Genomic DNA, 72,089 nt, shown 5'->3' with positions numbered 1-72,089 from the left:
ATGGGTCTATAAAAAAATATAAGGCAAGATTAGTAGTAAAAGGGTACACCCAAGTAGAAGGGATTGATTATGAGGAGACTTACTCTCCAGTTGCCAAGTTTACCTCTATTAGAATCCTAATGTCCTTAGTTGCGTTTTTGGACTTAGAGTTGTGCCAATTAGATGTCAAAACTGCTTTTCTTAATGGAAAGCTGAATGAAGAAATATACATGACTCAACCCAAAGGCTATTTAATAGATGGACAAGAAAATAAAGTGTATAAATTAAAGAAATCATTATATAGTTTAAAACAGGATGTGGTACCATATTTTCCATGAAGCAATATCTAAACTTGGATTTATACATAATTCGTTTGATCATTCTGAATAGTGGGAGTAGTTTTGTTGTCTTTCATTATATGTAGATGATATTCTTATTACTGGAAATAATGTGTCTATGATTAATGAAGCCAAAGATTAGTTAAAAATAAACTTTGAAATGAAGGACATGGGTGATGCAAGTTATGTACTTGGAATTAAAATAGAAAGAGATAGGAACACTAAAACCTTAACTCTTTCACAAGAGCATTACTTGGAAACAAATCCTAAGGATATTCAATATAAAAGATTGTAATGGAGTTGAAACTCCAATTTGTAAAGCAACCAAATTAAGTAGAGATATGGCTCCCACTAATTGGTAGCTTGATGTATGCCAGGCTTTTCACAAGACCAGATATCTCACATGCAGTATGTCTTGTTAGTAGATACCAAAGTAACCCAAGTAAAATACATTGGAAGACTGTTAAAAGAATATTTAGATATTTGCACTTAACAAAACACATCAAATAACCTATCATGCAAACGGTTTAGAGTTATTGGGTTATTGTGATGCAGATTTTGCAAGTGACCCGGATGATAGAAAATCCATAACCAGGTACTTATTCCTCTTAGAAGGAGGTGTTGTACCATGGACAAGCAAGAAACAAAGCTGTGTAGCTAAATTCACCATGGAAGCTGAGTTTATCTCTTGTAACTCCACGACATCTGAAATTGTTTGGATTAGGAGATTCTTGGAAGAACTCTGAATTCCTGATGTGCCAATAGGAGCTATGAAGATCTTCAATGACAACTAAGATGCCATTAAGACAATTAAAAATGGTGAGATTGGCCCTAAAGGGAAACACATAGATCCCCATTACCGGTATTTATATGATGTCTACCAACAGAATGAGATCCTGGTAGAATATGTGCCTACAAAAGATATGATTGCTGACCCCTTGACTAAACCCATTGCAATTATAGATTATGTAAGGCACGCTAAAGCAATGGGGTTGGTTGGCACTTATTCATCCCGGGCCTGACTGGCCAAGTGGGAGATGATGGTAGAGTTGCCATAGGCCCTCGTTTAATCCTCAACATGTTGGAATATCCAATGGCCATGTGACAAGCCACATGTTGATGGAAGATGATTATTTTATGGTTATCTCTATGCAACACTCTCACACACAATCATTCATTTTAAATAATTACCTATTTATTTATTTTCTATAAAAACAAATTGATTTGATTGTTTATTTGAATGCATGGATATACCAATATTGTTGGATTATTTGGATCCATATTCCATCTCTTATTGGGTCAATGGTTATCCATTTGACCCAGTGTAGACTGGATGACCAAGTGGCTAGATCCTTGGTCAACATGAGACACTTGTCTCAAATCTGATGGAGCATTAATTTTACTGTTGATGAACACTTATCTCAATTGGTTATTCTGGTTATTGTTTGTTCCTAATAACAAGGAACTTAACGTTAGAGAAGCAACTATATAAGGGATCACTCCCAAGTGCTTCTCACACACGAAATAAGTTCTTTACTAAGAAGGGAAAATATCCTCTCAACTTCGGCTTTAATTAGATTAAGCAATTCTCTCTTACACTTTCTTCGAGAGGTTGGTATCTCAGATCCTATACTGCGCAGCTACAAGGATTGGACGTCGGATCCTATATTGCGCTCCCAATTATTTTCTCTTCGAGAGGTTGGTGTCTCAGGTTTGTCCAAACCCTTATGGTATTTACTTGATGATTCACAATCTGTACTCTCCTAGTTGAAAGGCAGTTTGGACGTCTTACTAGTGAAGTCGTGTGGTCAAGCTATCAGAAAAAACAATACCAAAGGTCCCGGGGTACTTTATTCGGTGTAGGCACTCTGATGCTCAAGTTAGCGAATAATGTTATAGCGAGCCAGTTTACTTGTAAGCATGAGAGTATGAGAACTAAATTGTGCACATCTTATGAGGCTGGAGGTGATGCCCTTATATAAACGAGTTGTCGTAAGCTCACAAAACATATCCGAGATCTCCGACCCGCGTAAATAGGAGTCCGTTTCGCACCCAGAGATGGACTTCGTGTGAACTGATAAGGCTTATCGAGTCCGTCCTATCTGGGTGGGATAAGGATAAGGCTCACTGACGTGCGGTGTGATCCCAGAGATATTAGAAATGGCTGGATAGCTTCTAGGAGAGGGTTACATGGCACCTCAGTAGGTTAGGATACCACAAGCTGCTCAGACCTCGGTCTTAGCCAAGGTGTCCAAGGTGCCCGAATTGACCTGGCCTACCAAGGTGTTCGAAAATACTAAATTGTCATCTAATCAAGTCGCTCCACATGTTCACGTACTAACGGATTGGGCCAAATTACCCCTCATCAGTATTAGTTTTTCAGTATTACTAGTCCTTATTTTTCTTAATTTCTAGTATTAATTTTATTTTAACAACAAATTTTCCATCCACATACGTTCTGATTTAGTTTCAATTTCCATTTCCAAGTAGAAAATAATGAACAGTATCCTTAAAAGGGTAATTTTGAAATTTTAAAATGTTATTAATCACATGTAATATCACGTGCATCGGTTAATTGACGAAAACCGCGATTACCAAATTGATAATTTTTTTAAATTTTAGATAATATAGTGACACGTTTTAAAGTTCGAATACAAACTTGACACTACCCAAAATTCAAGATAATAAACTGAAATTTATAGGAGAGCTGAAGACTAAGATGTGACTCACCACATCTCGTCTTTTGAGTGTTCAGACTTCAACTTCAAAGTTCAGATTTCCCCGTCAACGCGTCCAAATTCAAACAAATTCATTCATTTTGGGTATCTCTCACTGTCTCACATTCCAGCTTGTCCACAACTACCGTGGCCGACGGCCCACCAACCCATAAACACTGAGAGTCCTCTCCTCGCCACTCCCACGAAAAGGATAGCAAAAGTCTTCACTACAAGCCTCTAACATTCCAGCAGAGTTGTGATGTTGTGCATGGAGGGGAGTCATCAAAACCAGGAAAGACTTGCATACATTAAATGCACACTGCTTACAATTCAAAAATAAAACACTAGCAATTCTGTCTCAAATAAGGCTTTAAAATCTGATCGGAAACACTTTCACCACCGATTTTCAGATCAGCACTTTTAATTATTTGGTTTGAATGGATGCCTCGTTCAAACTTAAAAAGTAAAAGAATAATTAAAATAAAAATAGCCAGAAATTGTTGTGTGGGTCAAGCGGGTTGTTAACTAATTCAACAGTTTTTAGTCAAGGATGGAGTTAAGGTTGAAATTGAATCCGGAAATCCGGAAATCTCCTGACGGATTGGCGCATTTTTAGTCAAGGCTCGGGGTCAAAGGGAGAGTTCGGGCTCCTTTTTGGGAGCTCAGATCGCTAGTTCCTCCTCTCGGAGCTCGCGTCTTGAGCATACTACCGTGTCGAGCTGTTGCTCCTGCCAGGTCACCCTCGGTTGCTTCCACGTGTTGGGTGGCCAAGAGGTCGGGCCAAATCTTCCTCCATCAATTACCCCCCACTCCTCGTGCTAAGGGTCTTGCCCTGGCGCGGGGAGTTCGCGAGGTGACGGGTGGATTTGACCTGTACTTCAAACCGGTTGGCTGATGGTGGAAAGTGTGCATACGTCAAGAGATTTTCAGATTCCTCGAGCGCCAAAAAGTCAGAAAACGCGCCAATACTGGGAGACGTGACAGCGGGCATTATTTCAAATTCAAAAAATGTGCCACTATTGCCTTCAATACTGGGAGACGTGACAGCGGGCATTATTTCAAATTTGAAAAACACGCCACTGCTGCCTTCAGTGTTGGGAGACGTGCACCGACACTGCTTCAATTTCTAAAAACATGTGGCTAGTCATGTCTCAGTCTCAAGAGGCGTGCGGTTAGCTTGATCGTGGGCCGTTGGATTTTCCTCGATCAAAGTCGTCGGTTTTCGGTCACTGTGGATATAAATAGTGGGGAACCCCCAGTCGCTTTCCATCGTCGTTCTCTTGTGTTCGCTTCTTGAGCTCGCGTCCAAGTTTTAGCTCGCGTCAACCTTCCATAGTCCATTCATCGAGATTATGAACCACTTCGGCATTACCGTTGATCAGCTCCACCCGAATTCTATCTGCAATTTGGTTGGGACTATCTCCCTCTTTTGCGACACATTCTGCCTTTAGACCTAGAGATCTTCTCTTCCATTCTCATGCTTAAGAAACAAGCGGGTCCCCTTCCTGGGCATAGGCGGACGTACTACCTGTCTCCTTGCCCGGGGTTCAAGCTTTTACACGATCTTCCCAACAAGGTCCCGGCATGAAAACGGGACTACTTCGGGGTACAAAGTGCAATGGGGTGGCTGTTCCAAACCGGGTAGGGGTTGGCTGCCCCTGACCTCGGTGTTACGCTAGATAGGGAGATGGCAAAGGGCCTCCGAGAATGGGCCCGAATCGGGCTAAACTGCCACCATTATTTGACGGAGGCCAAGCTCATCCAGAATGGCCTGAGTTCAGGTAGGTTCCTTGCTCAGAGGCTTTCATTTTGTTTTGCTTTCCGTTCTTTCGTTTTCCTGATGCCGAGCTCTTTTTGCAGGTGTGATGGACGTAGAAAAGACTCGTAGTGGGAACCTATTTAATGCCATGAAGAGGAGGAAGCGAGTTGCCAAATGGACTTGTGCCGATTTGTCCCGAGATGCGGAGCCCAAGGTATCGAGCTATCTGCCAGTGGATCCGCCTAGGGAGCCCGAGATGGCCCCTCCAGTACAAGAAGCGGCAGGGGCCCCTTACGCCGAGGCTGCTTATACGGGGTCTCCTTACGTTGAAGCTGCTTATATGTGGGCTGGGCCTTCAGTCTCGGGAGGCCAAGGCGAGTTTAGGAGTGTGCTGTTGCCGAACCACGCTCTTTGAAAAAGTAAGGAGGCGGTTTACCCTGAGGAGGTCACGGCATGGGCCGAGATTCCTTTGAACCACGTAGCCGGGCGTGCTGCCACTTATGCCATGGTGGTAAGTTAGCGACTTTTTGTCGAGCTTCTTGTCATTACCCTTCTCGCTATTACTCTTTTAATATTTTTCTTTTTGGCAGGTGAACTCCTCCATTCATGCTTTAGTGGCCCAAGCGGAAAGGAGCTCGAGGCGGGCACGAGCTGCCGAGGAGGCTTCCCGCACTATCGAAGTGGCTTCTCGTGTTGCACAGGCCAGGCTGGCGAGGTCTCAGAGAAGCACCGAGGCCATGGGAGTGGTGGTGAAGCACATGGCGGACCTGAAGCTAGACTTGCAGCATCAGGTTGAATACCTTTAGGAGGATATTAGGGAGAGGACTGAGATCTTTTCTCAGGGCATCGAGGATGCCAGGAAGAAGGCCATTGATGACTATATTGCCTCGCCGTGCTTTGATGACCTGATGGTGGGGTACAGAAGGGGTTTTAAACATAACCAGTGGATGATCAGGAACACGTACCCCGAGCTCGACATCAACGCCATAACTACTTCGTGCATTACTCAGGAGATGGCCAATGCGGCTAATGGTGAACCGGATTCTGAGGATGAGGCAGGACCCTCGGGTATCGTTGAAGTGCCTTCCGAGGGTGAGGACTGAGATTGTTGGACTGCTAGAATGTTTTTTTTTTGGAATATAAATAGAGTATTTTGTAATGAAATGTTCTTTTGGTTAAGTGTTGTCATCTTCTTCTTCTTTGCCGAACTGATTATATTGTTCTTTCGAGAACCACTTGTGCGGCCGCTTTCGGCATCAACACTTGGCCCCCGATTATGGGATACCGAGGTCCTTATCAGCTCGCTGTTAGCGCTTGGTGCTAGCATTTTTCCTTTGCTTGCCCATGCCGAAGAGGTGACTAAGTCTTATGGTGCTGAGGTCCTTGTTAGCTCGGCATTCTATCCCTTAGGTTATGGTAGCAACTTTTAGTTCACTTCACTGGGTGATTTATAGGTAGTATCGTCTTAAGTTGACAATGTTCCATGCCCAGGGTACTTGTTTGCCCTCTAGGGTTTCGAGCTCGTATGCTCCCCCAAGTGTTTTCTTTACTCAGTAGGGTCCTTCCTAGTTCGGTCTGAGTTTGCCAACGTCGGGCTCAGGTGCCATGATCTTACGGAGGACTAGGTCGCCGACGCGGAAGTTCTGCTTGTTTACTCTGGCATTGTAGTACCAAGCTACTCTTTGTTGGTAACCTGCGGTCTGGATGTACGCGGGGTCTCTTACCTCATCGAGTAGATCGAGGTTGGTACGTAGCTCATCTCCGTTTGTCTTATCGTCGTATGCTTTTAGTCGCATTGTAGATACTTCGATCTCCACCGGGATTACTGCTTCAGTGTCGTAGGTGAGGTTAAAGGAGGTCTCTCCCGTGGTGGTTTTTTCCGTAGTTCGGTGAAACCATAAAACACTTGGTAGCTCATCTGCCCACAATCCTTTAGCTCAGTCTAATCGCGCTTTCAACCCGCGGAGGATAGCTCTGTTCATTTCTGTTTGATCGTTTGCCTGCCGGTGCACGACCGATGTGAAGTTCTACTGAATCCCTATATCTTGGCACCATTCCTGAAATTTGATGTCCTCGAACTGCTTGCCATTGTCGGAGATCAGTACCCGAGATAACCCGAAGCGGCATACTATGTTCTTCCAAAAGAAGTTCTGGACGTTTCGAGCTGTGATTGCCGTGAGAGGTTCAGCAGCTACCCACTTTGTGAAGTAATCTACCGCCACCACTAGGAACTTTCCTCCCACCTGCTACTAGTGGTAATGGCCCCAGGAGGTCAATGCCCCATTACACAAAGTGCCATGGACTAGTGAGATACTTGAGGTCGGCGGCAAGCTGATGATGGATGTTGGCATGCTTCTGACACTTGTCGCATTTTCTGATGAGCTCAATGGCCTCTGCCTTCATCGTTGGCCAGTAGTACCCTTGTCGAACTGCCTTCTAGGCGAGGGCCCTGCCCCCAAGTGTCCACCGCACAAACCTTCATGAGTGTTGCAGAGTACGAGCTCGGCTTCGGTAGGTCACAAGCAACGTAAGTAGGGGAGCGTGTAGGATCGTCGGTACAACCGTTCATCTATATGATGTATTTTGCTGCCTGGCACTGCACCCTTCTAGCTGCATTGCGATCTACAGGGAGGGTCCCATCTAGCAAGAAGTTCGCGAGTGGGTCGATCCAGCTTAGCTCTGCTTCAAGGATGGAAGCGACCTCCTCTGCCCCCCCCCCCCCCCCAAGAATGCTAGGCCAAGATAAGTCCTCTATGTACACGGTTCTCATGGCGTTGTGATTGGTGCTGGCTAACCAGGACAGGGTGTCAACCTCAGTATTCTCTGACCTCGGGATTTGCTTGATGAAGTGTGATTGGAAGTTGAGCAGAGCCTCCTTTACCTTTGCCAAATAGACGATCATAGTTAGCTCGCATGCTTTGTATTCGCCCGTAACCTGGTTGACCACAAACTGGGAATCGATGCAGATAACTATATGTTTCACTCTTACCTCTTGCGCTAGGGCCAGCCCGACTATCAATGCCTCATACTCTGCCTCATTGTTGGATGCTGCGAACTCAAAGCGTAGCGCGTATTCCAATTTGGTGCCACCCGGGCCGCACAGGACTATTCCAGCCTCACTGCCCTGTTGGTTCGAGGAGCCATCTACGTTAAGGATCCAGGGCACCTCATCCTAGTTCGCGTTTGGCCTAACTAGGAGAGATGCCACCATGGCTTCTACCTCACGGGGTACGGACTCTATTGGCCTGGGAGCTCCGGGCTCACCCAAACTAGGGATCTTGGGCTCAACCAGCCTGGGGACTTCGGAGCTAAACATGCACTCGGCGATGAAATCTGCCAAGGCTTGGGCCTTAATAGCAGTTCGTGGCTTATAATGGAGGTCGTACTCGCTGAGCTCGATGGCCCACTTCGTCAGCTGACCAGAAACCTCAGTCTTGAGTAAGACTTGCCTCAGAGGTTTGTCAGTCAAGACGACGACAGTGTGAGCCTGGAAATATGGGTGGAGTTTCCGAGCTGCAATTATTAGTGTGTATGCCAACTTTTCTATCTGCGGGTATCTTGGACCCGATTTACTTCTTTTATTAGTACTAAACTGACCACTTCGTCGCTTGCCAAGAGGTACAGTTCTAATACATCGCCCTCCTCGGACCTAGTTAAGATCGGCACACTGGCGAGGTATTTCTTGAGCTCGCCAAACGCGAGCTGGCAGTCGGGGGTCCATTCAAACCCTTTGCCTTTAATTGCCTTAAAGAAAGGCAGGCAGCGGTCTGCTGACTTGGACATAAAGCAGCCCAGGGCGGCTATGCGGCCATTTAGCCTCTGAACCACTTTTACTTTTCGGGGTGGTCTCATATCTAGGATGGCCTTTATTTTGTCCGAGTTGGCCTCAATATCGCACTGGTTGATGATGTACCCTAGGAACTTACCTGAGGTGACACCGAAGGCACACTTGTTTGGGTTCAGTTTCATGCTAAATTGACGCAAAATTTGGAAGACAGAGTGCAAGTCTTGTATTAATTCATGCGAAAACTGTGTCTTGACAAACATGTCGTCTACATAACATTCTATCTTCGTGCCAATTAAGGGCTGAAACAGTTTATTCACGAGTCTTTGGAGGGTTCCCCAACATTTTTCAGTCCGAAGGGAATGGCCTTGTAGTAGTACAGGCCGAACTCGGTTATGAAGGTGGTTTTTTCCTCATTGGATTAGTCCATCCTGATTTGGTTGTAGCCCGAGTAGGAGTCCAAGAAGCTTAGCAACTCATGTTCCAAGGTTGCATCCACTAGGCGGTCAATTCTTGGGAGGGGGAAGCAATCTTTTGGGCAAGCTCGGTTCAGGTCGGTGTAGTCGACGCAGATGTGCTACTTGCCGTTTGCTTGTTTTACCAGAACTGGGTTGGCTACCCAGCTCGGGTAATGAACTTCCCTTATGAAGCCTGCTACGAGGAGCTTCTCGACCTCCTCATCGACCGCCTTCCAACACTCTAGGGCTAAGTTGCGTTTCTTCTGTCTAATGGGTCTGACTACAGGGTCAGTATTAAGTTTGTGAGTTATAAGGCTGGGGTCAATACCAGACATATTGGCCGCGAACCATGCAAAAATATCTAATTTTGAAGTAAGAAACTTACCAGTTTGGATCATAGAGGTTCCTGGACGGAAGCACTGATCTGTAGCGTCCGAGCTAGGTCCGCAGGTGAAGTTGGAATCGCGACCGTTTCTTCTGTAGGCACAGCTCGTTCTTTGCCTTGCTCCATAGGTCGCTCCAGTTCGAGGCCGTCGGCTACCTTGGTTTTTCCCTTCAGGGCGGCAACATAGCACTTGCGGGACTCGAGCTGGTCGCCCTGTGCTACTCCCACACCGAAGTCTGTAGGAAACTGTCCTATTATGGCATTGTATGGGGAGGGGGTCACGACCACCAGGAAATCGTGGTTGAGTCTGACCGCAGAGGGCCATGTGCCAACTTCCACAGGTACTGTTATTTTCCCGAGGGGCTTGGCTTCCTCTCCGCTGAAGCCCACCAGAGGAGTGTTTGCGGGGTTCAACTCGCTTCTCCGCAACTGAAGCTAGTCAAACACCGACTTGAAGAGAATGTCCGCTGAGCTGCCTGAATCAACAAGCATGCGTCTGACTTCAAAGTCGTTGATCCTTAGTTTTATGACAAGCGAATCGTCATGGGGGTAGTGGACCCCTCGCGCATCGTCTTCCATGAAGAAAATCGGTTCCTCCATCTTTGGCCTCCTCGGAGGGTTCTGCTCTTCTCGGGCAGCTTTGTGAACTGACGTCCGGGTTGCTGCCGAAGTACAACCCGCTACTATCGAACCTCCCACTATCACGTGGATGGTTCCCCGAACTGGCCTCTCTTCCGAAGGCTGTCTTTGCGACTGTTCAACCGGCCTACTGCTGGACTCGGGAGCATCTTTACCATGCTCCCCTTGCCGACTTTGTCTTATTATTATTATTATTATTATTATTATTATTATTATTATGCTGTACAAAATTTCTTAAGTACCCGCGACAGATGAGTCCCTCTATCTTGTCACGGAGATTATTACAATGTTCGGTACTATGACCGTGGTCTCTATGGAAACTGTAGTACAAGTTTTTGTTCCTCTCGTTTTGGGTTCCCTTTTAGGCGAGGTGGCCACTTTACGTATTGATCATCATCAAGATCTCATCCCGCTTCGTGTTCAAGGGTGTGTAGTCTGTCCGACCTGCCATGGGAGCTCGGAACGGCTAGCTTGGTTTCAGCGCCTGAGCTGGATCCTTTCGGCTGTCTCCTTGATTGGGGAGTTCTTCTCTCTTTCTTTTTTCAAACCCGCCCCTAGTCCTTTGGTTGATCTCCTCCTCCATTCACATGAACTTGTCTGCGAGCTTAAGGAACTCAGCAATGGTCGCAGGCTGGTTGGCCACTATGTGCCACTTGAATTCCTTGTGTGTCACCACGATCTTGGTCATCGCGAGCTGAACTACGGGGTCCAGGCGTGGGATCTGTAGGCATGTGTCGTTAAACCGCTTGATGTAGCTGTAGATGGGTTCTCCTTCCTTCTAGACCATGCCGAGGAGGCGCTCTTCGGTTTGGGGGCACTGCTTGCTAGTGACAAAGTGCATGGTGAAGACCTGCACGAACTGGGCATAGTTCCTTACAGAGCCGGGGGCCAGGTTCCTATACTAGGTGCGAGCCACTCCTCTGAAGGTGGTAGTGAAGGCTACGCACATACAGGACTCATTGGCCCTAGCCAGGTGCATCTGGGACTGGACTACATCGAGTTGGTCACTGGGGTCAAAGGACCCATCATACTTGTCGAGTGGGGGGAGTTTGAAGTCTCTAGGCATAGGAACTGCAAGGAGTTCTGATGACAGGGGGAGAGGGACTCAGAAGATCGGGGCAGCCTTTACCTCTTCCGAGCTCGCTTCTTCTTCACCTCGGAGCTCGGGTAGAACATGGGTTGCAGTTCGGCGGCTTCGCCGGTGGCATCTCTACTGCTTGGAAGGCCCGGCGTTGGCACTGCTTGCCTCGATGCTCCCGAGCTCAATGGGCCTGGACTGCTGAAGGTAGTCCACGGCTAAGGTGCTGAACCGGTTTTCGGTGTGCAAGGGCCCGTCCTGAGAGCGCCAAGGTGATGCTGACTTGATGGATCGGGTTCCTGGTCCGCCAGCGCATAGCGAGGCGGGGGCAGCTGCTCTCTCTCTCCTGTCGAGGGATGAAGTCTGGCTTCTAGAGGGGCTCCGAGCCTGGGGGCTCGAGCTTGGGAAGCCTCCTGGTGGGGGCGCCCGCCTTGAGGGGAGGGCTTGGCTTGCTTAACGGCAGGGTGCCGAGGTGGGAGCTGATTTTGAGGCAGTTGGGGGAACTACTGCTGGTAGTGGTATTGAGATACATGGTGCAGCATCTGCTGCTGGTAGATTTGGTGTTGTTGAAGCTGCATTTGGGCTTGGATGGCCTGCATGCCATGCACCAAGTCATCAAGCTGGTTCCGGCTAGTTGTCGAGGGAACAATGGTTGGTTCAGCAAAGGTGGTTCCAACAGAGGTAGGAAGGGGGACGTTCATGGCGGGAAGATTCACGGGTGCCACTGTTCGTGACGCATTCAGGCTGGGGATCCCATCCACCAGAAGGGGGATGGTGAACTGTCTGATGCACATCACGGGAACTTGAAGTTGTTCCCCAATGGCGTTCATCTCCGTGCTACGTCTGACATTGCTGGAAGAAGCCATGGGTGTTGGGGTTTCTTGGAAAAAAGGTGTTATGAAAGTTTTAGAGGGAGGCTTTTAGAAACCATTCCCACAGACGGCGCCAATTGATGGAATTTAATCCGGTTGGTCCTACCTATCAACGATCTTGCCTCTGATTGGAGCAAAAGGTGCCTGAAACGAGGAAGAAAGCAAGTAGTCTCTGGGGAGGAACCCAGTGAGAGTGCTCCGAAGCTCAAGTTAGTATTTTCTCAAAGGCAAGATAAAAAACAGATGGCACAAAGTTATCATGTACCTTTATTCTTTGGGGGAAGAGGGCATTTTATAACCATTTCGCGCACTCACTCCCAAGCTCCTGTCAGGTCGGGTATCATTACCTCTGCACTTCTGCCAGTTCGGGTGTCATCACCTCTGTTGGGGTAGATGATGAGAGTAGAATTTATCACATTTTTTATTCCCAAATATTCTATCTTTCATAATTAATTAGCACTTAATTGGACTCATATTCCTTGTATTTCGGTTCAGGGCATGAAAGAAGGCATCAGGAGCAAAGAAAGGCAAATCGGAAGATTTTTCATAGTTTTGACACCGTTCAGTAATCTAGGCATAAATCGCGTATCCGAACTCCGATTGGGCTGATTAAAGACCCATAGGAAAAATAAGAGAAAAATCCACAACTTTCATGTTTTGGGCTTTCACTAATTTGGCCTGCATCGAAGTCAAATCCGAGCCCGAAGTTGCAGAAAATTCATAGGAAGGCCCAATCTGCAGCTAAAGCCCAACTTGCAGAAAAGCCTGGCAGTAGCCCAATTCGCAGAGGAGGTCTAATACGAATCCAAGAACAAGAAACTGAGAAAAGTCCTTCCAGATCTAAATTCTTGATGTAATCTTAGAAGGATAAAGGGATTGAGTTCACTAGATAAAGAGAGAAGAGTAGGATTAGACTAGGACTTTCTATTTTTGCAAGATAAACTTCAAGAGGAAGTAGGAGACCACCCCTCCCCTTTAAGCTATATAAAGGGGGGGTGGACTAGCTTGAGATATCACTGAATCACTCAATTTCTGATTTGGATCAAGAAGCAATGAGCAATCAGTCAAGAAGGGTTCAAGAAAGGTTCAAGAATTCAAGAAACTTCAAGAAGAAGGTGGCGGCAAGAAGAGGAGATCTCAGCACCATGGGCGAATTCAAGAGTTCTTTCTTCCCCTTTGTTTGCTTTAATTCTTCCATCATGAACTGATTTGTTTCTTGCTAGGGCTGAGGAAAGCCTAATCATGTTAATGAATATATTTTTTTGATTTAATCAAGATTGTGATTTTCATGTACTCTATGAATTATTGTGCTTAATGCAATTAAGAGCTTAGCCACCTCTTAATTGATTTGAGTTATGTGAATGAATCGAGAGAGGAATCCACATAATCGACTGAATAATTCATAGTGTGAATTGAATGGTATATAGAGATATATATATACGTGATTCATCTGAATTTAATGGTTTTCTTGGACTTAATGCACTCCCATCTTGAGAGCTCTACTCGAGAGATCGAAGGGTTACCTGATGGGCATAGGTTTAGTATATCTCGAGAGAGAATATTGAATAAAATTAGAAAGACCTTAGCTTATGAGAATGACAAATAATCTTGGTTAATCGAACCCATCAATATTCATTACATTGGTTAGGTGGACCAAAAGTCCTAGCGATTTTGTTAAATCCCCGTGGGAACGATATTTTATACTTATTTTGTTATATATTTAGGGAAGACTGTGGTTCTAATACTTATTTTGTTAAATCCACGTGGGAACGATATTTTATTCTACTTGATAACTAGTGCACTTGCTAGGGTTATATATTTATAGCTATTAGCAGACAACCGCCACTGCTCTCTTTGTCGGAGCCATCTCTATAACTGGAGGTGGCGGTGGCAGGTGGCCGTTGAAGTGCAGCTGTCAAGCGTCAGATCCTAAGTCAGTTAGGTGCGCTGCCTCAGGATACGGACTCCTTTGGTGTCAGGTACGGTTGTTCAGTTCGGTGGCCTGGAGACGAAGTACTGGAGTGGTGTGTGAGGTGAAGTCTTGAGTTCGGATAGAAGTATGGCCCAAACTGCCCTGGGGTGGGTTAGTTCGGGTTTTTGCCCTTTGCACTCCTCATAAGGCTCGGGGTCAAAGGGAGAGTTTAGGCTCCTTTTGGAAAACTCGGACCGCTGGTTCCTCCTCTCTGAGCTCGCGTCTTGAGCGTACTGCCATGCTGAGCTGTTGCTCCTGACAGATCACCCTCGATTGCTTCCACGTATTGAGTGGCCAAGAGGTCGGGCCAAATCTTCCTCCATCAGAATCAGTTACCTAAATAGTTTCTAGGCCAAACAGTCCGACTGTCCGAGTCAATCACAGTTCAAAAACATTGGTCCCTATAAATTACTCTAACCTCGCATTAGTAACATCTCAATTGTCACTCATGAAGAGATATGTTCGTGATGTATGACTGCAATAACCGATTGAAGCATTATTGACACCGTATATTGGTTACTGATCCAAACTCCCAAAAAATCTAAGTTATTAGGTTATGGACCACTTTTATATAAGTGTCTCTTGCACCTGTCATTCCTTTTCAACCTGAGACTTTTTTATATATTATTCATACATGAATCCCAACAATTGTCTATTTAAGATTGTCGGTAGTAGAGGACGGAGTGGTGGTCTTTGGCTTGGTTGGGACACATCTCTTCGTCTGACTATCACCAATGAATTACAACTTTTATTAGTACTTTTCAGGTTTTCATTAATCATTATCTTGTGGTTCTAATTCTAAACATACCCATCTCTGTTCAGTGGAGTCTACTTTGTACGAATGGCCATCCACAGGCCCATCTATGACACCATGAGATTCTAAATAGAGTGATCTTACTACTGCAAAGAGATACAAGTCTATTAAACCAGCTTTTGGTGGAATCTCATGGAAGGATTTGCTTTAGAGGTGTATTCATAATCATGGTTTTGAAAACCGGATCCGATCACAGTCTGACCATTTGACCGAGGATCGATCACGGTTCTAGATACAGTTTTGAATCCAAAAAACATTTAATCAGAATTTGGATTGAATGACGGGACCATTTGACATGGAAGAGGTGAACTGTCAAAGCGTTCCTGTCAAATAGACAGTAATTATGTACAGGTTATACAACGGAGGGTTGCCCATCCCCCAACTCAAATGCAGGTGGGATTTGATACCAAGTCCCTGCTACGATCAAACAGTAAACCTTACCAATCAACTGGTTAGCATCTTGCACTATTCTCTCTCCACCTTTGCCAAATGTGCGCTTCTACTGGAAAAGCTCATTGTAAGGTGCTCAAGGAGACAGAAGCCTCGGGAAGCTATCGAGTTTGTTAAGCAATTGAATCTTCACTCTGTCATTTTTTTAAGGGAACGAAATTGTGATCATTCAAGCTTCGTTTGGAGACCTCTGGTTCTCCTCCTTGACGGACAACTCATCGCGGATTACAGAGCTTCTTTGGTGGAAATTCCCAATAGCTCAGCAAGATATTTGTCGCGGTGTGCTAATGAGGCAGCTCCCTGTCTTGCCAAATTCGGCTAGGGTTTGTTTGTAATGTAAATCTGAGCCAGATACAAATTTTGCATTCTGTTCAGTTTTGCATAAGTTTGTTTATAAATATAATTTGATTTTTTTTTTTTAATTTGGTGATATGCACCGCAAATAATCCCCCTCCCCAAATTCGATGGTTGCAAGAATCAAATCCACCGGAGAAAACCGTTTAACATACCAACTTAGCCATCCCTCACTTAGAAATTATAATTTGAATTATTACTTAATGTAAAATTTGTATTTTTTTGTTTCATTAGCATCAATTCGAGTGCAAATTTTGCATTTAAGGCTTGATACTGTTGAATTATTACTTAATTGGAAAGTTTTGTATGTTCTTAGCTTCAATCAAAATGATGTACTTTATGAGTTTATTATAAATGAATAAAAGTGCATATTTGATTCATGTTCTCTTGGTATATTTTTGTGTAATACCCTTAAACTGGACATTTAATGAGATTCGTGTTAGTTTAGAATGTTCACACCCAATGGGTCGGTCTCGGGAGACCTATCTTGATAAGGTTGACACTGATGTGCCACCAAGTCGATTGGGGTGGCCTATCTCAGTTGCTAGGGTGAGACCCTAGGCACATACAGTGTAGGATTAATTGAATCTTTGAACTGGACCAGATTTCCAGTATTGCCCTGGACCTTGAAGATTAATGGGAAAAACTAGAAAGTTACACCCGACCCCTAGACTTGATTATGATACTGCACTAGGTGTCGGATTGGGGTGTCTTTGATGTACCAATCAGTGAGATCCTTAGCGGGGGTCAAAACCTGGGTATGTTGGGACACTCTGAGAATTCATCTGAGTGGGTGATCATAGTGATAGGATCAGCCTCTTTGTCGGACAAAGGTAATGATCGGGGATGCACTCTCACTGATGGAAACCAAGACTGCCGATAGCCGATTTCAATCGTTGAGATTTGTTTTGCAAAATATATTTTATATGAGATATAAAAGTATATACATTATGGTTTCTAAAATGTTTGCAAAAGGTTTTAATTCCCGGGATCCATATAAGCAGAGAGTGTAACACTGTTCCTTGCAGCCGAGGGAGATGTCATCTCTTGTCGGGAAGTGTTTGATCATTATGGGCTGAGAGGTTGAGTGTAAGACCATTGAGAATAATACCTGATGGGCTAATCTTGCATTTGCCCACAGTCCCTAGGTGTTACAAGGTGGCTTGGCCCAGGGACCACTTAGGGTAAGTGTTGGGCCTATAGAGCCCATTGGATGGGTTTCAAGGGGTGTACTATCCATAACAGTGTATTCGGCCAGGCCTTGTAACAAAGGTTGGGCCGAACCCATGTGGCTGATGTGTAGATCAATGCTTGGATCCCACACCATACAAGGAAGCCCAACTGGGCAGCAGATAGGAAGACTAAGTGAGCACTTAACCTTAATGGGCCTAAAGCCCATTTCGAACTGGGCTATTTAATTAGTTAAATATGGGGTGAATTCTGAGATGGATTAGCAAATAGGATAGGGTCCTAACTCTATCCACTCAGAGAGTCCAGATCTGAATGTGATTCAGATCTAGAAACCTCCTAATGAGATTAGGAGAAAGCTAATCTAATTTGCAGATAAGATAAGGGTTCATCCTTATCACCTAAAGAGATGTCTGATTCAAATCAGATTTGGATTAGCAAGTCCTAATCGGATTAGGAGCTGATCCTTTAGGGTTACAAGAGAAGGAAGGGGCGGCAGCCTTTAGAAGATATTATTCACATCCTCTTCAAAGCTGAAATCACAGAAAAAGAAGTAGAATTCTTTCTTGCCGCCTACCTTGCCAGTTCGATCTCCAGTTGTGAGAGAAGTCAAGATTCGATCTTGATATCAGTTCTTTGTGAAAGGATTGATAGGAAGTTGTGATCACATGCCATCCTACTGTTTCTTGCGAAGGACAGAGTTCTTGGAGAAGAACATTGTTGATTCTGCTTCATCCTGCACTGCGCCATCTTTAGTGGGAGCAGTCTTTGGATCCTTCCTTGGGCGTGAACACCTCCATTGGGAGATATTGCTTACCGTATTAGGTATAATTCTCTCCTACTGCTTTTGTTCGGATCTAGTTCACTTTATGTTCAAGATTGATCCTTGAAAATATGATTTTCTATATAGGGAATGCGATTCCCAATTGAAGGGAGAGAAATTTTTTTGAATTTCGCCCACCTTATTCTACAAGTTTTGGGTGTCCATACGATGGATCTCTCATCCTTTTACTACTATGTCATCCATAATATCAAACTAACCCTATGGATGGTGAGCTTTATTTTCCAGCTAAAACACCACCAGCAGTGGTACTATTACTTCTCCACTCGGTAGAATATTCAGTCGTTGGTCGGGGCCCCTTTCTCTGTGAAGCACTGGAAGGAGTCATTCTTCTTTGTGCGCATTTCCGGGGGTCTCCCTTTTCCTGCCGAGCTGCGGGAGCCAAGGATGACTCTATCGCAGTCCTAATGGTCGGTGCTCACTTGGGAGGAGAGGTCAACCCTGAGCATGATCAATGAAATCGACGTTATCGCGTACACATGCTCAGAGATGCTGATGCTCGTTGGGCTGATGGAGAGGGTGGCCGGTATGTTTCCTTTACTATTTGTTCACCGAGTTAAATTTACCTTGCCCGCTTTCTTCTTACCTTGGGTATCCTATGTTGTAGGTATAATTATGGCCAGCGAGGAAGAGATTGTTCGCCAGAAGCTCGTCCCGAGATAGAAGAGCGGCCACGATCTGTAGATAGGGCTGCTCGTCGGCAAAGGAGAGTCTGGCGGTGGAATGCCGAGGAGGACGACATTGTCATGGTTGACCTTGAAGGGGTTCCTCGTCCTATAGGCGCGTTGGTAACTAAGGCAGGCAGCAGCTTGGGTCTACACGTGCCGAGGTGGTTAGTTCGTATGGATGACAATCTGAAGATGCTTGGGGTTCCCGAGCAGTTACTATGAGGAATCGTGACAATGTCAATAGATCGGGAATTGGTCGGGGTTGGCAGCGGAGCCTTGGAGTGTGCATTGCTACGGTTTGCTGCCCAGATAAGTCCCTTCCTCTTATTCCTTGTGTTTCGCTCTCTTTTTCGGTATACTTATCATGTTCGTCTACAGAATGCTTGTGCGGCAGTCACGCTGGTTGATCGTTTTCGAGACCTCCGATCATCATACGAGCAGGAATCACTCTAAGTACCTATGACAGAAGGCCCAACTAACCAAGCTTCAGGCTGCTGGGGAGCGACCGACCATGTTGGAGAGGGAGGTGGTTGAGCTAAAGGTGTAGCTGGCTGAGCAAGCCAGCCTTGTCCGAGAGCTGAAGCAAGAGAGTTCCAAGCTTAAGGTGGAGCGAGACAGGTTGAGATGAGAGGCCGCTGAGGAAGCTGTCAATGAGTACAAGGCGTCGGAGGAGATGTAGCTGCAAATGGACGAGTACATCGAGGCTTCCTTCGCAGTTGGGTTCAATCTCTTCCAACGAAGGATCCTTCGCCGCCATCCGGAGTTGGCCGATGAGTTGCAGGTTTGGGGTGCTTTCGATCCGGATTCTCCGAAAGGATCCATCGAGGGAGCTGATGCTGAGGTCGAAGCCGTTGATGGTGTTACTGACTCTGCCGCTGAAGATTGAGCAGTTGCCTTTTTTTTTTTTTTGGGGGGGGGGGCTCGGTATGCCGAGCCTTAAACGATGTAATGAACGATTTTGAGTTGAATATTAGTGTTTCTTTGTTTGACCATATGTTGCTATACTTGTGCCTTTCCTTTTTAAGTCGAAGCATGTTTGGTCGGGCTGTTGTGTGTGCCGGGTTGGGCTATGCCTCTACATCTTGTGTAATTTTCTTATGTTGGTTGGGGGGTGGCCGGTCGGGCTACTGTGGCTACTATGTGGGTCGGGGCTAGTTGTGCCTTGGGTGGCATCTTTGTACATCTACGATTTTAGTTCGTTAGCCGAGGCATGCCTCGGTGTCCCCAGTCTTGTGTCGTCCCTAGTCTTGTGCTGACCGAGGCATGGTTGTCCGAGATCTTTCAGTTCCTGAGCTCTCAGCCATGGGATGCTCAGCTTCTAGTCTCGGGAGCCTTTGGGGCCCTTATAGGGCTAGTCGTTTCCCAATTAGCTCAGCCGTTAAGCCAGCGGTTGTGTGGAGTTATTCGATCGCCCTCAGGCCTCGGTGGGTGGGAGCGTTCTTCCTCCATGTTTAGGCTTGGCCATTGTCAGTTGAGTCGGGTAGCTTGGTCGGTGATACACTACCAAGCAGGGCATGATGGGCTCAGCCGTTTGGGGATCAGCGGAGTCAACTTGGTTGGCAATGCGGCTTAGCATGTGCATGTGTGGTGTGTAAGGTGTGTGCACGCCTTGGGGTCGGAGATGTAGCTTAAAAGAAAAGGAAACTTTTGTTGCTTGTAGGTCTACTGGTAGTACATCCTGAGATTTCCTAAGTTCCAACTCCTCGGTATCGATCGGCCTTCGAGGTCTTCAAGTCTATAAGTACGCAGCCCGAGGACTCTGGTGATTCTATACGACCCTTCCCAGTTTGGTCCAAGCTTTCCTTCACCTGGTGTGGGGACTATGACTCTGCGCATGATGAAGTCACTTGTGCTCAGTCCTCTCACCTTGGAATCGTAATGTCATGCCATTCTCAATACGTCTTCTCACCTTGGAATTGTAATGTCATGCCATCCTCTGCTGTTGTGCAACCATCTTCACATGTTCTCAGTCCCGAGCTTCTTCTACTAGGTCCAACTCTACGCCTAGATCTTTGTCATTGTGCCCTTTGTTGAATAGCTTAGTCCGAAGGGTTGGGGAACCTATCTCCAGGGGGATCATGGCTTCGGCCCTGTAGGTCAGACTAAAAGGGATCTCTCAGTGGCAGTCCGCGGGGTCGTCCTGTAGGCACAGAGAATGCTCGGCTGCTCCTCAACCCACCTTCCCTTGTCTTGATCTAGACGTGTTTTTAGGCTGTGTAGTAGGATGTGGTTGGTTACCTCGATCTGTCCATTGCTCTGGGGTCAATGTACTACAGTAGTCATGTGATCAATCCTCAGGTCGTAACAGAGGGCTCCGAACTTCTTGTCGGTGAGCTGTGTTCCATTGTATGTGATGAGCATGCACGGGATACCGAAATGGCAGACAATTCACTACCAGAGGAAATTTCGGGTATTGTGGGCAGTGATGCGTGCCAGAGCTTCGGCTTCTACCCACTTCGTGAAGTAGTCCACTGCTACGAGAATGAATTTCTTCTACGCAACCGCGGCGGGGAAGGGAATGAGGATGCCCATTCCCCATTGGGCGAACGACCATGGGCTGGTGATCGGCTTTAGAGGGGCTGCAGGCTGGTGATAGAGATTAGAGTGATGCTAGCAACTATCGCACTTCCGAACTAACTGGGCGGCATCCTACTTCATCGTTGGCCAAAAGTAACCCTGTCGGAGTGCCTTATGGGCTACTGTGCGTGCGCTGGGTGATCTCCACAAATGCCCTCATGTATCTCCCTAAGAACATAGTCTGCTTCGGCTGGAGGGAGACACTTCAGGTATGGAAGCGTGTGGGAACGGTGGTAGAGTTGACCCTATATTAGGCAATACCCGACCTCTCTGTGTTGGAGCCTTTTCACTTCTGCTCGATCCTCCGAGTAAGTGCCTTCTTGAAGATACTTGATTATGGGGTCCATCTAAGATGGGCCATGCTGCACTAGAAGGATGAGGATGGTTGTTGGTGCGATGCTCGGCTGGGCCAGTGTATCTAACCAGACGGCTGAGTCAAGATCGATTTGCGGCGAGCTAGCTAGCTTCGAGAGTGCGTCGGCTCGAGCGTTATCGGCTCGAGGGATCTGCTAGATATCAAAATGCTCGAGCTATTGAATGAGCTCCTACACCTTTTGTAGGTAGCTCGCTATAGAGGGAGTTCGAGAACCAAACTGGCGATGGATTTAGTTGACCACGAGCTATGAGACTGAAGGCCTCGATTCGTCGGGCCCCGAGGTCCAAAGCAAAGCGGAGCCCAACAATCAGGGCCTCATATTCGGCCTCATTGTTGGATACTTTGAACTCAAACCTGAGGGCGTGTTCCAACACTGCATCGTCCAGGTCGAGGAGGATAAGGCCGGCACCGCTACCCTGATGGTTTGACGAGCCATCTACATGGAGAGTCCATACTGGGGGTAGTGGGGCTGGCTCCTCAGTGGTAAATGTACATTCTACGATGAAATCTGCCAAGGTCTGGGCTTTGATTGCTTGTTGGGGTGCGTACTCAATGTCAAATTCACTTAGCTCCATACTCCACTTGACTAGGCGGCCCGATAATTCTGGTCTTTGTAGCACCTGCATAAGGGGCTGGTTGGCGAGTACTCAAACGCTATGGGACTGGAAGTAGGGTCTGAGTTTTCTGGATGTGGTGACGAGGACCAAAGCCAACTTTTCAAGATTGGAGTACTGAGTCTCTACGCCACTGAGGACCTTACTGGTGTAGTAGATCAGCCTCTGTACCCAGTCCTCTTCTTTGACCAGTACTGAACTGACGACCTCATATCCAGCTGAGAGGTAGAGCAATAGCTCAGCTTGGTCAGGAGGGGCGGCGAGCTCAGGTATTGCTTCAGTTCCTAGAAAGACTGCTCACACTCTTCTGTCTAGTGGAAGTTCTTTGGCTGCTTGAGGGCTTTGAAAAGAAGGAGGCACCAGTCCGCGGATTTGGACATAAATCTGCCAAGGGCTGCTATTCTCCCGATTACTCGTTGCACCTCTTTATGAGTCTGGGGGGATGGCATGTCAAGGATGGCCTTTATCTTCTCCGGATTTGCTTCAATTCCTCTCTGTGTTACCATGAACCTCAGAAACATGCAGGAGCCAACCCCGAAGGCTCACTTGGTTAGGTTTAACCTCATCTTGTACTTTTTGAGTGTGCCAAAGACTTCGCGGAGGTCAGATAGGTGATGTTCAACCTTTTTTCTCTTTACAAGTATGTCATCGACATATGCCTCCACATTCCTACCAGGTTGTTCTTCGAATACCTCATTCACCAGCTGCTGGTAAGTGGCACTGGCATTTTTAAGGCCAAAGGGCATTACCTTGTAGCAATATAGGTTGTGGTCAATGATAAAGGTTGTTCGCTCCTAGTCATCCAGGTCCATCCAGATTTAGTTGTAGCCTGATAAGGCATCCATGAAGCTTAGGAGCTCATGTCCTGTTGTTGCATTGACGAGCTGGTCAATCCTCGACAGGGCAAATCTGTCTTTGGGAGAGGCCTTATTCAAGTCGGTGAAGTCGATGCAGATTCTCCACTTTCCGTTGGCCTTCTTCACCATCACTACGCTGGCCAGCCAATCGGGATATTTGACTTCCCGAATGAAGCCAATGTCGAGCAGCTTTTGCACTTCATCAGCGATTACTTGCCACCGCTCTGTGGCGAAGTTTCTCTTCTTCTGCTTCACATGTCGGAATGGGGGTCGACGTTAAGCCGATGTGTGATAACTTCGGGGTCGATCCCAGACATGTCCTTTACCGACCAAGCAAATACGTCAGCATTATTCCTCAGTAGTCACACAATTTCCTCTTGGAGGTGGTCGCCTAGTAGGGAGCCGACTTGGACCGTCTTTTCGGGATCATCTTCAAATAGGGGGACCTGGATGAGGTCTTCCACGGGTTGGTCGCGCTACGCCTTTATCTCGTCACGCAAGTCATATGCTTCCACCATCAACGTCTCGGTCGTTAGACATGGTCCTCGACGGGATAGCTGATAACAATGTTGCGTTGTTTTTTGGTCTCCACGTGCAACCCCTATGCCATACTTGGTTGGAAATTTCATGGCGATGTGGTATGTTGAAACTATGGCCTGCAGGGTGTTGAGGGTCAGTCTGTCGAGGATCACGTTGTAAGAAGAGAGGCAACGTACCACAATGAAGTCTACCATGGCCATCGTAGTGACATCTCCATCTCCGATCAAGAGGGGAAGAGTTATCCTCCCCGTGGGCTAGAGGGACTCTCTCAAAAATCCCATCAAGGGAGTGCTAACTAGTGTAAGCCGCTCTCTGTCAATGCCAAACTTTTCGAATGCATCTTCAAACAATACGTCGGCAGAGCTTCCTGTGTCGACTAGGATACGTCGCAACTCGAAGTTGGCCACTTCGGCTGTAATGACCAAGGCGTCGTCGTGCAGTGTCTGGACCCATCGAAGGTTGTCATCAATGAAGGTGATAGATGTGTCGTGCCTCCTCCCGTGACCTCGGTCGTCGATCTCGTACAGTTGAGCATATCTTTTCTGACCCGAGCTGCTTTTCCCTTCGGCGGCAGCACCTATAACGTGGATGACGCCGGTTGGGGGGCCTCAGGGCGGCGGTTTCTGAGCTTTATCCGCTCTTCATTCCTCTTGGGTTTGCTTCTCCCTTCTATCTATGAAGCCATTGAGATAACCACGCCTAATCAGATCTTCAATATGGTTGCGCAGGTCGAAACAGTTCTCCGTGTCGTGGCTGTGGTCCTTGTGGAACACGCTATATTTGTCTCGGTTCCTCTTGTTACTTTGCGTCTTCATCTTCTCGGGCCACCTGATGTAGTTGCGGTTGCGGATTTGCATCAGGATTTCAGACCGCGAAATATTAAGCGGCGTGAAATTCTAATAGGTCGGCGGGGGGGGTCCGAGGATGGTCGGTCTGGTGATCCCGTCTCTTGTGATCTTTGTCCGACCTCTCGGACTTTCGCTCATCGATCTCTCTCCTCTTTCTATCAGGCTTCTCATCCTCGTCTCTGAGTTGCGCCTGAGCCTCTTTAGTGTTGATATACTTATGTGCTTGGCTCATTAGCGTGGCCAACGTCTGAGGAGGATTTTTATAGATTGAGAAGTTGAATGGGGAAGAGCGGAGTCTGTGTTGTATGGCCATCACCGCAATTGATTGGTTCAAGTCCCAGACTTGGAGTGCTTCTTTGTTGAACCTTGTCAGGTAATCTCTAAGGGACTCCGCCTTCTTTTTTCGAACCTGCATGAGCCTGGTCGAAGTTTTCCAATGCTTCTGACTAGCGGTGAACTGTGCTAGGAACTAGGTCTCCAACTGGGCCCATGATGTTATGGATCTCAGCGGCAGAGAGGAGTACCACGCCAAGGTTGGGCCTTGCAACGTGGTCACAAGGGCTTTGCACATTAGTCCGTCTAACGCCCCGTGTAGCATCATCTGGGCTTTGAGTGCCGTGACATGGTCGAAAGGATCGGAGTTCCCATCGTACTTGTCGAATTGGGGGGCTCGCCATCCAATAGGGGGTATCTCGTCTACGATGTCTTAGACGAAGGGCGGCTCCTTGGTGATATGCGCGGTGGCCTGCACAGGTTGATCTACGGCGAGAGTTATGCTCTTGTGGGTTTGAGTGTGTTCTAACTCTTCCGAACGTTGCCGGAGCTCTTTGAACTTGGCATCTCTATTGTCCGGGGCTGCAATGTGTATGGCCTCCCTCTTGGGTCGTGTGGGGTGATGACCGAACTTGACTCGGCGATAAAGACCACGAAGGGCAGTGTCCTTTTGCCAAGCCTTTCTTTGGCGGGGATGGGCGCTGACTAGCATGTCTGGCTATGGTGGTCCTGTCCACAGGAGCGGACAATAGATGCGGGCCTTCGAGTCGTGTCCTACCTGATACGCTCAGAATGCTCTCCCATTATATCTGACCGGTGTGCTTTGCGGTCCTCAGTTCGAGGATCGTCCTTCGTGCGTGTCAGGGCGTGAGAGGGGACGACCTAGTTGTGTGGCACAGCAGACCCTAAAGTCTGCATGAACTCGAAGATCTTATTGACCTTCTCTTGCATGGCTCGGAATTGCGTTGGATCAACTACAGCCGAAGGTTGTGGGGCTTCTTGATGCCAGGAGTCACGGTGTCAGTTCTCCTGAGATGAGGAACAACCTACTGATCGTTCAAACTGGTTCTTATGCATCTTAATCAGCTTTGAAGTTGCGCTACGAGGAATTTTTTGGGAGAGCTTTTTGTAAGTTCCCACAGACGGCGCCAATCTGATGCTACTGAATCCGAGGTGGTGCATGAACTTAGGAGGGCAACCAGATACTCCTTGCTGGTAGGGCGGGGCCGAGCTTCAAGGACGAGGCCTCGCTTCAAGACTTGTGATGAGGAAGGATTCAGAGGCTCGAGGAGTTATCCCCGGGTAAGTACTCTGATGCTCAAGTCAGTAGGAGGTGGTGGATGGTCAGGCCGAGATATAAGGGTGTTGGTCCGAGCTAAGTAGCAGTATGGATGTCAGAAATTGGGAGTCCCTTACCTCTAGCATGGAGTACCATTTTATAATCGGAGGGTCCATATCCTGGTTTTGGAGTAGGGTTCCAAGGAAATCAGGATAGAGTTCCCCACCGAGGTTACAGGGGGTAGAGTGCTACTCCTCGACGGAATTGTCTTACCATCCTTATCCGCTAGGCGAGCTTATCCGTGTGGCATGTAGCTGACGTAGTCGGCGGGATTACGGTAATACCGAAGCTCAGCCGGAGTGGCCGAGCTGTGACAAGTGGTCGTGGGCCTCTGGGCCAGCTCAGCCATGTCCCCAACAAGGTTGAATTTAAAAAGAGTACAAATACAAATATTGTACAATGCAAATACATACAAAATACAAGGTTTTGCACTTTACATATTTTTATTTGTGTTCCTTCCAACCTGAAACTAAAAAACTGATGCAAATTTTGCACCATACTTCCATATAAAGTGGAGGACGACAGCAATTTGCTTTCTACCTTATTCCTCCCAAAGAAATTACCTTCCCGTAGCCTCCATATTCTTTCGTATATAGTGAGTAGTAGTATATTACGGAGGGGGAATTCCCCATAGGTACCCTGTACTTTAGGCTGAGTGACAATCTAGTATCCGAACTTTCATTTTGCGACAATTTAGTACACGGCGTTGATCAGCTGTTAAGTGGCATACAAAAAGACAAAAATACCCTTTAAGTATCATCTAATTTTCTTTATCAACCATCCAGTAAAACCAGACCGAAGGTGCCGCTATTCATCGTCTCTCCTCTTCTCTTCGACGGAGAAACGTTTTCAAGCACTTCTGCTTGCTTCTTCTCACTCACCATTACCTTTTTGTTGTTGTTCTTTGGGATACTGCACTGCACTGGAATTTTCTCAATATTTTCAACCCAAATGGCTCCATCTCCTCAGCTATGTTACACAAGAAGCCATTTGAACCCAAAGAGAGTTATAGCTCTCTCTGGTAAACAATAGAACAGGGGTCAGTACCATCGGCGGATTTCAGTTTTGGATGAAGCTATGAGCGATGGAAATGGCATGCTTTAGGGAAGCCCGGTATGGTGAATTCATCGGAGCGATGGAAATGGCATGCTTTAGGGAAGCCCGGTATGGTGAATTCATCGGAGCGATGGAAATGGCGGATTTCAGTTTTAGATGAAGTATGCGGTCGTGTCGTAGTCTCCACAAGTGGTAAAAATGACATGGAATGATCCGACGCGCTTGGCAACGTTGACTGACCATCCAAGGAAGACGTCGGCGATGATGCACAGTGGAGGCTGGTCGTTTTGCTGGGTGATGGTGGAGACAAGGTTGTGGAAGGAAGGCTCAAGGGTTTGTGAGGCACGGAAGAGGGTTATCATGTGATGGTTTGGCAAGGCTTCTGTGTTTTCGATGTTGGGTGGTAGACCATGGTCGGTGTTGCAAAAGGGCAGCTCGGCAACACGAATGGTGGTGGAGGAAGAGGAGATGATCGATCGAAGGTAAACAGCGTTGATGGGAGTGGTGGCGATGGTGATGGCGTAGCCTGTTCATTGTTCAATTGGCCTACCCAATGCTAAGAATGGTCTCATATGGCCACGAAACAAGAGAAGATTTACCCATAATGCTATTAAACCCTTGAAACATTGGGCTGAACAGAGAGCCCTTAATAAATGGGTTGCTGAGCGTGTGGAATTGGCAAGGGGAACGGACAGTAGGGTCATGAGTGGGGAGGTGGAGAGAGTAATCAAGTTGGTTATGGGTGAGGGAGAGAAAGGGAAGGAGATGAAGATGAAGATGAAGGCGAGTGGGGCTGCAAGAAAGATAAGAGTTTTAGTGAAAAAAGAAGGAGATCAGTTGGGGTCTTCGGTCAAGGCACTTGACGGTTTTTCAGAGATAGCTTTGTCACAGAGACGAAGCTCTAGTTTAAATGAAGCAAATGGATGTCCTTCTTAAGAGAAATGAAAATGGTGGAGGGTGTTATTGGGAAAGCAGATTAGGTGGTTGATTAGAGAGATATAGCAGTTGCTGAGAAGACAAAACAATGTTGAGGTTACTTTTTATTTTAGCCTTTTGTTTTCCAATATTCTGTTATGCTCTCGATCGGCATTTAGAACAGAGAGAATAAAACAGAGCTATGGGCTCAAGCTTTCGAAAGGACACTTGGGTGTATTATTTTCTTTCTTCTATTCAATGTATTAATCTCCACTGATGTATTGCATATGGGTGTTTCCGTAATCCACATACCCGCCTTACACTGGTAACCCTAACCCTCCTTTAGGAGGTAGCAGTGGTGGTGGTCTTACACCACCTTTGGAGGTGGAAGTGGACTTTCAGGGACAAATCTTCCACCTTCAACCAGTCCAACATGCCTGATCAACGCGGTGAAACTAGGGTTCTGCTTGAATGTTCTTGGTGGGTTGGTGCACGTTGAATTAGAGAACCTAGTGGAAAATGCTTGTTGTCCGGTGGTTGGAAGTTTGATAGAGCTTGAAGCAATTGTTTGCCTCTCTTTCATTTTTTTGAGAAAGAAGATAATGAACAATGTCCAAGGGTAATTTTGACATTTTTAAGTCTTAAATCCCACATGAAGTCACGTGATATACATAACTGCAGTCCATTAGTAGTAGGTACTAGATTGTCACAAAATGAAAGTTCGGGTACTAGATTGTCACATTTTAAAATTCGGGTACTAAACTGGCACTTAACCAAAAGTACAGGGTACCTATCGGGAATTTCCCCCTTTTTTTGTAAATAAACACAGCCTTAGTTATTTCATTGCTAAATTGGACCAACACCTCCCCTATATAATGATGTCTACCATCTGTTAAGATTTGTTTGCCCTTAATATCTCTACACGAGTGAAATTTTTTAAAACCCAAAGTTGCCCCAACATTCCTTGCATTGGGAGTTTACACCGCGGTTGAAGAAGAAAATGGATCTTATGAGAGTAATAAAAGAGAGACAATTGATAATAATGGTCGAATATCTATTCTCCTTTCTTTGATGGTTTATATAGAGTACAAGAAGTTCTACCTGAAATAGGATAGGTTAGATGCAATCCTAATTAGGATTATCCTTATCTTACTAGGATAGGTTTATCCTTTACAAAGATAAATTACAAGTGTATAAGATAGGGATTATCTACAAGAAGGAAAAGTATAGTAGGAAAGGTATTTACAAGATAAGAGGGAAGAAGAGTTTACAGGATGAAGTAGGAGTCTTGGGTGCATGTGCCATGCATGTTAGTATGTTATCGCTTACACCCCCCTCAAGCACAGCCAGGGGAGAAATGGTGAGCTTGTGACGAAAAACCTTGAATTGCGGAAGACCGAGAGGCTTGGTAAGGATGTTTGCGATTTGATCAGCCGAGGGTATGTACCGAACATCAAGAAGCTTCGCTGCAACTTTTTCTCGTATGAAGTGAATATCCAAATCATTGTGTTTAAAACAAGAATGAAGTGCAGGATTATTAGCAACAAATTTAGCGCCCGTGTTGTCACACCATATCAAAGGAGTGATAGAGACAGAGATACCTAGTTCTTGGAGGAGCATATGAAGCCACAAAATCTTAGTAGCCGCAGAGGCTAAGCTACGATATTCTGACTCATTACTGGAGTGAGCCACCATGGGTTGCTTTTTGGAGCTCCAAGAAATTAAATTAGAGCCAAGAAACACACAATAACCACTCTGAGAGTGACAATCTATGAGACAACTACCCCAATTAGCATCAAAGTAAGCAACAAGAGAGAATATACGGCATGGTCAAAGAATTAAACCATACGTGATTATCCCTTTGAGGTATCAAAGAATCCTCTTTGCAGCAGCCCAGTGAATAGTAGTAGGGGTTTGCATGAACTGACAAACCTTATTCACAACAAAGGCAATTTCTACACGTGTAATACTTCTGTACTGGAGAGCACCAACAATACTGCAAAAAAATGTTAGATCAGTGAGAAGTTCCCCTTCTGATTTGGTGATCCAAGTTGAGGCAAACATGGGAGTAGAGAGGGGTTTGGCATCGTGAAGTTGTGCTCGATGCAGAAAATCATCAATATACTTATGTTGAGAGAGTTGAAAACTAGTGGACGACCTGTGAAGTTCAACACCAAGAAAATAATGTGCAAAGCCAAAATAATATCATATCCAGAATGAGAAATAAATAGAGAAGCATCTGCTTGAGATTCAAGAAACCCTAGAGAAAGAAGAAAATCACGCAGTCGTGTAAACCATGCACGAGGTGCCTATTTTAAACCATAGAGAGATCGATGAAGGCGACAAACATGTGTTGGGAATCTGGGATAAACAAACCCAACCAGTTGCTTCATATATAAGTCCTCTAAAATGTGGCCATTTAAGATGGCGTTGCTAACATCCAATTGGCGAACATCTCAGTTAAAGGAAACTACAAGAGATAATATTATGCGAATCGTAGCCGGTTTGACCACAGGGCTGAATGTCTCATCATAATCGAAACCAGCTTCCTAAGAGTAGTCCTTGGCAATGAGGCGGGCTTTGAAACGTTCAACTAAACCATCAAGCTTATGTTTGATTTTAAAAACCCATTTGTTGCCAATAATATTTTTATCAAGGGGTGTCGGGACAAGAGTCCAAGTGTTATTTTGAATTAAAGCCCTATATTCATTAGTCATAGCAAGGACCCAGCGATGATCCTTGTGAGCTTGGGAATAACAAGTAGGTTCGGATTCCGGAAGAGGAATAACAAGAAGGGCATACCTCGGATTTGGCTTGAATATACCATGTCTAGCCTGAGTGGTCATGAGGTGCAAGGAAGAGGTAGGCGGAAGGGCAGAATCAATAGATACCATAGTTAAAAGGAGCATAACATCCTGAGGTGTAGATGAAGAAGATGAAACCTCACCTGGCAATGTAGTGCTAGAAGCAGCAACAAGGGGAGGAGCGCCAACTAGAGGTAGTGAAGTCGATGATGGAGAAGATGTAGCAGTAGTCACAATAAAGAAGGGAAAGGAATCCTCATTAAAAATGACATCCCAAAAGATAAAAATCCAACTCGTAAATTGATGCAGGCAAACATATCCTTTGTGAGAATTATAATACCCAAGAAATACACATGAAAGAAAGCGAGGTTGTAACTTGTGCTACGGTCGAACATGTGGAAAGTACTCACATCCAAAGGCATGCAGTTCGAGGTAGTCCAGAGGATGACCAAATAATTTTTCAAATGGAGAACACGATCCAAGAACCGAAATAGGAAGCTGATTAATAAGATAGACTATAGTGGAGGACTCAAACCAATATTTTTTAGGAATCTCGGCATAAGTCATAAGAGCAAGACCAGTTTCAACAATATGGTGATGTTTGCATTCAGTTCACTCATTTTGTGCCTATGTGTGCGGACATGATATACGACGAGAGATACCCACATGATGAAAATAGTTCTCATAGGTCTTAAATTTAGAGCCACCATCACTTTGAAAATATTTAATTTTAGTGTCAAACAACAATTTAACATTGGCTTTGAATTTTAAGAATGCATTAAATGCCTCAGATTTGCAAGGAAGAGGAAAAATCCAACTATAATGACTAAAATCATCACCAAATAGAATATAGTAATGATAGATAGAAGTAGATGTCACTAGAGAGGGTCCCCATAAATCACAATGAATTAATTCTAAGGGAGAATTACTAATGGCATGATTTCTAGAAAAGGGAAGTACATGACTTTTGGCCATAGTGCAAGCTGAACAAAAAGTTAAATCACTACTAGGTACTATTGGTAAGTGTAGAGAAGAAATAAGTTGTTGAATCACTCTAAGAGCAGAATGACCCAATCGATGGTGCCAAATTGTAGAGCTGGCACGAGTACCTACAAATGCAAAAGGGGACGAAGCTGATATCTTGAGTGGGAGACAAAGTTGATAAAAACCATTCCTATTTGGCCCTTGAAGAAGTATCATCCCGGTGCATCGATCCTTCACAAAAAAATTCATGAGGGTGAAATTCAAAGTAGACATCATTATCAGTGGAAAATCGAGCCGCATATAATAGATTGAAGGAGATCTGAGGAACATGTAGAATATTATTCATAATCAGTGATCGGGAAGATAAAGCAGAAATAGTAGAAGAGCCAGAATGAACAATCGGCAAACCTAAACCATTGTCAATAGATACACGATCAGATCCATCATAATTAGAGTGTATTTGCAATTTATTCAGATCTGGGGTGAGGTTATGTGTTGCACAAGAATCAGGGAACCAAACACCTGTGTTCTACTTGTCACATCCTGATGTAGCCGTAAACGCCAGGGGTTGTGGTCGTTTAGGGTTCTTTAAACTCTCAATGTGTGCAATAAGTTTCCGACAATACCTGGCAGAGTGATTTCATCCTCCACAAATTTGACAAGGATTATTGTTGTATTTGGATGGCTTAGTAGAACCATTACCCGTTTGTGAGGAATCGAGCTTATTATATTTATTGGAATCCTTTCCCTTAGAGGCAAGATTCGCAGAAGGGGAGCTAGCCTGTGTAGACACAATTATGAAATGAAGTAAACGATTTTCATGAGTGAGAAGCATACCTTGCAAGCTAGCAAATGATAATTCATCTGTTCGGATAATGAGTGTTATAGAGAATGCATCATAGTCTGGAACAAGACCATTGAGGGCATGATGAATTAACTACGAATTTGTTAGGGGCTCACCAATTGCAGCTAGTTTGTCACCAAGTACCTTGAATATTTGCAGATAATCTGACATGGCGAGATCATTCTTGCGTAGAGCTCCGAGTTCGTTTCTGAGACCAACTACACTAGCTATTCCTCAAAGAGAATAAAGACTCTCAAGTGTTTCCCAAACATCCTTGTTGGTTTTGCTTCCCACGACCTGCGCTAATGTTGTTTCTATCAGAGAAGACAACAGCCAACTGAAAATATAATGATCATGTCTAACCCATTGTGTATAAGGTTCAATCAACGAGCGAGATGGACAAGGGTTTGTCCCATCGACATATCCGAGGAGCTCATGGCTCAAAAGGGCATTCTCAACCTAAAAACGCCAGACAATATAGTTGGAACCATCCAACCGAACCGAAATCAATTGAGGAATGTGATTCCCCGATACTCCGAAGGTTATTTGATTAATCGAACTGGTAGACATGCTGGAAGACATGACGAAAAACTTGAAGAAGAAACTACTCGAAAATAAGAAAAGAAATGAACTGTCTATGGCTCTGATACCATATGAGAGTAATAAGAGAGAGACAATTGATAATAATGGTCAAATATTTATTCTCTTTTCTTTGATGATTTATATAGAGTACAAGAAGTTCTATCTGAAATAGGATAGGTCAGATGCAATCCTAATCAGGATAACCCTTATCTTACTAGGATAGGTTTATCCTTTACAAAGATAATTTATAAGTGTATAGGATAGGGATTATCTACAAGAAGGAGAAGTACAATAGGAAAGGTATTTACAGGATAAGAAGGAAGAAAAGTTTACAGGATGAAGTAGGAGTCTTGGGTGCACGTTACTATGTTATCGCTTATAGATCTCTCGTTCTCGATTTGCATCTCTAATGGAAAAATAAAAAGAAACAGTATGGAAACACTCAGATCAGCAGCGAGACAAAACAAAGTGCAGTTGAAGAACTCAAAATGTTTTGTGTTTTTAATATCACCTGCAATTTCGATCACCGAATGGAAGGTTTTTAGAAACATTAAACGATCTCTAATGCTTCGCCTGTGGAAAAAGGAAAACAAAACAAAAGAAAAAGTAAGTGCCTAAGACGATGAACAAATGAGAGAAGAAAACCTCCAAAGAAAACAAATGGAAATATACAAATATTGAATCCCAAATTTCATATCTCGTTTTAAGATTATATCCCTAGAAGTAGGTGTTATTGTAGGAAAATCTCCCACACCGTCTTTGGATGCTGTACTCTACAAAAAACAATAAATAATGTTGAAAGAAATCATTCTTGATCCTCCAGCAACTGTTATGGCACTGACGATAATTCCCTTGGTTCTAATGCGGAACAATCTAGGGAAGGGAACGAAAAGAACCACTGCAAATGGTGGAAGACTCTAACAAAGGCAAGTTGTGGTTCCTTCATTCTACTCAGAATTTTCTAAAAATATTGGTTCTTCTTTTATTCGTCTGAATCCATCATCTCTGCAACTGGAAGAATCCGCCCTAATAGGCATATTAGAAACAAAACCAGTAGTCAGTAGATTCTTCTGCAAAATGACTTGTATCTCTCTCTCTCTCTCTCTCTCTCTCTCGCTCGCTCGCTCTGGCCAAGGTTTTTACTGTTTGAAAGTTGAAGACAATTGGATGGGTCTATGATTTGATTAGAAATCCATCTAATAGATCGAATATTTAATTAGCCCATATGGGTATATAAGACTTTGTAACTCCTCCATTAGACAACAGTTATTTTATCAAAGAAGGGATGTCTCAGTCCAATTGAAAAAGTCAGGGGAGGTTTTAGTATTTAAAAGAAACTAAGGGAAGTTTAAGTCTTTTACCATAAAAAGTTTTAATGGATTTGATGTTTTAAATTAAGATTATATATTTTTGTAAATTATTATTTAATAATTTAATTTACAATAAATGAGTAATTAACAACATATTGATTATTTATAGAAAAAATATTATTTATAAAATTGACTTAATTTACATTAGTAATTTTCAAAAAGTTGAACCCACTAACTTAATTTTTAGCTAGCTTACAAAATTAAAAGATAATAAAAATAAAAAATTTATTAAGTAATTAAAATATAATAGCATTTTATTTGTGTCTTGGATACTTTGGTTTTGGGGTATCATATATTTTGGTGGATCTAATACATCTTTAGTTTAATTATATAATAGATTGGCTGGTGTTTTTTAGTAAAGTTATTTTATACATATTTATTGATTGTAATCACATTTCAAAGTATCAATACTTTTGGATATGCAAATTTTCAAATATCTAGAGATTTTGAAATCAATTCTCAATTTTTTTTTTTTTTTGTTTTTCAGTTAATAAGTTCACAAATAGGTATTTTAAGATAGAATGCTTAAATCTATTAAAAAGCTCTAACAACCATTATTTAGCATTCCAGTGACTAAAAACCAAAATGTGTTGTATGATATGATATGATATGATAGAAAGATGGATGTTAATACTTTGATCCATGATTGTAATACATTTCTTATGTATTTATAACTTATTCATAATTTTTTTGACCTAAGATTTGCTTTTATTCATGTATTTATAGATACATGAGATTTCATTAATATATTCCATTGTATTCATGTATTTCCACAGATCAAGGCATATCGCAATACGTATCCATTTCTAGTCTTTGATGATACCATACACAATATCGATACTTTGAACCCATACACAATATTGATAGTTTGAACCTTGACAAAAAATTAAATGTATCTACAAGAGTTACTGAAACCTGATTTTATGAGGCAGACTGCATGTAAAGACCTCACCTTTGGACAAGATGAGTGCCTCTCTAGTCGCATAGAAAATAAGAGAAACACAAATTTCCTCAATAAATTAATTCGACATTTTCTATAAAACCAAATTAAATGTATTTGTGGATTAGTTGCTCCCTCATTTGTCGGGTTCGACTATGATGCCAGAAAGATATGATATTGGAAAATCTAACAATCAATCAACTAGAATCATAAAAAAATAGGAACCAATCAGTTGGATTTTCACCAAAATTCATGAGAGCCTGTGATTGGTCATACCCTTTCTGGTATCATGTTTTTCCGACATAGATTTTTCCAAATTTATAAGACTAGAAATTCTCTTGCAACTTAATAGCGTTGCCGTTGCTATGGATGAAACCATGAGCTTTAAGGCTATATTTGGTTTTATAGAAAAGGGAAAATCTATGATATAAATGATTCGACTATCATATGAAAAAGATATGATATCAGAAAAATATTTGACCAATCAACTGGAATCATAAACCTGTAAGTGGATGAGGGGTATTTATCAAAATTCATGGTTGGGCTTTGATTGGTCAAAATTATTTCCATACCATATCATAGATCTTCCCTTGTCACTAACCGAATTTTTTATTTTAAACTGGACTCAAGGGCAGAGAGCGACAGATTGATTACTGATGAACGTGAACCCACCTATTCCCGAGAACTTTCCTCTGAAGAATTGACGTCGAGTTTTGCTCAAACTGCACCCATTTAACCTTACCTGCCCCCATAACTTGCCACTTTGCCAGCTGTCCCACTTTTAAAAGAATCAGGACTAAATCAAGAGTTGTACCATAAACCAGTTAAATTACATGATTCATATAACATTCTGCTTTTGGTTTTATTTGAGGACCAATATAATGGGATCTGATTCTGCATAGGACATGTGGCAAACGTTGAGGACCCTATAACCTCTTTGTCAAAGAGGTCCTAGCTTTGGCCTTTTTTCCAAATGAACCACTGATTCATATTGATAACCGTCTCATACCATTTAATCTCCTTCTTTCATTATTAACAAACCTAATTTCTTGGTAATTCAATGGACATCACACAGGATGATGCACCGAACACGATATACTAAATGCCAAATAATGAATCAGCATGAAGCATGGGATGAGAAATGTAAAATACTGCTATTTACCAAGGAATCCAACAATCATGCGATAGATATCTAACACCCATTCACTTAGAAGTTAGAACCATTCTTCCACCATCTGCCGCTATGCTCAACATCTAAATCACTGATCATATATTTTGCCCTCACATCCAGCAAACAATACGATTATATAATAAAATCAATCCCAATTTAGATTTGCTATGCACACCCAAGGTGGAATAGTGGACATTGGTGAAATTTCCGAGCCTTAGTTTAGAAGTGTATTATAAACATGTCACACAATCAAATCCCATTCATCAAACAGCATCCTTGCAGCACAGTTTGACAAAGAAAAGAAGACAGAAGCAGCAGATTGAACAATTAAGACCATAAGGTGTCACAGGACCAACACAGCATTACAGACTATATATTGGTGTATCTATCCATCTTCAACTAGAAGTAGGTACCTTCAGGGGGCTGAACCAACTTCCGATTGTGCGGGGCTGCCATCTCCTTCTTCAGTTGTGTCAAAATGTCTTCCATGGTATATTCCCGCTGCCAATTTGCTAGCATCCCAAATTTCTTTGCCTCTACCTGGAATATCAAAGTTACACATCAGAGTTCTACTGTATTCCTTTAGAAACATAGGTTCGGTAAACACAGGTTCAGATTTTCTCATAGTCCAACATTTGCTGGAATTATGTGTGGACTCCGTCCCTTTCAGTAAGTACAAATATTTAAAATGTAGTAGACATTGGATTTGGATTTCCAACTTTGAACTTGCATGTCAGTGCATAAAACAAAATACCTAAGCTTTTCCTGTAGGCATACATATCCATGAGCTTCAATAGAGTAATAAATAAACTCCTCTCTAATCTCCCACCTCAACAATCCAGGTAATTCCACATAGAAGATTTCCTAATAGTTATACAATTAAACATCTTTCTGAAATGTTGGTTGCCCTTTTATAAATTATCCAACAAAATGCAACTCTACCAAGTAAACCATTTAATAATCTGGATAAGCACATAGCAGAAGTGAAGAAACTTCACTTCAAAGGGTCAAAAATCATATAGAATAATTGTAGCATAAGATAAATGTTAATGGCAGTACCAGTATATCAGCCCAATTTCAATTAGGGAAAGAAGTGAAGCAACTCATGGTGCACTTATACAGACTATGCAGTTTTCACCCATTTCACCCACTGGAAAGGGGGGGATATACATGGATCAGACTCAGAATTTGGAACATCAATGTGTTATAAATACCATTCCACAATGAAAGACTGTACCACACCATCATCAGTTAGATTAAAGATAATGGCTAAAAACAATCAGATAAACAAATACTTGTTAAAATTTTACCACTCCCGTCTCATGGTTTACGCAAGTCATATTGATCCTTGAATGGAAACGAACACTTGGAGGCTTATCTGGGTAATCTTTGTCACAGAATAGTTTCAATTGATAAATACGACCTTCATGCACAGACTGCAGTGAAAACAATGAGCTTGTAAGCTATCTATATCAGAGAACAAGCATTGAAACAAATCTATCAAGGGGATTATTTAACCAATAGTCAATAAAAAGTCAGAAACAAGCCCAAACTTGGGAATCACTTTAGCCTATGTATCACTCAATAAGTACAAGTGAACATTTATTACTTTTACTTTTGAGCTTCCCAAGTATATTTCGAGAGCAATCCACATTGACTACGGACAACCACAACCTTAGCCACCAATCAGAAAAAAGGGGAAAAAAAGATCACAACCTTAACCACAATTTTTACCCAAGTCAGGAATATCATAGGGTTTCTTGAATGAGCATGCCAACTGCAACAAAATAAGTAATTCAACTTTTGACATACAGTAAAGAAATACTACACTATGAACCATTATACAAAGTGGGAACGCTAACCTGCTTATTTGCAAAATGATATTATGTAAGGGAAAAGGCTATTGTCTTCTGCACTGCAGATGCTGTTGCCTGCATTAACAGGGATTTGCTGCTAGGTAAAGGGCAGAAATAACAGATCACATCCTTCCGGATTACCCACCTGTATGTATACTGTCTTTGACCATAAGCTCAATGGTCTTCCATGTATTTGACGTTTTCCTGTATTTTGTCCCCTAATTGTCTCAAACAAGCCCATTGCCACATGGGAGATGGCTATCTAAGTATCTAGCTAAACCCAACCAAGGTTAGAGTGACAGTAAGACACCCCAGGATTCATTTAGGCTATAACACAATTCTCACATGTGAAAACATGTAGAAACAGGATTTAAAATGTCCATTTTGGGCAGCAGATTTGCCCAAAGCTCACAATACAACAATCTACCAAGAACTAATAATCAACTGTTATGCTTTTGGTGTAGATGTGAAGAAGGGGAAAGAAACTATGGAAGAGACCAAATTTCTACAGATTCTTGCATTAGTGTCAATTTAGGAATTTTTTGGTGATTTAACTTTTTCCCAATTTTAGTTCTAGTTTGCTTGGGTCACAGGAACAGAGTAAATCATCCTAAAGAGCAATAGTAGTTTAAAATCTGTTCATTTTGTTAGCATTTCGCCTCTCTAATGGTATGCACACCAAAGAGCTGTCATGCGTATCCAGCTAATTATAACTTGGGAGCCCCCTTCCACTTGAAGTTGTCTAGAACTAAGTTGAAACCAATTTGAGCCTTGAAGAATAGAGGCCAGTTGCCCTAATGCATTCAGTTCCTCTTTGCCAATAGGTCTATACCTTCAAATGATATCCCCATTTGATCTTCTATAGATACCACCAACACCAAAGAGCTTGTCTGTCTATAGCACAGCCATCAAATTTAGCTTGCTACTTCCCAGTGCTGGAGGTTCCAATTGTATTCCTTTAACCTATAGATCCTAAATATCTTTTATAGTTTCATCTCATTATAGAAAAACTACAAGGAATGGACCAAAACTTTCCATAAAGTAATTTTATAACCAGAACAAATATAAGAACAAGGACAACATATAACTGAAATTGCAAATAGAAAGAAAACAAGCAAGGGCAGCAGAAAAGAAAGGTTGATAGAGGCTAAAGCCCACTACATCAAAATGAAGCAAGTAATGTAAACTACATCAAAGAAATAAGTATGTATTAAAAGAAAACAAAGGATGATGGAAATTGGCATGATAAAACATAGTAACATCATTATAGTGGTAAAATTTGAAGTAATGGTAAATAGATATCAAAGAAAGGGAAGCTTACGTTGTGAGGACCAATTATAGTACCCGTCCAAGAACGCATGTAAATATCATCTCCGTCATCCATTCCATAGCTAACAGTACCATCTCCAATTCCCTTCTCTCCACGTTCAAGTTCCTCCAGCAATCTGAAATTTCGTGGGACTGCACAACCACATAAAGGCCATAAGGTGCCCCATTCTTTAGCAGGTGAATTGTACAATGTCTCCAAGGTTTGCAACTTTGCATACCAAGTGCATGCATTAATATCTCTTTGTAAAACCATAAATATCACATGAACATTTTTTACATACTGGGTTTGACAAACCATCATGGTATAAGCCTTGCCTCAACTATAATGGGGTCGGTTACATGAATCCTGTTCCACCATTTTTTTATTAATACATGTTCCACCATTCTGTTCTGTTCAATGCCATATACATTGATTTGGCAAATCCTTTTCTTGAAAAACAAGGTGCATTCCTAGTGAAAAGGACAAAAGAGAGCTCTACTTTTTTTTATGAGTAAAAAAACGAAAGCTCTCTTCAAAATGATACAAATTAATAAATGAGGAATTGCGGACAATTTTGTCTTTTGCAAGATGTACTCTTGGAGTAAGAATTAGGTGTTCCCCCCTTATCAAAAAAATTGATATGCCAACTGCTGAATCAGCACCATTTTATGGGTTTCAGGAACAGTGATTGCAGGTTGTAGCTCAAATATGCATGAACCTTTGGGGAGTATGAAGCTCACAGTATAGCAGATTTCTTCCAATAGTTCTTATAACTAGGAATATCTGAGGTATGGATCCACAGTATGAACAGTCTTAGGCCCATTAGTATCCAGTATCTAACTTCTAAAGAACACACTAACGAGAACCTACCTAATAGATTAAATGACCCACAAATCAGCATGAACAGATGATTTCACGTACTTGTTTTTTACTGTTATTAAAGCTAATAATGTTCGAAGAACAAAAGAAAGATCAGGTGGTGCAAAACTCATCCAATAATGTTGATCTTTTTGTGTATTGCCCAGCTTCTACAAGGGCCATCCCATGGTGGCTCCTGATCCTCTGACAATGGCCATATTGCTAAAGGGGGACGAGATCCACCTTATGATCCAATTGCCTCAGATCCAAGGCGTTATCATTAGGAAGTTTTTTACCGAAATGCCTTCATTTTACCAAACAAGAAGTAGCAACACCAATGGTTACAAGTAATAAAATAGCCTTTCTTTAGAGAATCATAACTTGTGAACAAATATGTAGTACCCTAGAGATGATTGCGCAAAATTACAAACACACCATCCAGTGTAAATAAAAGCCTCAAATACATCGAGATGGTTGTCAAGAAATCTGATATCATCAACTTTCATTGCCAATGAATCTGGCGACCAAATACTTTCCAGAAAATAACACATACAGCAAAACAAGATTGCACTTTATAAATTATATTCAACATTCATGAATTTTCAACATCTGTGAGTCCCTGACTATTTGTGCATTTGTTGATGAATACATATTATTACAGAGTAAAGTATGAAGCATGAGAATTCCATAAGTATGGTACTCCATAATATCCCTCTTTCAATGACAGGATGGGTGAGTAGATCTTATGTAGTGTATAAGCTACATTTAACCCAGAGTTTCAATTCATCCTTGATCAAAAACCTAAAGTGGAAATGATCATTTCTAAATTGGGTCAAAAGCAGCAAAGAAAGGTAAGAATTGCCTGTGTCATATATACTGGGTTAGAGGTAAGAATAGCTATTTTTTTATATCAAGGATGAGAAGTTTCATCAAAGAAGAAAAGAGAGAATGTATAAAATCCAAGCCTCCAGCTGTGCAGAACATAGCTGTACCCATAGTTTTCAAGGTGGCAAGGTGAGAATAGATGACAGGGTTAACCTTTCTGCTTAAAATTAACACTTACAAACTAGTTAGGTAAGGGGCCAAGGGGCTTCTAAAAAATTAATACCTATAATTTATTGGATGTGATTCCAAATGCAGTCAAACCAAGATGAGCATGTCATAAAGATTGGCAAAAGACTAAAAATGTGGAAAACTTGGAAAGATATAAAAAGACAAAGAAGGAAGCTAAAAAGAAAGTAAGTAGAGCTAAATTAAGGCATATAACAAATTCTTTTATAAGCTAGGTACTAAAGAGAGAAGTTGAATTTATAAACTTATGAAGAGAAAGAAAAGGCAAAGATTTAGATGACATTGTATGCATCAAAAACAGATAAGTGATCTTAGTAATGCATGAGGAAATCAAGGAAAGTATGAAGGAGATAAACCTATATGGTAAACAAAACTATTTAATAAAATAATGATAACAAAAAAAATGATAAATAGATGTAGAAAGAGCACAATGGTGTCTATATTAAAAACAAAGGCAATATATAAATTTGCAATAATCATTGTAAGATTAAACTCATGATCAACACTATGAAACTTTGGGAGAGAGTAATTAAACAAAGATTGCAAGGACAGACTATAGCAAAAATCATTTGGAGCTGTATCCCCTCTGCAGTATGCAGGGAGGTTTGGAAGGAAAGAAATAAAAGAACTTTTGAGGGAAAAATGAGAAGTAATGAAGAATTAGAAGCGTTAATTAGATCAAGAACAATCAGTTGGGTTCTAATTCTTCCAGAATTTGAAGGCCTTAGTAAAGAAGACTTTGCGGCTGATTTTTGGCATACCTGAATGCTTGATCTTTGTATCTAGATATGAGCATTGCTTGTTTCATTGTTGAATTTCAGTTTTGTTTTGTTGTTTGCTGACATCTTGTCACCTAGAAGTTGTACCTTATGGCTTTTAGTGTATTGGTCAAGCACGCAACATTTGGTATCAAACCCTACCACCATGTCTCAAGTTCAAGCCACAGAGAGGACTACCTAGGAGGACTAACTAAAGTGGAGTGAAAGCTACCACAGAAAAGGCTACCTAGAGGCAGATGTTCTGGGGAGGACTACCTAAATCAGAGTGCATTTGTTCCGAGGATACAAACGCTAGACTCAGTTCTTATAGCTAATGAACTCATTGACTCCAGAAGAAGAGATAGAACTCTGGTTTTGATCTGTAAACTTGATATTGAGAAAGCTTATGACCATGTTAATGGGAGATGCCTGGTTTTTGTGCTGGAAAAAATGAACTTCGGGCCATAGTTGTCAAGGCAGCGCCTAGGCAACAAGGCGCCTTTGGAGGCTCGCCTCGCCCAATCACCTAGCAGCTTTGTATAGTCTTATAAGATACTTTTATATTGTTACTTTTTTGAGATTATAATTATAAAATAGACATTATTAACAAAAAATATTCATTTTTTGTGTTTATAAACTAATTTCTTTTTATTATTTTCTTATTTGTTAGGGTTTAATCAACATAAACATTGCTAACTGTTGTATTGAACCCTCAAAGACTTAAGAATTTGAACCAATAAGGAAAAAACTTAAAGTTTCGCCTAATCAACACATTTCTTCCTCCACTTCTCCTTCTTCTTCTTCTTCCACCTTTTCTTTTCTTCTTTTCCTATAACAAAAATAGGGGTTCAGTCCCCATATTTTTTGAATTTTCTTTTCTTTCTTCTTTTTCTTCTCATAAATATGTTGATTTTCTAGACATAAACATGAAGTTTATAATTTTCTTATGAAAATTATGGATAGTTATTAAGGAAAGATGGTTATGGAACCTAGGGAACTACCAAGGATATGTATTTTTCACTTAAAAAAATCCATCGCCTAGGCAGCACCTAGGCGCCCGCCTAGGCGACTAGGCGACATGGCGCCCCCTATCGCCTAGCCTTGCCTTGGCGCCTTGAAAACTATGTTCAGGCAGAAATGGAGAAACTGGATCAAAGTTTGCATCACATCTAAATTCTCAATCTTGACTAATGGGCAATCTACAGGGTTTTTGGACAGCTCCAAAGACTTTGAGACAGGGTGATCCCCTCTCTCCCTTGCTCATTTGTGTCATGGAAATTCTCACACTTTTTAGCAAGAAGGTTGCAGTTTCGGGTAGGTGGGAAGAGTTGCAATCTCCCCTAAAAGGGAAAAGTCAATATCCTTCAATTTGCAGATGATACTTTATGCTTAGTTGATGCCTCTCCGAATCAATTGGAAATTGTAGCTGTACTTGGAATTCTTAGCTGGTTTGAAATGGTTTCTGGGCTCAAAGTTAACTTGAGTAAAAGTCAGATTATCCCAGTGGGCCAAGTCTCAAATTTAGATGAATGTGCTGAGGTGATGGCTTGCTAGGTCGAGTTCCTCCCAGTGAAGTATTTCGGGTTGCCTCTTGGGGCAAAATGGTCTTCCTTTTCGGCTTGGGTCCCAAGCATTGAAAGATTGGAGAAAAAACTAGCTTCTTGGAAGACAAAATAAGAGTGACTTTGATAAAGAGTACCCTCTCTAACCTACCCACTTACTTTCTTTCTCTCTTCCCTATCCCAAATAAAATAGCAAAAAGGCTGGAGCATAGGGGTTGAGAAGAAGATTAGAAAATTCACCTCATCAAGTGGGATCAAGTGTGTCTCCCTAAGGAAGAAGGGGGGCTAGGAGTAAGAAATTTGAAGAAGTTTAACTCAACTCTTCTCAATGAGTGGATATGGAGATTTGCTTCTGAAAGGCATGCTTAGTGGAGAAACCTCTTAGCTGCTAAGTATGGGGTGGAGTGGAGTAATTGGAGATCAAGGGACCCTCCTCTAAACTAGGGCAGCTCTCTTTAGGTAGGCATTATGAAGAATCTTCCCGCCCTCTTGGAAGGGATCAGTCTTAAGGTTGGTAAAGGAGATAGAATAAAGTTTTGGAAGGACCCTTGGTGCTTAGAGGGTCCTTTGGTGGAAGCTTTCCCTCTCCACCAATGTGTTGTTAACCATGACTCATCAATGGCAGAGAGTGATAACTTTTCTAGAGGAACCATTATTTGGACCCCCCCCCCTTTCAGAAGAAGCTTGTTTGATTTGGAACTGGAAGACTATGGAGCTGCTTCAAAATCAGAGGATAGATGTAAATTTGGAAGATGAATGGAGCTGGAAATGGAATTCAAAGGGTTGTTTCTCTGTTAAGTCCTTGGTCCTCGAGCTGAACAAGTCAGGTCCTTCGGATTTTCCAGCCAATCAGACTTGGAATCCAACTAGCCCCTCCAAGTCTAACTTTCTTGTTTGGACAATGGCTCTTGATAAATGCTTGATTAGAGCTAACCTGGAGAGACGTGGCATTCAGATTCTAGACCCCTCTTGTGGTCTTTGTGGTTCTCTCCCATAAACTACAAATCACTTGTGCATTCACTGCCCAACTTCCTCCTTGGTGTGGGGGCATTTCCTGAAAGCTTTGGGTATTAATTGGGTTACGCCAAGATCAGTCAAGGATCTACTGTGCTGTTGGAGAGTTGAAGGCCTCAACAAGAAAGGAAAATTAGTGTGAAAGACCATCATGCTGATTTCTTGGGTGTCGGTTAGTGAGGACTTTAAGCATCAGAAGTTGTCTCAATTGCTTTGTTCTCAGTCCTGGTGGAGTCTGTAATCTGATTTGCACTCAGGCCGTCTTTTAGCCTGGCTTTTGTTGTACTATTCCCCTTTTCTGTTTGAATAAATTTACCTTACCTTTTCCCCAAAAAGGGCTACCTGGAGCAAGGTGAAATCAACCAGAAGGAAAAGGCTATTGCTGCCACCAAAGTGAGTCATCATGGAGAGTGCAACCGGCAGCAAGAGTGAGAGCTATCTAGAGTAAAGCCGTCAAGATGTCGGCCATGAAAGTGTGGTGGTATGTTACAATCCTAAATGTTTAAAGTGCTTGGCTTGGCATCTTCCATCAGTCTTAAGGCTTTTGGCATATTGGTCAAAAATGCAACATGTACCCTGCAATCTCTATACGTCAAAATTCAAAAGTAAAGTTGGAAATAATATTCAGAATTGATCCCTAAAATGATCAGATGATAACAAAACTTCAAACTCCTTGAGAATCAAGGCCCAACTCACTAGAGTTCTTTTGAAGCTACCAATGATGTGATAGATCAGACCTTAACCCATTGAAGATGCAAGTGTTGCTCTCCTTCCAAATGGACTATAACACTGCAAAAGGAAGAACATTCCATAACTGTGACAAAAACCTCTTCCGGGCCATGTTGTAATCAGCATAGGTAGGTCTCTCACCAATGCCAAGAGCTCATAAAAAGCTGCAAAAGAAAGCTTAAGGCTCAGTTTAGAAAGAGTACGAATACAAATATGTAGATTGTAGAGTGCAAAACTATGTATTTTGTATTAATTTGTATGTATTTGTACTGTACATATTTGTATTTGTACTCCTTCCAAACTGGGCCTAAAGGAAAAGCAGCAGTACAAGAACATATGGGTACCAATCCTTCCTCCTCTTCACATAACCTCTTCTCAATATCCTTGCCCAATGACCCTGAATTTCAAGTGATTAATAGTATCTTATCAAGGGTTGTTATCCACATAAAAAGCAAAACTTAGAAAGGGATTTTCCCTCCCAAATACACCTCCAAGGAAATGCATTAGTGTTGAAGTGCAATAAGAACTCATAAAATGACTTCATAAATAAAATACCCTTTTGGCCATCCCTCCAATACCTGGAACCTACCACCTTCACTCTTTCTAGTCTGGCTTAGTACTTCAAGAAATCTCACCAATTAATGAACCTCCCAATCATTTAACATGACATTGCAAGTGAAACAGCCATATGGCATGATTACTTATTGCCTTACAGAAGTCCCCTTTTTTTTGATAAATGCTTTATAAAAGTCCCTTTATTCATTGCACTTTTGTTGAGGACAAGGAGAATAAGGGAAACCTTCGCATAGGGGCCTGTAACCAACCAAAAATTATTCCAGAAATCAATTTCGGATCCCTCACCAATCATGGTTAGAGCTTCCAATATTAACTACAAATGACAATTCTCCAAAGGCCTTCTTTCTTTTTTCTTTGGCAATCTCTGTTGTATTCGCAAAGAAGAGCCTTGTTCATCAATAGAAGGGAATAGTAAATACCAAGACTGTTTTTCTCCTTGAATGTGCATGCTTGAGACCAAGCAACCAAGTAGTGTTTCTTCTCCTTGTGAGGACCATCCCATAAGGGGTCCCTTTGAATTTTCACAAGGGCACTGGTGCTGAAGCTAGGATAGTGAACAAGGAAAAGTAGAATGGAAATTTGGTAAAGTGCTTTTTACAAGTGTAATCTTACAGGATACAATAAATATCTTTTTGATTTATAGTCAGTCCCAAATGTAAGGCAAACTTAGATGGGACCCCAAAGTGGCTGCCAGTTCTACAATATTCTGTGCTTCTCTGATGCTACAAAGTATAAAACCAGCAGAAACAGCAACAAGAAGTGATAAATCTTGAGGTGAAATGGAACACTTGAAGCTAGAACAAAGAACAACCCACTTTCAGGGCTGCAAATCACCACTTCAATGGATAGTATATGTCTTTAGGGTTTGAAAACAGAAAAAAAGATCCTTCTACAAACATGATATGAAGCTTATATAGCTGCCTCCAAGCAAAGTTTTGCTCTAACACACAATTTAACCAAAACACCCCACCTTAAGTAACTCACGTGACAACCACATGACTCAACTTAAAAATAGAAGACTAAGACACTAACAAACAACTATAAATTATAAGATGCATAATTCAAGAAAATAAGAAAACAAAGATGAAAAACTAGCTTGCCCCTCTAGGAACCAGCTGCTAGCAAGGTTACATGTGGGACCCACATGCTCCTGTATCAACCTCCTGGGGTTGGAAACTCAACTCCAGTGAGAAAAACTTCATGCACTTAGCATATGTGGCTAGATCCAACTTCTGCAACTTTTCTACGATCCAAGTGGCCTCATTGGTTAGTTTTCCCAACCATTTCACTAAAATCGTCCATAGGTTTTTCCCCTTCTAGATCGAACCTCCTTCACATCCAAAACATCTTCTATCACTTCCGATATCTTCTTCTTTGGGAGTTGTTGAAGCATGGTTTCTGGTGGTTGCACTTCTCCATCAAATCCCTCAAATGGATATAAGTCAGCAACATTAAAGATAGGACTGATTTGAAGTGCTTCCAACAACTCAATGATGTATACATTGGAGTTGACCTTACAAAGCCTGAACTTCTCAGCTTATGGTATGTTCCCTTAGGGAAGGGAACCTTTCCTTCCTCAAATGGACAAGTACTTCATCACCTTTGGAAAATTCCTTGAGGCTTCTATAGTCATTTGTTGATGTAGTAGCATAAGCTTCATTACTAACTTTTATTGCAGCCCGAACCTCTTCATGGATATGCTTGATATAATCAGCAAAATCCCCACCTTTTGCACTCACCCTTGCTTCATTCAACAAGGGAACAAGCCTTAAAATATCTTGTGGTGGCTTGTGTCCAAAAGCTGCTTCAAAAGGTGTCCTTTTGATAAGTCTATTTAAAGAATTGTTGTAGGGAAACACAACTTGGAGTATAATAGTATCCCAAGTCTTAAAATGGTTGCCCACAAGACACTTGAACATGTTTCCAAGACTTCTATTTACCACTTCCACCTGCCCATCTGTTGTGGGTGATATGTGCTAAATATATCACCTTTGTACCCAACTTCCTCCCTAAAGTCCTCCGAAAGTGTCCCATAAACTTCACATCCCTATCGAATACAATAGATGAAGTCAATGCAAATACACCACCTCTTTGAAGAACAATTCAGCTATGTGAGTAGCATCAGCTGTCTTTGAGCAAGGTATGGAATGCATCATCTTGGAGAACCTATCCACCACCACAAAAATTGAATCATGGCCCCTTGTTGTCTTAGGAAGCCCAAGCACAAAATCCATGTGTAAGTGAACCAATGGTGAATTTGGGACTAGCAAAGGTGTATACAGCCCTGTGTTTTGAGTATTTTCCCTTGCAAATTGACAAGCTCTACATCTTTTCACCACTCTTTCCACATCCTTATGCATCTTAGGCCAAAAATAATGATCAGCATCAGCCACCATATATAAAGTTTTATCCCTTCCAAATGTCCTCCTAAACCTCTTCCATGGAGCTATCTAACAATCTCTTCATGTAGAGATCCCTCGAGAATGCATAACTGATTACCTTTGAAAAGGCACCCATCAATCCACCATTGACAGCATATTGCAAATTCCTTCCACTAACTAGCCCTTCCAATTCCTTCATTTTCTGGCTGAAAATGGATCATTACCATACTGATTTTTCAACTATTCAAAGCCCAAGACTTGTGTATATAACACAATCAGTTGTAGAACCCACCAACTAAGTGCATCAACAACCTTATTTAACACTCTCGACTTATGTTTTAGTAAAAATGTGAATTGTTGTAAGTAGGAAGTCCACTTGGCATGTCATGGGCTAAGATTCTTTTGTGAATTCAAGTACTGTAGTAGGGCCTAATGATCTGAAAATACAACAAACTCCTTGCCTATCAAATAATGTCACCAATGTTGTAGAACTCGCACCAAGACAAAAATCTAGATCATATGTAGAGTACTAACGCTTAGCATCAATAAATTTCTCACTAAAAAAGGTTATTGGTTTATCTTCTTGGCTAAGTACTGCACCAATTCCAACTTGTGAGGCATCACATTCCACTAAAAACAACACTTCAAAACTTGGTAAGCAAGCATGGGAACTTCAGGGGCTGTTTGGCGTCTTTTTTTTTTTTTGGTAAACAACTATTTGGCGTCTTTTTGGGAAGACCTTTTGGCAGCTTTGACAATCAAAAGACGCATTGAGCCTTTGCATTAAGATCTGAGCAGCTTGAAGCCCATTTGATTAAGGTATGTCTTTTCGCACATCTTTCCATACGAAGACAAATAGAAAAAAAATGAAAAAGCTCTATTTGGAGCTTCCCGAAAATAGCCCATTTTGGGCTTCTCGCATCTTTTCAACACATCGGCTTTTGGCAGCTAGATTTACCGTGAACCAAACAGGAAAAGACCGAATCACAGTCTGTCGGGCTTGTAAATAGCCGACAAACCGCATGGAAAGACACGCCAAACGGGGCTTCAGGCAAGGCATGATGTATTGAAAGGCTTTGTTTATTGATTTTGTCCACACAAAGGTATAAGCTTTCAAAATCTCTATAACGGAGTTCATAATGGAACTAAAGTTGTGTAAAAATCTATGGTAGAAGCTAAGCCAATGGAAACTACAAACTTCACCTAGGGACTGTGGTGTTGGACACTCCTCAATAGCTATCACCGTGTCAAAATCTGGTTGTAACCCTTTTGTAGAAACAATATACCCCAAAAAGACAACCTTGTCACACAAGAAAGAGCACCTCTTCAAGTTGACATAGAGTTTCTCCTTGAGAAAATCTCTAGTACCTTTTGTAAGTGTTCTAAATGCTCTTCTCTAGTCCAACCATAAATTAATATGTTATCAAAATAAACAGCAACAAATGAGTCCAAGAATGGTCTAAGTACCTCTGTTGTTGCACACTTGATGCATAAATGTGCTAGGATCATTGGATAATCCAAATTCCATAAGGCATGACCAGCCACTCATATAATCCATCCAAAGTCTTGATGCTGTCTTATCCATTCATCTCCACCCCTTATTATGATTTAATGGTACCTGCTATGCAAATCAATCTTGGATAACATCTTAGAATCAGCCAACGTCAAGCATATGATCCAACCTTAGAATTGGGAACTGATATTTCATATTTGATAGCTATCTTATTTATTGCTAAGTTATCTATGCGCATTCTATCCTTCTTTGGTGTAAGTAAAGCAGGTACAGCACATGGACTCTAACTTTCACAAATCAATCCCTTTTCGATCAACTCCCACTTCTCATTTCAACTCATTGTGTATGTGGCATTCTATTAGCTGACATATTTGGTAAAGATGCTCACGGAGTCAAACCAATAGCATGATGGACTAGGCCTGTCAACAGTAACTAAAAGTCCACAGCCCAATCTGATTATCTCAGATTCAGATGCACCATATAAAGTATCAGACCAGATTCAGATGTACTTATTAGAATCTAATAAAAAATCTGATTGAATTCAGATTTAATTGCATCAAGTCCAATAAAAATCCGACTCCACTAGTACCCTCTTTCCTTTTTTAAATTATAATTGTATAATGTAATTAATAATATCTTTTAAGGGCAAATGAGAAAATTCATTTCCCCCACATTTCAGTATTGCTATTTCAGATTCATCAAGAACCCTGGAAAAGACGAAACACAGAACCCTCTTTGATTTTCATAGAGACTGCATTTTTTTTATCAACAACAGCGGCTTTCCATTAATAAGAAACAATATTAATTACAAGGGGAGATAAACTTTCTTAACTCCCCGAGTTGGGCAAGAGCCCCCATAAAAGCAATAAAAAGAAATTACAACATAGCCCAAAATAAAGAATCCCGAGCCACCTGCCACCCCTTGCTTAGCTAACCCATCAGCAAAAGATTTAGCAGATCTCTTCACCCAATTGTACTTCACTTACATATCCTTTGTCAGCCACTTGTAGTTTTTCTTTTCATTGCTAAAGTTCCACAACCCCGCCTTATCCTCTTGTAACCATCCTACTACCACCTGTGAGTCACCTTCAACCACAAATTTACTTATATTCAACTCCTTTGCCCTTTGTATTCCTTCCAAACCCGCAAGAATCTCAGCCCTGAGGGAGTCACCTACCCCTATAGGGCTTGAAAACAGAGCTGAAATAACCCCTTTCTCATCCCTGAAGACTCCCCCAATACCAAATTGTCCTGGGTTCCCTCTACTGCTGCTATCGAAGTTCAATTTTACAAATCCATTAGGGGGAGGGGTCCAAGAACGACTAGTCCCAGTTCTAATCTGAGAAGCACTAGCAATCTCCTTCCATTTTCTCAACAAGTCATCCAAAGTAAAATCAGTAAAAAAATCTCAAGTCTTTAACCATTGTGCTGCCCTTAAGTGAATCACTTCTATTACAGTTTCAATACTCCTCTCCCTATCTAAGAAAATCCTTGAGTTCCTCTCTTCCCACGATGTCCAACAAACAGCAGACCTTATTCACCTCCACATGATCCTTCCACTTTTCAAAAGCCACCTAAAAAAGGAGGAAGAAAATAAAGTTTGCACAGACAATAGGGGGTTTCACCTACACCCAAAAAGAGAGAATACCCACTCCCAAATTGTTTTGGCAAAATGGCAAGCAACTAAAAGGTGATAACCAGTCTCCCCATCAGCTTTGCAAAGAATGCACCAGTGCAGGGATAAGCAAGTTGTCAAGGCATCGCCCAGGCGACTAGGCGCCCTTGGTTGGGCGCCTCGCCCAAACGCCTTGACTTTTAGCAACTAGGCACCCACCTAGGTGATTGAGCGCCCACCTAGGTGACAAAAATGACAAGGCAGGCACCTTTTATAATATCATTTATATTGTTGTATCTTATTAATGTATGTGTTAATACATTTTATTATATGCTATGCATATCGATTATACTTTGTTCTAATGTTTTACTATTGAAATTTAAAAGATCAAAGGGTTTTGAGAAGAGAAAAAGAAAGAAAGAAAGAAAGAAAAGAATGAGGAAAGAATGAATAGAATAATAAAGTTATTTTTTCTATTCTCTCTCTCTAATTAAATAAAACAGAAACTCCATCCTTGTTTTTTTTCTATTTTACTTTCCATCTTGAATATTTATTATATGAAGTTGATAACCATCTTTAGATGCTAATTAATATGAATTTTCTCTATTAAATACTTATTATGGTAGTGTTCTTTTTGAAAATAATGAAATTAATATATGTAAAAGATTTTTATCTTTTAGATGTGATGAATTGCCACATTTTTAGAGGAAATTTAATGTTCTTAATAAAGAAAATTGCTATTTTTTCAATTAACATACATGCTGAATGCTATATAAAACTAGGAAACTAGCCAAAAGTCAGATTTTTATATTATAAAATTTTTTCCGCCTAGGCGACTAGGCACCCCAGTGTCGCCCAAAATCGCCTAGATGCCTTGAAAACTATGCTTGTGGGCTTCTTTCTTTGAAGCAAATCACTTGTGTTGAATCTTTCCAAGAAGGCTTCCCAACAAAAACTCCTAACCCTTGGGTGAATTGGCTTACACCAGACCTCTTTCACAGGGAAGAAAGAGCCAGTGGAACCGGAAGGCTGAGTTAAGCTTTGGAAAAAGGAGGCACAAGAGAAATAGCCCGAAGAGGAAGGCATCCAAATTCTGGCATCCTCCTTTGTAGGGTCCAAGAAAACATTTTCAAGGATACCCAACAAGGCTACAATGTTGTCCAAATTTGTATCCCTTGGAGCCCTTCTCAAGCCCAAATTCCACCCGAACCTAGAACTGGAGGTAGAAGGGGCAATGAAGGAAGAAATTGGCTCATTTTTTAGATTAGAGAGGGCACACAAAGAGGGGAATTAGCCTTTTAGAGGGATATTCCCCACCAAAGTTTGTTCCCAAAACTTTATAAGGTTGCCTGAATTTAAATCATACCTGATTAGAGGGGAGAAAACTGGAAGCAAGTCATGAATGGCTTTCAACAGTGAAGCGCTTGTAGCCCTTGCCAAAATTCCAAGATCCCAGCCATTGTCCTCAAGACCATGAATGATAGCCACTATCCTAGCCCATAACTTCTCCTTCTCTAGAGGGAACTCCCATAACCACTTCCCCAACAGAGCCATATTCCTTATCCTAATATTCTCTATCCCAAGACCTCCCAACTTCTTGCTTGTAGTCACCACTTCCCAACTCACTCTATGACCCCTTTTCTCCTCTCATGGCCCCCAAAGAAAGTCTCTCGTCAACTTTTCCAACCCATTGGACACCTCTATTGAAACCTTGAACGCAAACAAGAAATAAATCGGCAATTTGGCTGGGGTAGCCCGAATAAGGGTGATCCTACCCCCAAGAGAAATAATTCTTCTTCCAAGAGGCAAGTCTTTTCTCAAACATTTGCACAACCGGATTCCAAAAGCTACCTTTCTTGGGATTATCTCCTAGGGGTAAGCCTAAGTAATTAAGGGGCCACCTTGAGCCAATACAACCTAGCAGATCTGCACACTCCCTAACCTCCCTCTCCTCCATGTTCACACCCACTACACAACTCTTCTCAAAATTCACCTTAAGATTGGACATTTGTTCAAAGAGTTGTATCACCAATTTCAAATTTCTAATCCATCTTGAGTCCCCTCCCTCACAGAGACTGCATTTCTTCTCTTCTTCCTCTCCAAAGTCCAAACTTCTAGTCATCTTGTGTTTGTTTGTCTTCTCTTGTTCTCCATTTCCTCTCCAAATCTAAAACTCTTGCCCCCTTGCTGCCATAAATCTGCAACTCCACTTCGGTTGGCGGATGATTGTGAAAGGTGAACTATATGTTATTCCATCACCATGGTGATAGTTATGGATTTGGATCGGTGGTTTGTAATGCTTTTACTGGTTGTCGTTGCTACCTGCCATGATGTTGCTCACCTTTACTACCAAAACACGTAATCAAACCTTAAATCTTTGCCTTGCACCCCACTGAAAACAAATAGAATAGTGGATGGTAATATGTTTTGGTGTGTCACTGAATGCTATTATTTGATGTAAAAAAGTGTGTTTCAGTGTCTTGTTGAATGAATGATTTTATTTATCCAGCAAAAGAAAAGTTTCAAGAAAATCTCATGAGAGGGTCAGCAAAAACATTCCGCAAATGCCTAGAAAAAACAGAGTTTGTTCATAAGCTGCCTAAAGACCATTGGACTTGAATTAAAATTCGAAATCCGATAATCCGATCAAAGTTGAATTCAAATCCGGCATTTAAACATCTGATCCAATTTTGGATCGGAGTCAGATGTTATAAATTATCATTTGGATCAAACTCGGATTCAGCTACATCTGATCCGATTACATGCGTATGTTGGACTGTTCTCATTGGTGGAAAAGCTCTTCACTCACTAATTCTTGAAACTCTTTCAATAATTTCTGAATTCCTAGACAACATTCAGCCTTTATGTTGAAGTTGTTCACTGGCTGCATTCTTTCTAATTAGTGCATACTGCATACATAATCCCCGACCCCTTACTTTCTTCCTCAAATCATCGTGCCATGAGGAATCCATTAACCTTTCTAGCCTTAGGAGAATTTGAAGCATCATCCTTGAGAGGCTACAATGTTAATTTTTTTCCATCTTTCTGAAAAGTATGTGTTAGATTTGGCGTAATGGAGCATTGTCCTTGTTGTACAACCATGGTCTACACAATAGAATGTGGCATGCATCCATTGACACAACATCAAACCAAGCTTCATCTTCAAATGTACCACCCAAAGTAAATTTAACCAAACAAAAACTTACAAGTACCTCATTTCCCTTCTAGAACCAAGCAATTTTGTAGGGATTTGGGTCCTTCTCTATAGGCAACTTTAACTTCTCTGCAACTTTCTTAGATACGAAGTTCTTACCGTTGTCCCCATCAAGTGTGACATTACATACCTTTCCACCACAAGTAACAGAGGTGTGGAAAATGTTATGTTGCCACCAATCTTCAACCTCTTTACCTTTCGGAGGCATCATAACTCTTCAAACCACCAAACTTCCACCTTGAGTTGGGTAAATATCTATCTCTTATTCTTCTTCATAATCACAATGGTCATATTCAGGTTCCCCTCCCCCAACTCATTTTCTTCATCATCAGCCTCCACTAAATATGAAAAAGAAGTTTGAGTCACATACATTATTACATACCTTGCCTTTTTCGAAAATCATAACCGTATCGTAAATCATAGAGAAAATTAAGTCAAATCAAATCATAAATCATATTGTAAATCATAAAATTATTTTCGTTTTTTACAAACTTATCAAAAAATTAAATATAGATATACTAAAATGCTAAATATATATAGGAAAGTCATTTTACCCTAATTTTAAACGACGTCTACCATATATGTACCTACAATATAATTTGTCACCTGTATAGTAGAAACCTAAGATTATATAGTCAGGCTTAAGAGTCAAATAAATCCACATATAATGGCTCTTTACATGAAACGAAATATAAACTCAACGTGTGATCTTAAATAATGTAAATAAATCATTTTCTAGTAAATGCTTTAGAACATGTCTCCCTTGATGAAACTAAACATAAACAAGAAAATGACAGAGTAAATAATTAGTTCCTAATTGAATTTATTTGAATCACAGTGAATTGCAAGAATCATATAATTAGTTCTTAATTGCAGAAAAAAGATTCAGACATAAGATTCGAATCGAAACCCTTGGGATTCATGATTTGAATCATGAATTGTGTTGTAAATCATAAGATTTTGACAACATTGCATCCATGACTACTGACTAGGCACCTCCTAGACTTACAAGGAGAATTGTTGCTTCAGCTTATGTGGCATCAGCTTCACTGTTGGGGCCACTGTTTTTCTGAAACATTTTTTCTTTGTTAATACTCCTAGTTCTAGGAAAATACTATGATTTAGTACCTCTTTGTAATAAAAAATTCTCAGGCAGACAAGTGTGAGAACATTGGTTCAAGTTTGAGAGCAACCACTTTGTGCAAGAAAATGTCAAAACTTAGGTTTGTATCCAGTTGACCCCTCCCAAGACCCCATATAGCTGGAACCAACATTGAGGAATGGCCTATTTTATAGTCATTTACCTTTCCATTTCTTCTAAAAAATGGAGGTCTTCATCCATTCTTGTGGAAGGTGACTCTTCAAATAACATCAGATTGGGGAAATGTTTTCAAAGGGGGCCTTTGCAGCTTTCAACAACGCTGAATGAGATCCAACATATTTTTTTCTTTTGCACATCTGTTTTGAGGCGGATGGCTTGGCTAGATCAGGAGCAAATGGGGAAATGAAGTTTCTTTTTGTTGAAGGATAAATAAAAAATCATTAATCTGAAAAAGAGATACAATACAGATCAGTTGGTTGCCAAGTTGGCAGACCAACCAAAGCTACACCACTCAAACTGAAAATAGTTCTTCATTACAAACAAGGATGCAACTCAAGAGTACTCCAAAAATTCTCCAACAAATCAGCTTTGTTCACTTGACCAAAATCTGGGAGCCACAGAACCAATCTGATATCAGATTACTTACTGCAGCTACCAGAAGATCAATGGTTTTTGACTTGTCTTCAAATACCCTTCTGTTCCTCTCATTCCATATGGACTAGCAGACAGCAAATGGCAGGCAGTTCCACAGGATTCTAGGCTTCTAGCTTTCTTACTTCCTTTGAGTTTTGCCAATTTGGAGAAGATTTCTGCTGGGGATAATGGTTGATAAACACTCATTTCAAACAAGAAGGAGAAAAACTTCCAAATAAAGTTTGCTGCACTGCATGAGAAGAACAGATGGATTGTCTCCTCCTCCATGTTGCATAAATAACAGTAGCTTGACATGTGAAATCCTCTAGTCTTCAAATGTTCTGTAGTGGGAATACTCTCATACGTTACCCCACACACCTATCTGATTTAGCTCCAAACTCTCTCTTACTAGGGCCTTGTAGAATGACTTCACTGAGAATCTTCCCTCTTTGCACTCTTTCCACCATAAGCCATCTCCTGTGGTCCTAGAGATACGCCAACTAATTACTCCAACAGCAGGATACACTCTTCGACTTCTTGGTCAAGTAAAGGTCTTCTAAATTTTGGATTCCAAATCAGCTGCTCCCCTCTCCATTTATAGTACTATTCAATTGTGATTTACTGTTCAGTCAACCTTTACAATCTTGGACAAACATCACCAAGTTTCCCTACCCCGAGCCATTCATCTTCCCAAAACCTAACTCTTAACCCATCCCCCACTTTGAATCTAATCAGATCCCTGAATTCCTGGTTAAATCTCATGATCCCTTTCCAAACGCTTACCCCGTATGAGCTCCTTACTTCACTTGGTTCCCACCCAAACCTTACTACTCCTGGTTGAAGCAGCCATACGTTTTCAAACCTGAATGGTTTGCAACCAGTAGCAGCAACAAAATTCCTTAGTACTATTGGTTTATGTTATGTCCCAGAAACTTGACACACAATTCTCAGACTCACAGCAGAATTCACACAACTAGAACATCAACATAGGAATTGGTATTCATTTAGAAGAAAAGAAGAACATTAACAGTTGGTCAGTTCTTCGAGAGACCGCTGGCTCTCCCAATCACTCACAGTATTCTTCACTCAACAAAAGCCTACCTCCCCCATCCCCCAAAGCCCCTTCTTATACTCTTCTCACGGCATAACTGACTCCCTCAATAAATGCCCAGCTGGCCAAGTTATAAATGCCCAACACTCTTCTTATTCCTAACTGACATTGCTATAAATGCCTCAAGACTCTCCTTATTCCCTGCAGCTATAATTGCCCCCATGTGATTAATTGTTCAATTATTTCCCCCCCTTAGCCGATTGTTGACCTTTCCTCTTCCTGGCATATGTAAGGTTAATTGGGAGCCTATCATTACCCGCCACCCAAAGTCTAACCTTGTCCTCAAAGTTAAAATCAGGAAATTGGTCTCGAAGTAAGTCAAAAGGCTCCCAAGAATCTTCAAAATCAGGCAGGGCCCCAGTAACTCCAGGCATAGTGGATGGACGCACACCGCGCAATCATATGTCCCTGCACAGGCCAAGCAGCAGCATCGCCCAATGCACAGATGGTGTATCTGCTTTGTTACCTCTTGAAGCATGTCTATTTCCTCCAGCTTCGCGTTTCCAACCTTCAGCCTCTTCATGATCATCCACAGCCATCCTGTCCCCTCCCTGCATGGTGCGCACTGCCCACAACATTCATGCTTATAGAAGTAAGAGAGACTAGCAATTGCATCCACAATATCAGTTGACCTGTCCATCACAATTACAGCAGCTGTCCCCAAACCCGTTTGGGCAGCCTTGAGTGCATCATAATCCATCAACACATCATCACATATGTGCTTTGGAATCAGTGGAACAGAAGAATCCCCTGGTATCACTGTAAGCAAATTATCCCATCCACCTCTAACTCCTCCACAGTGCCTCTCTATCAGTTCCTTCAATGGAATACTCATCTCCCCTTCAACTGTACAAGGCTTATTCACGTGGCTTGAGACACAGGATAGCTTTGTCCCATAATTGTTCTTCCTGCCAAAACTAGCAAACCATTCAAGACCATGCCTTAAAATGGTGGGGAAAATAGCCACAGTTTCAACATTTGTAACAGTTGTTGGACATCCATATAGCCTTGCATTAGCTGAAAAAGGAGGCGTCAACCTTGGTTTTCCTTGTTTTCCTTCAAGGTTTTCCAACAACGTCGTCTCTTCTCCACAAATGTAAGCATCAGCTCCATAGTGGATATGAACATCAAAATCATATCCAAATCCATATGCATTTTTTCCCAAAAGTCCAGCTTGATAAGCTTCCCTCCTTGCCTTCTCAAGGCTTTTCCGCTCATTTGCATACTCTCCCCTTATGTAGATATAAGCAAGGGTGGCCCGCATACCAACCCCTGCAATCAGGCAACCCTCTAGTAGTTTATGTGGGTCATGGCGCATAATTTCTCTGTCCTTACATGTTCCTGGCTCACTCTCATCAGCATTGACAACAAGATAAGAAGGACGGCCATCAGATACTTTTGGCATGAAAGACCACTTCAGGCCAGATGGAAAACCAACTCCACCACGGCCTCGAAGACCAGATTTCTTCATTTCATTGACAATCCAATTAGAGCCCTTAAGTACCAAGTCTTTAGTTCTATACCAGTCACCCCGCTTCATGGCACCGTTCAGGAAAGAGCCGTGCAACCCATTAACAAATGCTACTTCAAGGATTGATTCCGGCAGGTCACATAAGGGAGCGAAGAGAACCTCGAATTGGCGACGATATCCCTTAACAGTAAAAGAATGATGTAACGAGAGGAGCTACTCCTGTAAATTACCCTCCTGAATCGATCAAAAACGTTCAAGGAGAAGCTCTTTGAATTTTATCCAACCACGAAAAGGTCGCCAACCAACTTCCCGATAATACCACGCCAATGCATCGCCCTCTAAACAAACAACTACAACTCGCAGACACTCTGCCGAAAGCAATCCATTAATCTCAAAATAGCGCTCCGCACGAAAAATCCAGCCGTCTGGATTTTCCCCATCAAAAATAGGTAACTCCAAATTCCGAGGAAGTGAATCAGAAGTATGTTCCGACACCGACATTGAAGAAGACGTCGGGAAAGCTGCACTCTTCCCTTTGTCATCCGCACGACTTGATGCGACTAAAGGAGGAGCAATGTCAATTGTAGACAAAGGAGCTAAAAAGGTCTGTTGCTGAAGCAACAGATCAAAAAGTCTTACCAGATCTTGAACGTCACCTTCCAAAGACGAGATCTTCGAAAGTCCAGCTGCTACCTTTTCTGGATCGAGTCGTTGAATCTCATTACGTAAGCCATCCATCTCCACACGAAGTTCAGAATGCAGAGAAGTCAAGCATTCTTTGAAACCCTCCACCTGCAATGCCACTTCCTTAGTTGTCACCATGGCCGAGGAAAGATGAGCTCTGATACCCCTGTTATGTCCCAGAAACTTGACACAATTCTCAGACTCACAGCAGAATTCACACAACTAGAACATCTACATAGGAGTTGGTATTCATTCAGAAGAAAAGAAGAACATTAAACAGTTGGTCGGTTCTTCGAGAGACCGCCGGCTCTCCCAATCACTCATAGTATTCTTCACTCAACAAAAGCCTACCTCCCCCATCCCCCAAAGCCCCTTCTTATACTCTTCTCACAACATAACTGACTCCCTCAATAAATGCCCAGCTGGCCAAGTTATAAATGCCCAACACTCTTCTTATTCCTAACTGACATAGCTATAAATGCCTCAAGACTCTCCTTATTCCCTACAGCTATAATTGCCCCCATGTGATTAACTGTTCAATTATCCCCCCCCCTTAGCCGATTGTTGACATTTCCTCTTCCTGGCATACGTAAGGTTAATTGGAGGCCTATCAGTTTATGATCAGACAACTGAATGGTTTGCAACCAGTGGCTCTTGCACCACTTCTCCCACATATTCCACCCAATCCTTTGTGCACAAAAATCTATCTAATCTCCTAAGGATGGTTGGAACCTGACCATTGGACCAGGTAAATCTTCCTCCATTCAGTGGTGGATCAATCAGCTCATTATTGCTTATGAATTCTTCAAATCTTCTATTCCGACAGATGTCCTCCTTTCCCTTCCCCTTTTCATTTCAAATATCCTCCTTACTACATTGAAATCTCTGCCCACAGAACACGACCCCTCCCACTTCTGCCTCAGCTCTCCCAACTCCTCCCACAACTCCACTCTCTCCCCTTCCTCATTTGGGCCATACACATTTGTTATAGTTATACCCCATCCTCAATCTCCGTTCACTTCTTGTAAGCAAACTAACACAGAATATGTTCCCACCTACTCCCCTACCTTTGTGAAAACCCCTGGATCCCAGATAATTACTGCTCCTCCTGAAAGTTCCAAGGCTTTTGAGTTCCACCCACTCTCCTCCCCCTGCTCCCCAAATTTCAGTTTTCAGCTTCAAGTCAAAGTGCTCCAGCTTTGATTCTTGTAGCAGCACCACTTCTGGATTCTGATTTCCAATCAAGTTCCTCACTATATCCCTCCTTCATCCTTCCCTCAAGCCCCTCACATTCCAACTGAGAATCTTCATCTTCCTCCCCTTCCACCTACCTTACCCCCCAAATTCCAACCTTCACTCGTTTTCGTCCAGACTTTCCTCTTCTCCCCCTTCCTCGTCCCAACCCTTATTTTTTTCTAAGCTCTCCTTCCTTCTCTCTTTCTCTTCCCTCTTCTTTTTTTCAAACTTCCCAAAGCTAGCTTCACAAAACCTTCCCCTCCCTAAAAGAATAAACCAAGGGATTTTCCTATCTTGACCTCCCTCTCAATCAATTTGTCGAAGTTCACCAATGGGGAAAGGGAAGTTTAGCATGCCTTCATTTCCTTAACCTCATTTATAGCATGTATTTTTGTGTAGAAACTTTGGAAAAGATGAAATGGGAAGAGTTGAGATAAGAAATAAAAGGCAAACTTCAAGAAGAAGTGCAAATATGAATTATTTGAAGAAATTAAAGCACATACTTTATTCAATAAAATCTATAAGCCTACTTATTTTCCTATACGTACATAGAAACTTAGGAAAATCTTTTAAAAGGGCATACACTAATAGTTACTTCATGTAACCACATGATGGTTACATCAAAAAGACCAATCCTGTGCCAAGAATGCCCGTCGTAACATGTTAATCAATAGCAGTAGGTGTGTTTAGTAAGCAAATTACTACGCAAATGAATGAAAAGGTAAAAGTGATTTCTTAATTGACTGCAAACAATCGCTTTTTCACGTCATTTGCTACATTCACTTTACTAATGGACGCTACTATAGAACATACACCAAGAGAATAAAAGATTTTCTAATCTACAGATATCGAAACCTTCGCTACATATCATGTTAGAGGAGATAGAGTATGAAAAAACTAGATGAGTGGACCAAAAACAAATTAAGGTAAAAATCCGTTGAGATCATCGGGCTGAAAAAGAATACAGTGAGAAGATATTACTTAAAATAGAAGCCAGGACCAGAAGCACAGTTGCTCAAAAAACAGTGTACCAGTTGAACCCATACGAATAACTAAACAAATCATCATCAAGAACCCATTGATTTACGCATCAGAATGAATAAGAATGCAGTACCAAAAAAACTGAAAGCAACCCATGAAGTCCAAGACTAAATTGCGAAGACACATTAAGATTTCTAAGGAGTACGGGAAGAAAATCTGAAACTAAAATAAACCCATGAATAGATTTTGATTAAACGTCATAGGAAGCTGATTTTTAAGATGATTTGCTGAAATAGCCAATCGTGAGTCGAAGCCTCACCAACGACACTCGATCCACCTGAGCCAATCGTCATTGATGATAGTAATTTTCCTCTGCTGCTGCTGTTAGAAGATTTGATCGAGGTCAGGGTTTTTGGAGTTGAAATAAGAATCTGTGTAGGAAGCCAAAAGAGGGAACAAAAGAAGTAAAAGGGGTTTGGGGTGAATGTTAATGCTACCGAAACTCGAGTGGCGCTACCCGAGTAATCAGGGCACGGATACAATTCTGAAAAAATGGACAAAACAACTGAAATCTTTATTGACCATAGTGTCCCTAAACTGTGGTCCCTTTGCAAGACGCATTGACGAAAATGCTCATGATTCTCTCTATTGACCATAATGCCCCTAATTTATTGTTTATTCGAGTTAATCGAAGGAATAAATTCTTTTTTGGTAAATTTTTTAAACTATCCTTATAGTTTAGTTAATTGACCGAGTACACCCTTATTATTTGACTATTGTCTAATGCTACCCTACTGTTTTGAAAAACTACCATTAACGTTAAAATATTAATGAAAGGACTAAAATGCCCATTTTACCCTCCTAATTGATTTTTGGTTTCCAACATGCCATCACACCCAACACTATTGTCGTCATTGATCTTTCCAACAGACGTATACCCACCTCAGACTCTTCCCATCACTGATCCACCTAACCACCGCCCAACCAACTCTCATCTCATCACTCACATCACCGATGGGCTTATTGCTTTTTCCCCGTTCCTCTTCCTTGATGTGCTCTACTAGAAGCTTTCTCGAAAAAGGATGACCCTGTCCAATCTGAAGCCCCCACACCGCTTCTTCTTCCCTTTTAATGTGAGTCCAAGTCCAGGTAATGATTGTTTGTTCCGTTTCTTCTTCCCATTATAGCAAATGGACGATAGCAAAGCTTAAAAGATCCAACTCAACAGAACCATCTCCATCGGCCTTCTTCCCCAATCTCAAATACCAACTACAGGAGGAAATATAGAAGGAATGGCCTTCTTCTCGTGCAAAACTTCCGCTCCCTCTTTTTATTCTCCCATATCTCTCTCTCTCTCTCTCCCCGCATTGTTAGATTTTTCTTTTCCCCTTCATTCTCTCCCTTCACCTATTTCAATCGTCGTCGCTTTGCAGTGGCGGAGCGACACTCTTAACATAAAGTAATAAGGAGAATCGGGCAAGAGCGGTGGCATCACCGATATCTACTTCAGTAGATCGCTCTCTCTCATTTCATACTCTTCACTCTACATCACTCTCTCTATCTCTCTACATCATTTTCTTTTCCGCATCTTCCTCTTATATGTTCATCACCCCTCTCCCCTTCCTCATCCATGCCATTTCCGGCATCCCAATCAAGTACCAATCATCTTTTTATCCCTTTGGTCGTTGGCTGAGCAGAATTGAACATGCTAAAACCTCCTCATTATAGCATCACATTGTCAGTCTGGGATTGGGATATGAGGTTGTTGCCTAGTTTTATCCCTGTGTTACAGCATCACACAACTGCCTAAAGCCTCACTATTACAATCATTCGTTTTATCCGTTGTTGCCTAGGTTTGTTTTTTTTTTCCTTTGTTTTCCTTAGCTTAGCTTCTCCATATCATTACTACAATTGGGATATGAGGTTGGGGAAGAAAGTTGATGGGTGTGTGTACAAGCTCTGAGATTTGGGCTTGATCTAACTATAGGAGGAGCATGGAGCCTAAGTCTTTCAACATGTAGTCTATGTACAGGAGGTGAGATTTTCTGATTAATCTCTACTATAGCAATAGAACATGAACTCTCATATCATTAGATCTACTTCTAGGACTGTTAGGGCCATTCTTTCTACTTCTAGGAACTCCAACTGCAATCTCATTCAGAGGAAAGGTGCCTTCTTTAGCTTCATTTTATGGAAGGGATAGGTTGCAAAGGCGGCAATGCCTTGGTTGATAGTCCAATGTGCAAGGAAAGAGGTGAGGAGAGAGAGAGAGATTTAAAAGGGTATTTTTGAGATTTTTGAAAAAAAATATGGTCAGAGTCATATGTGACTGTGTGTGACAGAAAGTTAACGGTAGGGGAGGTTTTAGTCAATTGTCAGAAAACTTAAGGTACTCCGAGACAATAGTTAAAAAGTAAGAGCAGAGTTAGTCAATTAGCTAAACAGTAGGGGTAGTTTAAGAATTTAACCCTTTTTTTACAACAATGGAAGGAATAAAGGGGATGTTTGGTTCTGTTGGCGTTTATTGAAAAAAATGCTATCACGTCAATGGCACACAGGCGTTGGCGTTTATTGCAAATGAAGCAAAATGAAACAATTGTTTGGTTTCACCATTTTATCGAATAAATGGTAGAAAACTGAAAAGCTTTGATTTTTTTGCATGGAGCATTTGGGGAAACGTCAAATACTTGTTTCCCCCAACGCCCCAGTGTTTCTTGAAACCAAATGCTGATGTGACACACCTTAATGGGTATTTAATATGAGGTGGAGAGTAAAAAATGTTTAAAGTGAAATTCAACCAAACAACAAAAACAGGAAACATTTAAAGTGAAAAAGTATAAATAAATATTTAAAGTGAAAAAGTGCAAATAAATGCCCTATCCATAAACGCCCACGGAACCAAGCACATACAAAATTACAAGCACTTTGGTTATCCTTAGCCCATGATTCTCTCTAACAAGGATATTTTTAGGGGTTGAACTGGTTTTTACAAAAATCAATTATTTCTTTATTAGAGAAAAATGACTTATTGCTTTTGTATGAGAATAAATAAAATAATAATTGTAACATATTTTTTATGAATATACAAATTTATCCAACATGTCATCTAGACATTTTTTTAAGATTGCCATCTAGCCATTAAGCATCCCACAATCTACTTAATGACTTCTTAAAAAGCAATAAAATCAATCATTCAACCACTTTCAATCTTTATAAAAAATGTGTTTTTCTTAAGTAAGAGATGAAATGTCATTAGATAAAAAAACAGAGTTAAGCCTCAAACTAGCCATTACATGCATCCAAATATTGATGCATTCTATCACAAAAAGGAGACAAACCATTATTTTTTTTTTGATAAGTAAATAAGAAATTTTATTAAAAAAACAAAAAGATATTACACATAAGGGTGGCAAGTTGTCACCTGATTACACAAATCTTAAGATTGATAAACAAACTCCACATTACATATTTGAAAACCCAAGATATGGTAGGATCAACACCCAGTCTCTCACAGAGCTACCCATAGCCACAACCACTTTTGTCCATCCTGTATGCTTTGTCTTCAAAGATCCTCATGTTCCTCTTCTTCCATATGTTCCAACAAACTGCAAATGAGATACAACTACATAACACCTTCACCTTCTTACTCCTACTCAACCTAGGCCAATTTGAGAAAATCGAGGCACATAGATGTGAACACTCTCCACAAGAAGCTTGAGAACTGTCGGAAATCCCCTCCCCCCAAACACCAAGGCCCCCACAATTTCTCCTTGCATCTTCCAACTCCTCCCACAACTCCTCTCTCTCCACTTCTGTAGTTGGCCCATACACACATGAGAACCCCCACTGCCACCCCCCTTCCACCATCTAAAAGCATATTGAGATGGTGCCACTCCCCTCCCCCTCAGCAGTCCTTCTATTCTTCTTCCATTGAGCATGATAATTTCCCTTCCCCGTCCTCCCCTTCTTCTTCAAAGAATCCCCAATTATCCCTCTTTTCCTACCCCTCTCTTCTATCCATTTTTTACAGATCTATAGCCTTACTCACCACATCTTCTCCTCCTAGGAAAAATAGACCCAAAGTTTTGCTTACCTCTATCTGTCTTTCTACTGGCTCTTCTATATCCACCTTCCTCTTTCCCACAAATGATTCTTGTATTTCTTACACCCCTTCATTCTCCTCCTAGTTGTGTCTTTGTCTCTCCCCTTAAGTCCACTCTGATTTCACCCTCTCCCAATTTTCCTTCCCACCTTTCTTGAATTTCTTATTTATGTTATAAACTATGTATTTTTTCCCTACACCCCTCTCTTCCTTTTTTGTGCCAGATTTCCTAACTCCTAGAACAAAGGTTGTCTTTCCTGTCCCTTTGATTTCAATCCCTGAATTACCCATATTTAAAGAAAAAGCAACAATAGAAGATTTCTCAGGAGGAGAAGCAATACTAATTGTTGAGCTTCCATGTCGCTTGCTAGTAGGAGCTAGCTTCAACTCCATTTGACAATCCCTATTCTCCTGCCAGAGGGGAAACTCTTTTACTCAAGGTTGTTGCCACCTTTATGCTTTCCGCTTGACCTTCAATTAATATCTCCACCCTAACATCTTCCTTCCAAGCTCCAGAGACTTCAACAACATCTGTATTGTTTGCCTTTGGAAGTTGACCATCACTTGTCAATGTCTTCTCTTTCTCTATTGATGCTATAACCACCCCCATTTCTCCCTTGTTTGTGTTTGTCCGAGTGAAATTCACCTCCCCTTCCTCCCAAACACCAATCTTCTTGTTTCCTTCATACCCAGTTATCACCCAGACCCAATCCTCCCTTTTAGTCGATTTCATCTTTCTGTTAAGAAAATATGAGTCAGGTTTTCCTCTCTTCAAAGATAAACATGAAATTCCTGGAATATCCCTTGTGTCTTTGACCTTTTGCCCCTTCCTCTCTTTTTAAACTCTACTGATAACCTCTTGAAGTGGTGGTCCTTTTCCCTTTTCAAATAAGGAACACAACTGGCCATAATTGGTTGCTCCCTCCACTTCTTCTCCACCCCCCATATGATTCCTTGTCATATATTGGGTCCACATCCATACCCTCCACCTGTCCCTCCTCTTTCCCATCACTAGCCACCCCTTTGTCCACGTGTTCCTTCTTTCTTGAAATTGATTCTCACTCAACACCTTCTTCCTCCTCCTCTCGACTTTTCAACTCCCCCTTACTCCGGCCTTGCCTTTGTTTTGACCTTTGATTTCCCCTATGTTTCAAAGTGCCCAAAGTCTAACTCAAGTTTCTCCTTTTTGTGGTTTGAATGTATCTTCTCCTCTTAAAAAGTTTCATCAACTCCTTCCACCAACAATCTCAACTCATACAACTCCCCTGCAAACTCTAGATTCAGCCTTCTGGGTACGTTTGTAGGATTCTCCACTTCAACCATAATTCTTGCAACACCTAACTTCTCCCCACTTTCTATTGTGATTGTCAAATTTTAGGAAATTTCCATAGGTTGTTGCCACTTCTTTGAAGGTGATAATTCTCCATGCATGAACTGGTATCCCCACAACATCAATCCACGTCACATGTCTCATTCTCCCCGCCCCCCTTCCTTTGGGCTCCCTAGCTGCTGGGAACCACTAATCCAGCCTTAGGTCTATGGCCCTTTCTTTTGCCTGCTCCCCTTTTAAAATATCCTCTGCGTAATTCCTCGAGTTAAACATGAGTAACCACAGCTCCACACTCAGTTTCCTCACCCTAACATCCTTTCCCTTTCCCATTCTAGTTTCGCCCAGGCTTCAAACTCCCTTGCCTCCATCTCCTTTCCTACAACCCTTCCCACTAAGTTCGCATGTAGGACCTTCATCCGTTCCCCCATCATCCTTATCTTCCTAACATCTACTGCTACTTCACTACACTTCGCTCCATCTCCTTCTTCACTTTGAACTAGCCAAAAGGTGAGTAACCAGGTTCAATTAAGATAAACCCATATATATCATTGTCGAATGATTATGTTTTCAGTAAGAGAGAGATGTCACACTCAAGTTGTATATACCTTGTCCAATGAGTTTAGCATAAGCCTAAAAATATTAAGAGATTAAGGTGAGAATTTGCAACTAGAACAGAGCCATTGTAGCAACTGTATTCAACTCTTACCAAAGACATAAAACCACCATTGATCTTGATTGTAGCAAAAACTGTGTTTTGAGCATTGGTAATTAAAATAGAGTTTTTTTTTTTTTTTAACTAATCCATTGCGGAAGAGTTGCTTCCGTTAGGGGTGAGCATTATTTAGTTAAAATAAAAAAACTGAATTGAAAATTTTGGTTTTAGTTTTTTCGATTTTTGGTTATTTTGGTTCAGTTTTTTCAATTTTATAAAAATTTGGTTTTTAGGTTTGGGAATTTGGTTAACTTAAAAAATTGAATTAACTAAGCTTTATTATCTATACCATATAATACATATATAATATGTATACTATGTATTATATTATATCATATTATATTATATATTGAAAATATAATTTATTATATATATTGCATAATATATATTTTTTAATATACATTACATATATAATAACTATAATATATATTAAAATATATATATAGTGTTGAAATTTGGTTTTAACTGAAATAACACCGAAGTGAAAATTACAGTTTTGGTGATTTTGGTTTTTCAATATTTTAGTTTTGGTTTGGTTTTTTATTTAAAATTTTAGCTTTAAAATTTTCAGTTTATTTGGTTCGGGTTTTTACCGAATATTGCTCACCCCTACATAGATGACAATATTAATAGGCAAATAAATCTATGTACAAGTTAAACTTACATGTATGCATAGATGATGACAAGAACATGCAAGTATAGCCATTTTGGATCAAACCTAGCTACATTGAAAAAGGATGATAAGAGTAACAGTATGGGCCAATTTGAATCCACAATTTTGGTGTCATAATATAGTTTCTTGGTCTATTCAAGCATCTCAATTGTTAAAAATAAGCAATTAATCCACTTCTTAGCTATATGTTATTGGCACCATGGCTCTAATTAATTTCAATATTAATGGACACTATGGTGCAAAAATGGGGATTCATAAAGATATTTTTGCTATACTAGAGTATTTGGAAAATTTAGAGAAATTAGGAAAAAATTATTAAAATATGAATTATGTTAATAAAACTCTAAAGATTGTTACAATAATATTGATTGCATGTTTTAAACTCAATAATACTATTAAAAGCCTTCAAAAAATGAAACGATACTAAACAACTTTGTGGATTAAATGCAAAAAAAAGTAAAAATTCTTAGATATATCAATCACAAAGTTTGTTTAGTTTATTATCATAAAAAAATATGTTTCAAAATCAATAGATACAAAATAGGCATATAAGAACATAAAGTAGTCAAAGTGTAATCATTTTGTCTTCATTGTTTTTCCTTGATACTCAATGGTTGCCTTTGTGAACATTACTGTAACCAATAAAAACACAAGGTAATGATTTTGGGGAGAATTTATTCTTTGCACAGTCCCTTAGGTATGGATAGCACCTGCATCCAAACACTCTTAGATATGAGTAATCCAACTCTTGTCCTATAAGAAACATGTAAAGGCTTTTCAAGTTGAGATTGAAAGAAGGCAGTTGATTAATTAGGTAAACAATGGTGGAGAAGGCTTCAAACCAAAGCATAATAGGCACTTAACCATAACATCATTGATAGACCTAGCTCTACGGTGTTCCTATGTTTTCTTTCAGTTGAATCATTCTATTCATGCATTCCAGCGAATGACACATGCTTAAGATTACCATTCTCACTTAAAAATTATGAAGTTCAAGTAGAGGTGTAAAGTGGGCCATGCCAGGCTAGCATGACACGGCCCACACAAGCTGTGGTGGCTCGTAGGCTGTCATAGGCCGTGCCGCTCTCCCTAGTGAAAAGTTTGGGGGTCGGCCCGGCATGGCCCATGGCCCAAGCCCGTGCGGTCCCGTGCTGTGCTGTGAGTCAGGCTGGCCCATAGACCAAGCCTTACCCCAAGCTGGGCCATGGATCAGGCCAAACCTTTTTTTGCCTATTTATTTAAAAAAAAAAACTTAAAAATTTTAATTTTATATGAATTTTGATGTATACAATTGCTTATATATACAATAATTAAATAAAGTAGTATAATAAAATTGAAAACAATTATTTATTTTATTAAGATATTATATACTATATATTATTATATAATTATAATTTATGTAATATAATATATTATATATATAAATAGTATATATGGGCTGTGTTGGCATGCGGGCCATAGGCGGCACGACCCGATTTAAACCTCTAAGTTCAAGCTCTTTTCCACCATAGCATTGGAAAATATGATCCATTTTTAGATTTCATTTGGGCTCATTTGTATATTTTGTAAGAAGCTGTTTGGAGACTAGTTTTGGCATATTAGGGTGATGTTTGGCATCGATGATGATTCCTCTTTATCGATTATCCACAGATTTTGGGAATCGGTGATTTTTTTAAATCACCAAAAATTATTGTTATATGCCATGTTTTGTACTACTTCTCAAGGATGGTTATTTTTCCTTGAAATCATCATTTTCTTAGAGACATGTCGAATGCCATGTCATCCTCTAAAATCGGAATCATCTAAAAATTGGGGAATCATCTAAAAATTGGGGAATCACCAAAAATGGTGATCCTTCAAGATGGGCTGATTTCAAGAATTGTTTTTTGTCGATTCTCCAAAGATCTCAAAACTTGACCAACTAAATAGATTGAAAATCACTGGTCCACCCAGTTCTAACCCACCCAACCCGCCCATTTACTTGGTAGGTTGGAAATGGGTTGATCACCCAACCCACCCATTTAAACAGGTTGGGTTGGGTTGGGTTGTGGATAACCATTGGGTTAACCACTACATATATAATTATTAATTCCTTAGCTTTTTTTTATTTAAAATTTCTTCATTTGAATGAAATAATTTATAATTAATGTATTATTTTTTATTAATTATTGACTAAATTTAGTTTTGTCTCAAATCAACACAGTTCACCCAATTCGAAATAAATCCAAATCAACTTGACTCAAGTCCAGGCTAGCTCAACTTGCTCTAAATATGAACAAACCCGATCACCTCGGTCCAGTTCGTTTGGGTCGGCCAACCTGGTTCGACCAAACCCGACCCAAAATAGTCAGATCTGGTCGACTCAAATCCGAAATGGGTATGGGTGGATGGATCGACACCCTCTTGCTTTACCCTGTTTGGATTGTCTGAGCCGGTCAATATTCGCACAACATGACCCGAATCCGAATAGATCCGATTTACTTCTCTGGACCCGCTTCGGGTCAATCGATTCGGCCCCAAACCCGTGCACAAACCTAATATGGGACGGTCCAAGTCAATCCACTCTTGATTGGACTGGTCTGGTCTGGTCCAACTGGAATGATTTAGATCTAAATGGTTCAACCACCCTTGATGTAATTAGCTCAAAGACAATCCAACTAGATAGTTCAAGTTGGTCTGACCAGTTTGAGCCTAAGTGGTTCGGTCAAACTTGAAATCGAACATAGTCAAATGGCTTCGCCGCTTGTGTAAAATAATATACATGTAATGTGATTTGAACCTTCATCACTTGTGAAAATAGCAATTACTATTATCACCAAGATATGACCAACTTATTTGTCAAGAGATAGTTAATTTGTCTTTTAAGTACATAAATATAAGATTAATGGGTTTGGATAGGTTAGATTGGGTTAAAGCAGATTTGGATTAAACCCAACCCATTTAATTTTATATAACTAGGTCATTAATAAATTGGCGGATTTGATAGATTGGGTTAAAGCTTAACATAAACCAAGCCCAACTCACCCGCCCAATTGCCACCGCTAAGCAAAGCACTTAAAAGATAAGACAAATTGCAAACGAATATTGTAAGTAGTCCTTGTAGGCCATTACCTAAAAGGTTGAGATACTCGAGTGCATTGGTCTTCTTTTAGAACTTTTAATATTCATTAAAGGCATTGCCCTGTCCTTCTTAGACCCAAGAAATATAAAAG

The 72,089-nt window shown here is 41.5% G+C and overlaps 1 protein-coding gene and 1 pseudogene across 1 annotated transcript; both read right to left on the bottom strand.

The window, feature by feature from the left end:
* Positions 1–36,581: 36,581 nt before the first annotated feature.
* LOC148871300 (ubiquitin-conjugating enzyme E2 variant 1C) lies at positions 36,582–62,654 on the bottom strand. The gene is made up of 4 exons (XM_088967251.1): positions 62,380–62,654; positions 39,564–39,703; positions 37,697–37,822; positions 36,582–36,926 (listed from the first exon to the last, which is right to left on the bottom strand). The coding sequence occupies exons 1-4, from the start codon at positions 62,411–62,413 to the stop codon at positions 36,786–36,788; spliced, it is 441 nt and encodes a 146-aa protein (XP_088823377.1). The 5' UTR covers positions 62,414–62,654; the 3' UTR covers positions 36,582–36,785.
* On the bottom strand, positions 56,541–59,981 carry LOC148871301 (NADH dehydrogenase [ubiquinone] flavoprotein 1, mitochondrial pseudogene; annotated as a pseudogene).
* Positions 62,655–72,089: the final 9,435 nt, after the last annotated feature.

Source organism: Nelumbo lutea, chromosome 2 (genome assembly GCF_056320005.1).
Source record: "Nelumbo lutea isolate HS-2025 chromosome 2, American lotus-T2T, whole genome shotgun sequence".
Taxonomy (NCBI): Eukaryota; Viridiplantae; Streptophyta; class Magnoliopsida; order Proteales; family Nelumbonaceae; genus Nelumbo; species Nelumbo lutea.
This window is presented reverse-complemented; position numbering and strand designations above follow the sequence as displayed.

Coding starts and splice junctions, on each gene's coding strand:
- LOC148871300 (XM_088967251.1), bottom strand. CDS start 62,413: ATGACGATTGGCTCAGGTGGATCGAGTGTCGTTG. Junction 39,704..62,379: donor AGGTGGATCGAGTGTCGTTG/GTGAGGCTTCGA, acceptor GTGGTTGTGCAG/TCCCACGAAATTTCAGATTG. Junction 37,823..39,563: donor CTATAATTGGTCCTCACAAC/GTAAGCTTCCCT, acceptor TTTTCACTGCAG/TCTGTGCATGAAGGTCGTAT.